The following is a 72,089-nucleotide window of genomic DNA, read 5'->3' as shown; positions in this document are numbered from 1 at the left end:
CGAAACATCTCATCGGTGTACATCGGATTGTCAGAGAAGTAATAGTGCACTAGGTTTTGATGGGCTATTTCACGAATCCTATGTATGTACCTTCTCCTACCGCTTCGACGGAGAGATTGCTCCAAATTTCGTTCCTCGAACCTGGTAATCAACCTATGAGTGAGACGCTCATCTATCCTATCAATGACTCGGTCAAATATTTCTTGCTCCACAGTGAAGACTTCCCATGTGTCAATGTCTTCGACTGGGTCAAAATTGTTCAAGTTATCGTCCTCATCAGTGGAAGAAGAAGAGTCAGATTGATATGATTTGTCGGAAGATGAAGAGTCGGATTGATGCGACATGTGGTGTCGTTGAGATCCTACACGATTTTAGAAATTTAGTATGTCAAATTGTGTTACTATAATTACTTTACAACATACTGAGACAAATATTAGTGTGCATATTATTGAGAGTACTAATAATAACACACATTATTAAGTGTAGAGAATGCAGACGATAATGCGCTCTATTTAATATTCTCCAACTTACCTCCTATAAAAGGTAAGAGGAATATTTAATCTTAGATGCCCATCCACTAAAGGGTAAAAAGATTGGAAATTCTGAATTTGGAATCATTCTTGAAAAATAGATGTGAAGAAATATGTGCATTTTCGTATCATTTTTGTATCACACGTTCTAGCATTTTTACTCCATACCAGCATATATCGTGTCTTGCGTATTAGTTCCGTAAAATAATTTATTTGCCTGAAGAAAAATTTATTCAATCTTCCCTATGATATTAGGCGAGTCCTTACATCTTTATTTAGAGTTAGAAGGTGGACGAAATTGACAAAATATCACATGCTACATGAATATGCAATTTATACAATATATAATGGTAAAAATGACACATCTATTAACTATTCAAATTGACCAAGTACTAACGAAGCACATAAAAAACAATGGCTTGGATGTGAAGTGCACAAACAATGGCATGGAAAATCACAAATTTGCTCCATTCATCAGATAATATAATGCAATGACTTACAGCTTATTATCAGAAGCCCAAAATGTGTTTGTCGATCTAGACAAGACAGCAGCAGACCCACTTTGGAGGGGTAAGCAGAGAACAAACTAGGAAGATGTTGATGGAAGACACGAAGAGGGAAGATGCGAGTGTGGACACTGACTTTATGTGCAATAGAAGGTAGGGACGTGAGTGAAGTAGTCCATGAGGTGAGCTACCTGATCCACATTTTTCTCTCTGGAAATCTTGACTTGCACCAGCGAAAGAGGTGAATTAGTTCCACACATGCAGGGGTACCATAGACCCAGCAAAGATACTTATTACTTTTCTCTATGCAATCTTGACTACCACCAGTCGAAGAGGTGAATCAGTTCCACACATGCAGGGTAGTACAGTACACCAAGTGAAAGTACAAACTACTGCACTGGAAATTCGGTGCAATTTAAAGCAAATACATATTCTTTCAAAAGCAAATTTGACCGGTTCAACAAAATATATAAAATAGCTTGCAATCTAAAATATGTAAAGATAGATAACTTCTACCAGGTCTTCAAACAAACAAATTAAAGACTGGAAATAAAGCAAACCATCTAACTCTTTGTTCACGTATCAGTCCATAATCAGTAAGCACTCCAAAGAGCCTATGTGCCAAATAATCTCTCTCTCATAACCTTCAGTGTCTTCACAAGCTCATTCTTCATTTCATCTGTCATCCCAATTGTATCCTGCACAAGGAGCGCTCTATAAGCTTTCATCATTTCAGTCTCCTTTTCTTGCTTCTTAGCCTCAATGTTGTCCTTTGCTGCAAGGGCTGACAGCCGTGCTGTTTCCGTCGAGAATACGGGATCGTGGCGCTAGGACCGGGCCACTCTTTCTCTCTGTAACAGAATAAGTAGAGGAGATCAAAAACCAGAAAAGTCACAAGGAAGTACGTGACACACACAAAAAAAAACTCTTGTCTCTTCTCTCTGTGCGTGAGCTGTGAGAGATCGAGCAACCCTGACACACATCAGAGCCCAGCACAGTTCGCCGTCCCCTCTTGTCCCAACTCCCAAGCAGAGGGACCCTGCTGATGGCGGCGGCAGTAGCTACGTAGCTGAGGTAGAGGGGCAGTATGAAACATAATAAGTGATGGATATGGAGGAGGTTAAGGCAGATCATCTCCCTCTCTCATGCGCAGGGAAGTATATATACCCAGCCGCCACGACCAAGAAGCAAAGACCATTTTTAGTTAGTTCATAAATGAACAAGCTGCACTTAGTCAAAATGGTGCATCACCACTACTAGCGGACATTCCGAAAACAGAACTGTTATGTCACTACATACAATTTCATGTTGATTTTCCTTTTCTTTTTTCTTTTGCGAGTATTTTTATTCCCTGGAAATCAACTTCCAATAATGCTTTAAAAAGAAACTAAGAACACCTAAGCTAATTTCGACTGAGTGCACATAGTTAGCACAGGAGATTGGAGGTTGAATCAAAGTAAATTGAAGTGCTTCTGGTGGCGTTGGTCAAGATGCTGCAACTAGATCAAGATTGCACATAAGTTATGTGCTCAAAAAAAGCGTATGTTACACGTAATTAATGCATGCAAATAAGCAAGAAAAAAGAAGCAAGATCACATACTTAGCTATCAGATGAAAACTCAAACTACAAAAATCCATGTCTTGAAAATAGCATTAATAACCGACACGAGAAATAGATACTCACAGAAAAAGCGCATGTCTGTCCGCAGTTTAACGTTTGCATTCCACACGGCTCGCATTCCACATGAGGTTTAATCAACTACAACACATAATAAGCTAGTTAGGAAAATATTGTCATGGCTCGCAACCGAGAAGGCATGTCGATCTCCAAGAGCGTGGCTGATGGAGCCGAGCGTGTCACGTGCATCTCCTCTGTCTCCAAGTCAAGCAAAATGGTCATCGAACTTGTACGCATATGCAACAAGACGACATTGCTTCTCTCACCGGAGAGCATAAACCAAATCTCCAGAGGCTGCTCGGGAGGGGCACTATGGTCGAGCAACCGTAGCTTATCCTCCATGTCTGTCATAGTCTCTAGAACCCAACCACCACATGGGAGATGATGCCACACGGACATTGTCGACCCAACGACGACGAGTAGCCTTAGTAGCATGTGCCCATCCGGTGAGGAGTAGGATCCCAGGTGAAGTTGTCCTCCTTTGAATTTGGTAGTGGCCGGGTCAAAGACAGGGAGCTCCAATATGCCTGGCTTGGCTATGCGGACGTCGTAGGTGAGTATCTTTTCACCATCGTGCGCCAACCAGTGGATGACGCCATCATGGAGGACGACAGCGTCGAAACCTACCTCTAGCCACAATGTTGTGAAGTTTTCATGGGTGAGGATGGGTCCCCAAGTGTTGGTCAATGAGGTGAAGATCTGAACTATGACGGCACGCGGAAATAATGATGTGTTGAGACTGCCAACAAATATCAAGAAGGAACAGTCAATGCCGTCTGCGGCCGTGAGCAAGACACATCTGTGAAAAATCACGCTATTGTACGGGATGCCTGGTGGCTTCGAGAGGAAGGTGCGATGACCGGTGATGGGGTCGTACACGCACAGATCAGCTGGGCGGCTGCTGCGGACATGAAGACGACGACGTAGAAGGACGAGGCCGCCGCGGGACGTCACAGGATAGTAGTCCCCAACGATGCCACTTGTGTCGCGACGCATGAAAGGTAGAAAATGGTTGTCAGAAAACAACGCGGCGCTAGGGATGGTTGGGTGCACCAAAGAGAGGGGCATCTGGAGGTAGGCGAGGATGCACGGAGGCACGATGCCGTGCTGGGTGACGCGGCGGATGAAGAACGGGTCGAGGATGTCTCGTCGAAGAAGCTTGCATAACGCCGCGCAGCGAACGAGGGTGCGGATGTCGGAGCGCACCGTGATCCCAAGCAACAGATCCGCCGGGAGTGCCCACTCGATCTCCGGCGGCGTGCTTGACATGACGTCCATCATTGCTGACGAGGGTTTTAAGTCGACGCGGCGAGAATCGATCTTTTTCTTTTTATTATTAGGGGTTGCTGTTTGTATCGATCAAGAATCCCTATTTACTACGTACGGGACGGGCCAACTGAGGCTGGTACGTGGGCCGTGCCACAGGAGCGAGCGAGTTACTAGCCTAACTTGGTAGCCCAGCCCACTACAAAGTTACAACAGTTGAAGCAAAAGAGCACTCGGCCACTACCAGCGGGTTTTTTCCCAGTGAGCAAGCACTGGTCTTTTTAGCATCAGTTTATCTCTTCATTTTTTCCTTTTGTACTTATTACATTTGTATTTTAAAATTTTAAAAATAAAAAAAATCCGCGCGTGTTTCAGAAGTACGTTTGTGACATTTAAAAAAATGGTGTATGCAATGTACTAACATGTTCGTGTAGTTTAAAAAATGTTTCATACGATTCAAAAAACTGTTCAACATGTTTCCGAAAATGCTTTACATTTATTTCAAAAACTGTTCAAATTTTTCTTTGAAATAATATTTTAGAAAAATGTAATATGATGTAAAAAAGATTGCATAATTTAATTAAAAAATTGTCCAAACATGTATTTGAAGAAATGTTTATCATGCATCAGAAAATATTTAACGTATATGAAAGAAATGTCCTGCATTAGTACAAATAATGTACAATGGGTACTGACAAAAGTAGACATGTCTTCAAAAAATAAAAAGTTATCAACATTGGTCATGTCATTTGTTTTTTTAATAATTCTATATTCATTTCATACATTTGTCCTTTTGATGACTCCATTGATCATGTCAATTATTTTTTTCTGAATTGTTCCATATTCCTTTCATATTATTGTACTACAAAATTGATATCAACATTGTTCCAAAAGAGAGCATATTATGTACTGGCATGATATGAAGTGCCCATGTTAAGTAAAAGATTGGAAGAGTTTATTGAACTAAAAGTACTCCAAGGACTCCAACCATAAATACCAGAATATTTGTAATGTGTTTGTTAATTGCACTGTATGTAAAACGGCTTGCTACTTTTAAAGATATTTATTTCTCTCTCGAATGCGCTCCACATCAAACGTTACCTATAGGTGCACGAAGATGATTTTTTGAGCAGTACAATTGGAAATCTCAATTTTGTTTTCTACAACACATTGTTTTGGTGTCAGAAAATAGAACTGCTATTGAAGATGCTCTAAGTTACTCACTCCGTTCACAAATATAAGATGTTGTAACTATTTTTCTAAACATGATGTATATAGACATATTTTAGTGTGGTTTGTTCACTCACACTAGTAGAAAAAGGACCTTATGTGAGACACATTAGTCCCGGTTCGATTTTGGCCCGGTACTATCATTAGTACCGGTTCGAACGGCTATGCATTAGTGCCGGTTCGTGTTGAACCTTTAGTACCGGTTCGTGCCACGAACCGGTACTAAAGGGGTGGTGGCAGGCTGGCGTCAGGCCGGGGCCCCACGAGCCCCTTTAGTCCCGGTTTGTGGCACAAACCGGACTAAAGGGCCAACCTTTAGTACCGGTTCGTGCCACGAACCGGCACTAAAGGGGTCTAACCTATAGTCCCGGTTGGAGACACAAACCGGGACTATAGGGCAATTTTCAAACTTGAAAAAATCATAACTAAATCATCCTAATTCAGAAAAATACATATAATATATCAAAATTTGCAGAACAAAAAGATTGATCCGCTGAAACAATTCCATTTCGACAATTTTTTAAAATCACAAAATTCCAAAGGGAAAATAGAGTTTTTGGGCGTTTTAGACGTTTTTAGCGTTTAGTGCTAGGGTTTAAATTTCAGAGTTTAGGGTTAGGTTTTATGGTTTAAACCTTAGTTTTTACTGTTTAGCATAGAGTTTCCGACGTTTTAAGTCCCGGGTTTAGGGTTTAGGACAAGTTTTGAAATGACAAAATTGTAAAAGGAAAAAAAGATATGCTCTAATTTATGTTTTTTTGAATTTTGGTTAAATCTTGTCAAACCGGTCAAACAACTGATTCAAGAAATATAGAGTGTTACTAAATAATTACGCAATAATATTAGTGTTACTAAATAAGTATCTCAGTTATTTTGAATTTTGGTCAAATCTGGTTAAACTGTGGTTAGGCGATTTGGAATGAGTGATCCACACTTGAGCAGTTAAGAGAGGTGATTAGAGACTAAATCCTCAAATAATTCAGAAAAATTAAAAATCAATTTTTTTTCATGAATTTTCAAAATAAAATTAAAAAAAAAACCTTTAGTACCGGTTGGTAACACCAACCGGTACTGAAGGTTCCCCATACCAGGACGCGAGCTCACGCCACGTGGTTGGCCTTTAGTGCCGGTTCGTGCCAAACCGGTACTAAAGGGGGGGGGTCTTTAGTCTCCACTCTTTAGTACCGGTTGCAAAACCGGCACTAAAGGCCCTTACGAACCGGTTTTAAAGCTCTGTTTTGTACTAGTGTCATTTCAGTCTGTATATAGTCCATAGTGAAAATATATCTAAAACATCTTATATTTATAAGTGTATGTGCGTATGTATATGCGTCTACGTGTGTACTGTGTTAAAAAATATATTGTATTTGTTAATGGAGGGAGTAGACGAGACATAACTAAATCTCATATAAATAGGAATTAGCTCTTTTTAGGGATATAAATAAGAATTAGCTATTTTTTTGAGAGAGACAAAATAGGAATTAGTAGCTAATCCAATAGGTGTGAAAAATATCCGGTGCTCCTCACGGCCTTGGCAGCGCGCCGGTAAGAAAAGTCTCTGGCGATTCTGTACCATATGTTGCTTCCTTGGCCAGATTACACGCTCCTGGAAAATCTGGGGAATTTGGTTACCTGCTGTTTATATTACGGAAATGTTAACGCTCACATGTGTGGACGTTAGCCAACTCGTCCACACGCCTTCATCATCGTCCAGCGCCTTTTGCACGAATCTTGACATAAAAAAGCTGATTTTGTGTGCCACGTAGGACAAGGCGTGTGTGTGGTGTGTGACATAGTTCACCCACACATCCGATTTGCCACACGGAGGGACCGGTGTGTGGGCGTTTAGCAATTCACCCACACACCAGTTTTCAGTCACGCACAAGGGCTGATGTGTGGGCGTTTGCCATCTCGCCCACACGTCCGCCTCCTCTCCCACATCTAAGCTGCCAGTTGTCATGCGTTTTGCAGTGTACATGGCAACTGCCCTAGTGTGATTGCAACCAGATGGCAACTTTCTCTTTTTTTTACCCAAACATGTCAGTTGCCATATGTTTTGCATGGTACATGGCAAACTGCCCTAGCGTGCACGTAAGCAGATGACAACTCTTTCTTTTTTACATGGCAACTGCCCTAACGTGCTTGTGAGCACATGGCAACTCTCTCTTTTACCCGGACATGTTTTTTTTGCCATGCCATTTTTTCAGTGTTAGACGGCAACTGCCTACTGTTAGTAGGTGGCAACTCCTAAAATTTTGAAATCATGGCAACTATAGTAGATCAGACCACACATGGCAACAGCTGTAGTTGTCCAAAAAATGGCAATCTGGAAGTTTGACCTGAGATGGCAACTGCAGTTGAGCAGACATGGCAACTGTAGTTGTCCGACATGTAAACCGTAGTTCAGCGACATGACAACTGCACTTAAACGAACATAGACGAGGGTCCGGCCCATGGCAACTGCATGCACGCGGTAAAGTGTCACGTGGGGCGTGCGGGACCACGAGGTACGAGGCCTGACGTACCGGATGTGTGGGCGTTATCTATTTTCGCCCACACGCACGCGTGTAAGAGGGACCGGGAGGAAAAAAAAAGGCGTATGAGCACTAATTGTTTTGCCCACACACAAGCGTGTGGGCTGGTCCTCTTAGGCACCACATAGAATGTGTGGGCAGATTTCTTAACGCCCACACGTATGGCAGTTATCGCGACCGTTATATTAACTTGAAAATGCAAACCCTTGTTTGGTTAACGGTCCCTACTTCCTTCAGAATTTGGAAACGCATCCCAGCTGCTAACTGGAGGAATCAAACCGTGCAATTGTTGCCTCGGCTGTTTCTTAGATTCAGGAAAGTTGCCCCAACTCGTCCTGTAGCAGAATTTACATTGCTGGGGGCTACTCCTCATGCCAATTTTTTGGTGCAAGGCTGTAGAAACCACCATATACATCAAGCATCTCATTAATTTGTCGATGAGCACAAGGTTGCTTATACTTACCTGAAGCCATATAACGCCAAAGCATCCAGCGAGGACCCGGTTTAAGCCTCGCAATAGCATGACCCTTTGCGACGTTTTGTCCCGTACTGCTTGTACAATTTGTCCAACACACAGATTCCAGGCTGCTATAGAACCAATGCTTATCCTTTTATTCTCTTCTCTAGGCTCAGCTTAAACCAAAATACTTTCTAGTTGTCATGTAACAATCATAAGCTCGTCTTTTCCGCATGCCTGACAGCTACGTCATGCTCATCGGTAAAGAGGAGTTTATTGCAGTCAGTGCAGCTGTGGACCAAAGAATTCATGCAACGGCTTCCATAGTTCCACGGCTGTGCGGACCCCGTCTCGAGCTGCCATGAGGGGCCTGTGCATCAGTTGAAGGGATCCTAGTGTTACTTGGTAAAGTTAGCTGCTTTTCGGTGCATTGTTCAACTCTTTTCATTTGCTGAATTGATGCCTGCCTTTGGTTCACTATAGCTCTCCTTTCCTCTGAGTGCATATGTTTGGTTTCTCCGCTCTGCAAAGCCTGCCTTTCACTGGTAGAAAAAGAGGCTTCCGTCCAGCCCCATTAGTCGCGAAACTGTAGGAACCGCGACTAATGAAGTCTTTAGTCGCGGTTCGGCAGACGAACCGCGACCAAAGGCCTGGGCCCAGGGCGCTCGGTGGCCAGCTGGTGCACGTGAGGGGCTTTAGTCGCGGTTGGCCAGGCCAACCGCGACTAAAGGTGCGCAAAGGCCTTTAGTCGCGGTTGGCCAGGCCAACCGCGACTAAAGCTCCTCCCCTATATATACCAGTTCAGCACGCTCACTTAGCCATTTGGTGCCACTTCTCTTCACAAGCTTCACAAGGGGGTGTAGGTTTGCTTTTGGTTCCTCTTATGCACACAAGGTGTTTGATGAAATGCCCTAAGAGGGTGAAACAAACATGATATGAAGTGTTGGAGCCACACTTGAGGTTCCTCATTTATTTTTTCCTCCTCGATCGCGGTTAGCAACTTGAACCTTTCATGCATGTGTGTCATTGATAAAATATGCATGTGTGCAGTTCATTGTTTAATTTATATTGTTTGTAGCTAGTTAGTTTAACAAATGCATGATGGTTAATTATATATTTTATATTATAATAATGCAGATGAATCGGCAATGGATGTACGGTAACCGACTCTCCGGCGAGTTCACTACGGGTTTGAAAGATTTCCTCGTAGTGGCTAATGCGAACAAGCAGGGGGGTTTTGTTATCTGTCCATGTGTTATCTGTAAGAATCAGAAGGGTTACTCTTCCTCAAGAGATGTTCACATGCATCTGCTTCGGCACGGTTTCATGCCAAGCTATAATTGTTGGACCAAGCATGGAGAAAGAGGGGTTATAATGGAAGAAGATGAAGAAGGGGATGATTTCATCGATGAAAGCTATCTTGCTCATTTCGGTGATACTTTCATGGAGGATGCTGAAGGTGAAGGGGAAGGTGAAGAAGAGGCACGTGATGATCCCGTTGATGATCTTGGTCGGACCATTGCTGATGCACGGAGACGCTGCGAAACTGAAAAGGAGAGGGAAAATTTGGATCGCATGTTAGAGGATCACAGAAAGGCGCTGTACCCCGGATGCGATGATGGTCTGAAAAAGCTGGGCTGCACACTGGATTTGCTGAAATGGAAGGCAGAGGCAGGTGTAGCTGACTCGGCATTTGAAAACTTGCTGAAAATGTTGAAGAATATGTTTCCAAAGGATAACGAGTTGCCCGCCAGTACGTACGAAGCAAAGAAGGTTGTCTGCCCTCTAGGTTTAGAGGTTCTGAAGATACATGCATGCATCAACGACTGCATCCTCTACCGCGGTGAATACGAGAATTTGAATGAATGCCCGGTATGCACTGCATTGCGTTATAAGATCAGAGGCGATGACCCTGGTGACGATGTTGAGGGCCAGAAACCCAGGAAGAGGGTTCCCGCCAAGGTGATGTGGTATGCTCCTATAATACCACGGTTGAAACGTCTGTTCAGGAACAAAGAGCATGCCAAGTTGTTGCGATGGCACAAAGAGGACCGTAAGTCGGACGGGGAGTTGAGACACACCGCAGATGGAACGCAATGGAGAAAGATCGACAGATGGTTCAAAGATTTTGCAGCTGACGCAAGGAACATAAGATTTGCTCTAAGTACGGATATGGCATGAATCCTTTTGGTGAGCAGAGCTCCAGCCATAGCACCTGGCCCGTGACTCTATGCATCTACAACCTTCCTCCTTGGTTGTGCATGAAGCGGAAGTTCATTATGATGCCAGTGCTCATCCAAGGTCCGAAGCAACCCGGCAACGACATCGATGTGTACCTAAGGCCATTAGTTGATGAACTTTTACAGCTGTGGGGTGGTGTCCGTGTGTGGGATGAGCACAAACAAGAGGAATTTGACCTACGAGCGTTGCTTTTCGTAACCATCAACGATTGGCCTGCTCTTAGTAACCTTTCGGGACTGTCAAATAAGGGATACAATGCATGCACGCACTGCTTACATGAGACTGAAAGTGTACATTTGCCAAATTGTAAGAAGAACGTGTACCTTGGGCATCGTCGATTTCTTCCGAAAATTCATCCAGTAAGAAAGAAAGGCAAGCATTACAACGGCAAGGCAGATCACCGGCCGAAGCCTGCGGAACGCACTGGTGCTGAGGTATTTGATATGGTCAAGGATTTGAAAGTCATCTTTGGAAAGGGTCCTGGCGGACAATCAGTTCCGAAGGGAGCTGACGGGCACGCAGCCATGTGGAAGAAGAAATCTATATTCTGGGAGCTAGAATATTGGAAAGTCCTAGATGTCCGCTCTGCAATCGACGTGATGCACGTTACGAAGAATATTTGCGTGAACCTCCTAAGCTTCTTGGGCGTGTATGGGAAGACAAATGATACAAAGGAAGCACGGCAGGACCAGCAACGTTTGAAAGACCCTGATGACCGGCATCCGGAATGGTTTCAAGGTCGTGCCAGCTACGCTCTGACCAAAGAAGAGAAGGTCATCTTTTTTGAATGCCTGAGCAGTATGAAGGTCCCGTCTGGATTCTCGTCCAACATAAAGGGAATAATAAACATGGCGGAGAAAAAGTTCCAAAACCTGAAGTCTCACGACTGCCACGTGATTATGACGCAATTGCTTCCGATTGCTTTGAGGGGGCTCCTGCCGGAAAATGTTCGAGTAGCCATTGTGAAGCTATGTGCATTCCTCAATGCAATCTCTCAGAAGGTAATCAATCCAGAAGTTCTACCACGGTTACAGAACGATGTGATCCAATGTCTTGTCAGTTTCGAGTTGGTGTTCCCGCCATCCTTCTTCAATATTATGACGCACCTCCTGGTTCACCTAGTCGAAGAGATTTTCGTTCTCGGTCCTGTATTTCTACACAATATGTTCCCCTTCGAGAGGTTCATGGGAGTATTAAAGAAATATGTTCGTAACCGTGCTAGGCCAGAAGGAAGCATCGCCAAGGGCTATGGAAATGAGGAGGTAATTGAGTTTTGTGTTGACTTTGTTCCTGACCTTAAGCCGATTGGTCTTCCTCGATCGCGGCACGAGGGGAGACTAAGTGGAAAAGGCACGATCGGAAGGAAATCAACGATATGTATGGACGGCCATTCTCTGACTGAAGCACACCACACTGTACTAACCAATTCCAGCTTGGTGGCTCCGTACTTTGAGAAACACAAGAATATTTTACGCTCGGACAACCCGGGGAAGCCTGAATCCTGGATTAGGAAGGCCCACATGGAGACTTTCGGCAGTTGGTTGAGAAAACATTTAATGAATGACAATGATGTTGTAGATCAGCTGTACATGTTGGCCAAGACACCATCTTCGACTATAACGACTTTCCAAGGGTACGAGATAAATGGGAATACATTTTACACGATCGCCCAAGATAAAAAGAGCACCAACCAAAACAGTGGTGTCCGCTTTGATGCAGCAACCGAGAATGGGCAAAAGGTCACATATTATGGTTACATAGAGGAGATATGGGAACTTGACTATGGACCCTCCTTTAAGGTCCCTTTGTTCCGGTGCAAATGGTTCAAGCTAACAGGAGGTGGGGTAAAGGTGGACCAGCAATACGGAATGACAATGGTGGATTTCAACAATCTTGGTTACCTTGACGAACCATTCGTCCTAGCGAAAGATGTCGCTCAGGTTTTCTATGTGAAGGACATGAGTAGCAAACCGAGGAAACGGAAAGATAAGAAAACGATCAGTGCATCATGCGATGATCCAAAGCGCCACATTGTTCTTTCAGGGAAAAGAAACATCGTGGGAGTGGAGGACAAGACAGACATGTCAGAAGATTATAATATGTTTGCTGAAATTCCGCCCTTCAAAGTGAACACCGACCCAAGCATTAAGTTAAATGATGAGGATGCTCCATGGATACGGCACAATCGTAAGCAAGCAGGGACACAAGGGAAGAAATGATGTGTAATAATTTATTGTACCAAACTTTGTTGAATGGATCATGTGAATTATATTACCCGTGATGTGTTTGGTGTCCATTTTCGAATGATACATGAAATTTGGAGTGATGTAGTCCATGACGCTCCATGGATACCAAAGTTTGACGACCGGCCTCTGGTATATTATTTTGAATTGAATTAGTTTTATTTTTCTGAATTTTTTGATATATTATTTGTATTTTTAACATTTTGAATTGAATTAGTTTTACTTTTCTGAATTTTTTGATATATTATTTGTATTTTTAACATTTTGAATTGAATTAGTTTTATTTTTCTTAATTTTTTGATATATTATTTGTATTTTTAGAATTTTGAATTGAATTAGTTTTATTTTTCTGAATTTTTTGATATATTATTTGTATTTTTAGAATTTTGAATTGAATTAGTTTTATTTTCTGAATTTTTTGATATATTATTTGTATTTTTAACATTTTGAATTGAATTAGTTTTTTTTCTGAATTTTTTGATATATTATTTGTATTTTTAGAATTTTGAATTGAATTAGTTTTATTTTTCTGAATTTTTTGATATATTATTTGTATTTTTAACATTTTGAAAAAGAAAAAGTATTTGGAAAATACTTTTAGTCGCGGTTGGCCTGACCAGCCGCGACTAAAGGTGGTTGCGCGCGGGAACGAAAAAGTCCTTTAGTCGCGGATCGCCTCCCCAACCGCGACTAAAGGTTATCCTTTAGTCGCGGGTCGCCTCCCCAACCGCGACTAAAGGTTACCCTTTAGTCGCGGGTCGCCTCCCCGACCGCGACTAAAGGCCCTTTAGTCGCGGGTCGCCTCCCCAACCGCGACTAAAGGGGGGGCTATAAATACGTGCGCCCGACCCGTCGCCTCCATTTCTCCGCTCGTTCTCTGCCGCGCCGAAGGCCTGCCGCGCCCTCGCCCTCGACGCCGCCCGCCGTCGACGCCGCCCGCCGTCGCCCGCGCCCTCGACACCGCCCGCCGTCGCCCGCCGCCTCCTCTCGCCCACGTACGGCGCCCGCCGCCCCCTTTCGCCACGCCGCCCGACGGCCTCCCTCGCCCACCACCGCGCCGCCTCGCTGCCCTCAACGCCGGCGGCCGGCCTCGCCGCCCTCGCCGGCGTTGATCGAGAGAGAGAGAGAGAGAGAGAGAGAGCAGAGAGAGAGAGAGCAGGGAGAGAGAGAGAGAGAGAAAAAGAAAAAGAAAAAGAAAGGAAAAGAAAGGAAAAGAAATGAAAAGAAATGAAAATAAACAAAAGAAAAAGAAAAAATAAACAAAGGAGAACATTTTTTAAAAAGAAAAAGAAAAAGAAAAAGAACAATAAACAAAAAAAGAAAAGAAAAACGAAACAGAAAAAGAAATGAAAATAAACAAAAGAAAAAGAAAAAGAAAATAAACAAAGGAGAACATTTTTTAAAAAGAAAAAGAAAAAGAAAAAGAACAATAAACAAAAAAAGAAAAGAAAAACGAAACAGAAAAAGAAAGGAAAAGAAATGAAAATAAAAAAGGGTTGGGAACCCTCGTAGGTGCGTTCGCTCGACAGTTTGACGCAGACAGCGTCATATAGGAAATTCCAACGTATCCTAATCACTGTTTCGGCGTCGGCTACAACGGGCCGGTGCATTAGCAGCAGTACAGCCGCGGAGGCTGCAACTGCAGCCCGGCTAAGACCCAGGCTCGGCCATATCCAGCCCTGTGTGACGCTCTTTGCATCAAAAAGTCGACGCGTCTCACAGGACGTAGCTCACCTGGGCCGGCCCATTTTGGGTTCGCGACATGACAAATTGGAATTTCCTCCCTCTCCGTGACGCCGTCGTCTGCCGCCCCGTCTCGCGCTCTACCGCGACACCCTCTCCCACCCCTTCCTCGCCCCCTCCTTTTGCCACCGCCCTTTTGCCACCGCCACCGCCACCGCCCCCCTTCTTCACTTAATTAATTTGTTTTTACTACATGTTTTCAGGACTGACATAATGGCGGACGATAGAGCTGACCCGATTATGGACAACTATGATCCGGACGATGAAGCACATATGTTCGGCATCATAAACGGCGATATTCTATATGTGCCGACCGGAGAAGAAGAAGATGATATCTCTTCTTATCTGAACCTTGACGGTGAAGATGAAGGGCGCCGTCAGCAAGATGATGCCGAACAAACGTCGATAAACGACGATCTTCAAATGGAAGTAGCAACCACCTCCGGCGCCGAGGTATATATATACATTGAGCCTCTGGTGATACAAACTAACTGATTTGAATAAATATGTGTGTACTAACGCGCGCGACTCTTTCTTATTTTAGCCCTCGGCCGGATCGTCGAAACAATCGAGTACGTCGTCAAAGCGTGGCGCAACCAAGACGATGAAACAAGGAGAAACATGCACCATCGAGGTTGTCGACAGTGCAACCGGCAGGCCGCTGGAGCCCCGCAAGAACGCCACCAAGTTTGTCAGCCAATGCGGAGCCATTGTTAGAGACAACGTCTCGATCACCATCCAGGAGTGGAATGAGCCAAAGAAGGCACGAATTGATGGTTTCACTTTTGTCAATAAGAGAACAAAAAAAGATTGCTTCAAGAAGCTTATGGAACATTTCGTTCTACCTCCGGAATACAACAAATTCGATGAGGAGGGTAACAAGATTGAGGAAAACAAGGAGAGGAGGAGGCTAGTCAAACAGTTCGCTCTTCATAAGATGGCCGACGCATTCCGGAAATTCAAGCAAAATCTAGTCCATGACTTTGTCAAGCAGAACAAGACTCCGGATTTCAAAGGACAATATGAGAAACTGAAACATGATTGGCCAGAATTTGTGAAGCAAAAGAAATCGGAGCAGTTCATTCAAATATCGAAAAAAATTAAGGAAAATGCGGCTAAGAAGGAGTACAATCATGTTATGGGGCCAGGAGGGTATCGCATTTGGGTGCCTAGGTTGGAGAAGATGGAGAACGAGCTGACGGCGCGAGGAATCCGTCCAGGTACGGAGGGATGGGACCCAAGGGCCAAAAGCTGGTGGTACGGGCATGGGGGAACGCTGAACCCGGAGACAGGGGAGTGTGTTTACCGGGGCAAATTAATTAAACCCACCCAAGCCCTTATTAACGCAATGAGGGATGCTCAACAGGGGAAGATCAAGTTCAACAGAGAGAACGACGCGCTGACAAAAGCCCTCGGGAATCCTGAACACGGAGGACGTGTACGAGGCATGGGGCACATTCCGTGGAAAATAGGGTTCCCAGAACGATGACCCGTACGGTTACAGAAGCCGTAAGAGAAAGATGGATCGGGAAGCAGATGTTGTGGCGCGGTTGGCATCGGAAATGGATGTGATGAAGAAAACCATGAGTGTACTAGTAGCCGAAATAGATGCAGCTCGGGTGCAGCATGAAGATCATCCAGCGGATCTCGGAAGCCAGCAGCGGAGAAGCAGCGTGGCTTCCACGGAGGCCCCACCGGCTGGTGCAGATGCACCGACGATCGAAATTACTGCACCGGAGCCTCTGGTGGTCGAAATTACTTCACCGGAGCCTCCTCGCTACCCCGTGGACGATATAAAGGAGATGAAAGAATGTCATCTGTATTATCCTATCGGGAACATGTCCATGAAGGTAGCCATCGGCAGTGCTTTACCATGTTTACCTGGAGCACTCCACCACAACAACCCCATTCAAGATGGCTATGCTCGTGTCACGGTGGAGGACATAGTCCAAGGGTTTGAGGACCTGGAGATTGACATTGCTACACCTGAAGGGGAGAAAAGACTTGGAGATGTCAAGCGCCATTTCATTCTATGGCAAAAGAAGTTTATCAAGTTTCCAGGCGAGGCGCCAAGGACAACAAGTCCACCCCCCTACGGTGGTGGTGGTGGCGGTGGCGGTGGTGGTGGTGGTGGTGGTGGTGGCGGTTCACCTACACCTCCGTCACGTCAGCCGACGCCGCCCCCCAGTCCACAACGTCCGGCGGGTGATCAGCCGCCGCCCCCCAGTCCTCGTCCGGCGGGTGATCAGACGCCGCCCCCCAATCCACCTCCGGCAAAGAAGCAGAAGCAGTCCTGGATTATTAACCCGGACCCTTATGTACCTAAGACCACAAAGGTACCGGAGCCATCACTGAAGCCTCTCCCCACAAGGCCTTGGGAACGTAGTGCCGAGGAAGTCGACGCGGCCGCGGCTGCTGATTTGGAGAAATGGAAGGCGGACTGCAAGAAGAAAAGAGAGCCCGAGCCCAAGCCAGTATTTTCTGATGAGCAAAAGAAGTGGGCTAAGTCATTTTTGAGCACACCGTCCCAAGCCGCGAAGAATCTGCCTAACGACTATGCACGTGAACTTCGCAGGCAGGCACTCATGTTCAAGGAGAACAAAGAGCGGGAGAAGGCCGAAAGTAAAAAAAGCGGGAAACAAGTTGCCCAGCTCGGGGAACAAAGTAAACAATCGATTGCCCCGCTTATAGTGGAAGCCTTCTGTCCGGATGCCCCCGAGATCATACAAGCTGCGGCAGCACAGGGATTGACTGTAACGAGTGCCAGAGAACAAGCGGCCAACTTTGGTATTACTCTTCGTGAACTGTTAGGCCTTGATGAGGTGCTAGTGAAGGAGGTAGTAATTACATATGTCAAGAATGGGCCTCTCGTCGAGCCTGCGCAGGAAAAGGATCTACCTCCACAAATGAAAGGTCTGCTGAAATGGTACAAGGGTTACATAAAAAATAAAAACGCCAAAGAATATATTTATGCGGAAGTTAGACATGAGCATCACTTCAAACATTACTATGTACAAATTGAACTGAGTGAATTGTTCCAGCTTTTCAATCTGCGCGAGCTCGATAAATCTATCATCAGTTGCTACGTTCTGTAAGTGATTTATTAATTTCTACCCCATCTCGTTCATATTGCCTGCACTATATATATGTCCTAACTATATTGTTGTGTCCGCTATTATACATGCAGAATGAAGATTAAGGAATGCAGAGTAAGGAACATCCATGATGTTGGGTTCATTGACCCACACATCGTTAATGGACATGTGTTGGAGCGTTACCCCCGCCGACGTGGAGGCAGACCTGTGGCAGTTTCTTACAAAGCAGGAACTCAAAAGTGATATTCTATTTCCTTACCATTTTGAGTGAGTGTTTCTGTCTTGAGCACATTCTCTTTTGTTTACTCCATGCATGGTATGTGGCCGGCTAATCGATGAGTTATGCATGACGTACTGTGCATGTATCGTGTCCGCAGGTTCCACTGGATTCTGCTAGTAATTAAAGTTAACACCTCAGAATGTCTCGTCCACGACTCTGTGAATATGGATCCAAAGCTTTGGGGCGGCATGAGAAGAATGCTGCAGAAGTAATTATTTTCATTCATTTGCGCTCTATATCGATCGGCCTATTTCGTTCATTTCCTAATATCAAGTAACTAATTAATAACTCTCTTGTTCATTTAATTTTCTTTGCCTCGTAGGGTTTGGAGACGGTTCGTAGATACAAAGGTCGGTGAATTCAAAAAAGAGCTAGAATTCAAAATGTTAAAGGCTAAGAATGCTGGGGATATTCAGCCACCGGAGACCAATCTATGTGGATACTATGTCTGTGAGATGATCCGGAGATACACCTCGGAGCGGGTTCCGAGTGATACCAATGCTCAGAGGAATAACCTCCGGTGGATGCTTAGTCCAGAAGCTCGCTTCCGACCACTTCAAGAGGAACTAGCTGGATGGTTCAGCAGGGAAGTCTTCCATCCTAAAGGAGAACACTATTACGAGGACGTAGAACTTTATATGCATTAAATCATGTATGGAAACTTGTTCAAAATTGTATATGGTCATCCGATGATATTGAATATATATTGTATATTCCTCTTGAATTCTTTTTGGTTCTAATTTCAAATTTATTTGAAATTGTACATTCATATGCATGTATGTAGTACCGTAGAATATATGAAACTCCTTCAAAATTAAAATAAAGCACAAAAGAAATAAAAAAATACAAATTAAACAGAAAACAGGTTTAGGGGGGGGGGGCTAAAACCCTAAACCTGCGGCGGCCTTTAGTCGCGGTTGGCCAGAAGAACCGCGACTAAAGGTCCTCCGCCCCGACGGCCACCTGGCGCCCACGTGGACGGGCCTTTAGTCGCGGTTCTTAAGCAACCGCGACTAAAGGGGGGGGTCTTTAGTCGCGCCCGTTCGGTCGCGGTTGCGCAACCGCGACTAATGGCAGTTGCGAACCGCGACCAAAGGCCCTTTTTCCACCAGTGTTTGCTCCTGCCCTTGCTGTGCTGCCTCAGGTGTGCCGGGCAGAGATGTCAGGGTTGCTTGGCACGGTTGTTGATGCAGCAATAGGATGGTGTTGGAAATATGAGCAATTTACCGAATGATTTTATTAACAGAAATAGTAGATAAAACATGACTAAAATAGCAAATATAAAGCAAGTCATGCAATCTGATAGAGAGAAGGTAAACATCGTCTGCATATATGAACTTGAGGTAAACACATCTAAAACAGTCACTAGATGAAGTTGCTTATACGACATAGAACCTAACATACGTAGGACAGAAACTAGAGCCAAGAACTGTAGCAGGACTTCTAACAGAAAGGAGAAGAACACGTACGGCACAGCAGCAGCAGAAGCGCTGGACTTGGGGTCGGTGTCCTCGCCTGCCATGTCGTCGAGGAGGTCGTGGACGTCGGGGAAGAAGTTGTCGTCGGGGAAGTAGTCGTCGGCGACCGGATCATCCGTGATGAATCAGCCAGTAGGGCGCAGAGCGCTCCCCAAAAACCTTATCACCCTTCTCCCATACAAGACTCAAAGAGTGCGGTTTCGGAGGCCTACCGTCCCGACCTGCCGTGCACGCCGCAAGCCGGGATGGAGAAGATCGTAGCAGCAGCGCAGTGCTCAGGAACCGGTGGCGAGAGGAAGAAGTAGTTCTGGTGCATCTTGCTGAGAGGAGCGACCTCCCTTTTATAGGCGCAAGAGAAGGAGGTGAGAGGGCAGCGCCGGGAGCTAAAGGAACCGAGGGAGATGAAACGAACAGAGAGCAGCCGAAGGGTGCAGCGTTCGCATTTAATCTCCACTACAGCAAAAACTTTCCATCTCCCGAGTGACCTTTCGTATACCCGTAGTGCGTGGCAAAAATTTAGATATCGGCTCGGCTCATTCCCGCAACCCGCGGCGCGTCGTGGCGAGGCGGGCGGCGGAGGAGGAGCGCGCGTGGATGTCCCTCTTGTTCTCATACTCATACAAGTGGGGAAAGAATCCTCCTTATAAGGTGGTCCAACTCCCACTAAACTAGCAATGTGGGACTAAACTTTTAGTAGTATCCCTTGCCTTGCACAAATGGGCTAAGTGGGCCTCTAGGATTTATTAGGAATTTCTGAAATAGTTATTGGGCTGCCCAAAATAGACTAAATTCCAGCAATCCCCCACCAGATCCCAGAGGCACACAGAAATTTGCCTTTGGTTCCAAAACACTGTTTTATATACCGGTACTGCAGTGGAGACTGTTAAGCTGAACTTCCACCTAGAACTCTATGCTACACTAGTAAGCAACTTGAACAATGGACTGGACCTTGAACTGCAAGTTTTGTGCGAATCTAGCTTCACATAAAGCCTTGACCGATACGTGGCTACCGTGGGTCTTCCCCGCGGGTGGAGCTTATGTGTCATACTCCGTGACCTTTCATGAGTTTACTAGAGAGAACCCTATTCTCATAGATTGCGACGTTTGACAATCAGACTCATATAGGTGTGTTCTTCAAAAGATGTTCTGCAGGATAACATCTCTGCTTAAATAAGCCACTTAGAACACATTAAGATATACATCAACCTGCCATGCAGATTAGGAGAGTATTGCATCTTCATGGAGTGGTATTGAGAATAGTAGGGATACTCTCCTCTCAGTTGACCAACAGCTTGTCTTCCACATCTAATTCACGGGATCTCCGATCACAAAGAATAGGTTACCACTGTGAACAACTCATATTGTGGGTCTCATACCATCTCCCTCGATGCATTATCTATCACATTACGTGATAGACCCTTAGTAAAAGGATCTGCCAGATTTTTAGACGTTTGGATATAATCCAATGCAATAACTCCGGAGTTTTTCATTTTCCTGACAGACTTTAACCTTCTCTGAACGTGTCTTGATGACTTCATGTTATCCTTTGAGCTGCTCACTTTCGTGATCACAGTTTGATTGTCGCAGTTCATAAGGACACCCGGTACAAGTTTCTCAACAACCGGCAAGTCATTCAAGAGCCGGCGAAGCCAATCTGCTTCGATCGTAGCTGTATCTAGTGCTGTGAGTTCTGCTTCCATTGTTGACCTCGTTAAGATGGTCTGCTTGCAAGACTTCCAAGAAACAGCGCCACCTCCATGAGTGAATACATAACCGCTCGTGGCCTTTATCTCATCAGCATCTGAGATCCAGTTTGAGTCACTATACCCTTCAAGCACCTTTGGATGCCCAGTGTAGTGAATTCCATAATTTGCAGTGCCTTTCAAATAACGCAAAACTCTCTCTAGAGCTTTCCAATGCACATCTCCTGGTTTTGAGACAAACCGACTCAGTTTGCTAACAGCAAAAGAGATGTCAGGTCTTGTAGCACTGGCTAAGTACATAAGCGAGCCAATAATCTGAGAATACTTCAATTGATCTCTAGCAATTCTTCGATTCTTTCGAAGCAGCACGCTAGCATCATATGGTGTTGGAGAGGGCTTGCAGTCACTATAGCCAAAGCGACTCAAGATCTTTTCCACATAGTGAGATTGAAGCAATGTAATCCCACCATCATCATCTCTCAACAACTTGATGTTCAGAATGACATCAGCCACTCCTAAATCCTTCATCTCAAAACAGTGAGATAGGAAATCCTTGACCTCCTTAATAACATTCAGATTTGTTCCGAAAATCAGTATGTCATCAACATACAAGCAAAGCATAACTCCCTCGCCCCCACCATGGCGATAGTACACACATTTGTCAGCTTCGTTCACAACAAAGCCTGCAGCTGTTAAAGTTCTTTCGAACTTCTCATGCCACTGTTTGGGTGCTTGCTTGAGTCCATACAAAGACTTCAGCAACTTGCACACTTTCCCTTCCTGACCATCTATTACAAACCCATCTGGTTGTTCCATATAAATTTCCTCATCCAACTCTCCATTTAGGAAAGCAGTCTTAACATCCATTTGATGAACGAGAAGACCATGTGAGGCAGCTAGTGAAAGTAGAACTCGAATAGTGGTCAGTCGAGCCACAGGTGAGTAAGTATCAAAGAAATCTTCACCTTCCTTTTGGGTATAACCCTTAGCCACGAGCCGAGCCTTGTACTTTTCAATAGTACCATCAGGCCTAAGCTTCTTCTTGAATACCCATTTGCATCCTATAGGTTTGCACCCATAAGGACGATCAGTTATCTCCCAAGTTTCATTCGCCAAGATGGAATCCATCTCGCTACGAACTGCTTCCTTCCAGTAGTCTGCATCTTCCGATGCATAGGCCTCTGAAATAGAACTGGGAGTGTCATCTATGAGATACACAAGAAAATCATCACCAAAGGACTTTGCAGTCCTCTGTCGCTTGCTCCTAATAGGAACTTCATTGTTCTCCTCCACAGGACTTTCAAAGTGTTCCATCAAAATGGCAGGTTCAGTAATTGTAACTGGTTCCTGATTCGATGAACTAGACATCTCCTGATTAGATGAGGTAGCCATATCATTCATGGGAAAGATATCTTCAAAGAAAGTCGCATCATTCGACTCCATGATCGTACCGACATGCATGTCAGGTACCTCAGATTTTACAACCAAGAATCTATAGCCAATGCTATGAAAAGCATATCCCAGGAAAACACAATCCACAGTCTTTGGTCCAAGTTTCCGCTTCTTTGGAATTGGAACATTGACTTTCGCCAAACAACCCCATGTTCGCAGATAAGAGAGTTTTAACCTTTTCTTCTCCCATTCCTCGAATGGAGTTATCTCTTTGTTCTTTGTGGGAACTCGATTTAGGACATGACATGCTGTCAATATCGCCTCCCCCCACCATGCCTTGGAGAGACCCGATGTGTCTAACATGGCGTTAACCAAATCAGTTAGAGTACGGTTCTTTCTTTCGGCCACCCCATTTGACTGAGGTGAGTAGGGAGGCGTCCTCTCATGGATTATACCATGTTCCGCACATAAAAAGCATCAAATTCATTGGAAAAATACTCTCCACCACGGTCGGACCTAAGCCTCTTGATTTTCCGATCAAGTTGGTTTTCCACTTCAGCTTTATAGATCTTGAAAAAGTTCAAAGCCTCATCCTTAGATTTCAGAAGATACACACAGCAGTATCTAGTGGAGTCGTCAATTAACGTCATGAAATATTTCTTTCCACCTTTTGTCAAAACACCATTCATTTCACATAGATCTGAATGTATAAGTTCTACTGGTGCAAGATTTCTCGTCTCCGCAGTCACGTGAGATTTACGAGGTTGCTTAGCTTGCACACACACTTGACACTTAGATCCCTTGACAGTGGTGAAACTAGGGATTAAGTTCAACTTCGCTAGTCGCGACATGCAACCAAAGTTAACATGACAAAGACGTGAATGCCACACATTTGATTCACTATTGTTGCAAATATGATTAACAACTTTATTGCAAACGTCTGATAAGGATAAACGAAACAGGCCTCCTGACTCATAGCCTTTACCAACAAACGTTCCATACTTGGATATTACAAATTTATTCGACTCAAAGACAAGCTTATAGCCATCTCTACACAGAAGAGATCCGCTAACAAGATTTTTATTGACGGAGGGGACATAATGCACGTTCTTCAGCCGCACGATCTTCCCCGAAGTAAACTTCAGATCGACCGTGCCAACACCACGAACAGAAGCACTTGAACCGTTGCCCATCAGCACGGTTGAAGTCCCTGCGGTCTGATAAGACGAAAACATGGAAATATCACCGCATACATGCACATTAGCACCCGTGTCAATCAACCAATCAGGAGAATGACATACTGAAAGAATAGTGGGAAATATACCATACCCAGCATCCTTCATGTCAGTGTCTCCAATGACAACATTAGCGGTCTTGCCGCCTTTCCCAGGATGACGCTTGTCATAGCGATTAGGGCAACTAGGAGCCCAATGATCAGGATCTCCACACACATGACAAGCACCTTTCTTCTTGCCATTCTTCTTCTTGAAGTTCGTGTGTTGCACAGCCTTGTTCTTTCCATCAAACTTTGCTTTACCATCAAACTTGCCCTTGTTCTTGAACTTGTGGGGCTGGAAGTTCTGCTTCTGTACCACATTGGCACTAGATCCTCCCTCAATACCTCGAGCACGTGTGTCCTTTGCTCTCGCCTTTTCTTCCACATCAAAAGTACCAATGAGATCCGGAACGGAAAACTCCTGTCTCTTGTGCTTCAGTAAGGTAGCAAAGTTCCTCCATGAAGGAGGAAGCTTAGTAATGATACCCCCGGCAACAAACTTGTCCGGTAGTATGCAATTGAAGTGCTCAAGTTCTCTAGCAAATGACTGTATCTCATGAGCCTGCTCAACCACGGAGCGCTCTTCAGTCATCCTATAATCATAGAATTGCTCCATGATATACAGCTCAGTGCCGGCATCCGAGACCCCAAACTTGGCCTCGAGTGCATCCCACATATCTTTTCCATTGTCAATTGACGCATAAGCATCAACTATATTCTCACCAAGAACACTCAAGAGAGCAGCCTTAAACAGAGTATCCATTTTCTGAAAAGCTTGTGCCTGTTGGGCATCTTGCTCTGCTTCAGGTTTGCCAAGAGTGGCGTCATAACAGCTCATGGTCTGAAACCATAAGACCGCTCTCACGTGCCACCTCTTATAGTGGATACCCTCAAACATAGGAGGTCTCATGGAAGCAGCAAAACCACTTGGGGTAAATTGCCTATGATAAGGTTTTTGGATTGTTGGAAATATGAGCAATTTACCGAATGATTTTATTAACAGAAATAGTAGATAAAACATGACTAAAATAGCAAATATAAAGCAAGTCATGCAATCTGATAGAGAGAAGGTAAACATCGTCTGCATATATGAACTTGAGGTAAACACATCTAGAACAGTCACTAGATGAAGTTGCTTATACGACATAGAACCTAACATACGTAGGACAGAAACTAGAGCCAAGAACTATAGCAGGACTTCTAACAGAAAGGAGAAGAACACGTACGGCACAGCAGCAGCAGAAGCGCTGGACTTGGGGTCGGTGTCCTCGCCTGCCATGTCGTCGAGGAGGTCGTGGACGTCGGGGAAGAAGTCGTCGTCGGGGAAGTAGTCGTCGGCGACCGGATCGTCCGTGATGAATCAGCCAGTAGTCGCGCAGAGCGCTCCCCAAAAACCTTATCACCCTTCTCCCGTACAGGACTCAAAGAGTGCGGTTTCGGAGGCCTACTGTCCCGACCTGCCGTGCATGCCGCAAGCCGGGATGGAGAAGATCGTAGCAGCAGCGCAGTGCTCAGGAACCGTTGGCGAGAGGAAGAAGTAGTTCTGGTGCATCTTGCTGAGAGGAGCGACCTCCCTTTTATAGGCGCAAGAGAAGGAGGTGAGAGGCAGCATCGGGAGCTGAAGGGACCGAGGGAGATGAAACGAACAGACAACAGCCGAAGGGTGCAGCATTCGCATTTAATCTCCACTACAGCAAACACTTTCCATCTCCCGAGTGACCTTTCGTATACCCGTAGTGCGTGGAAAAAATTTAGATATCGGCTCGGCTCATTCCCGCAACCCGCGGCGCGTCGTGGCGAGTCGGGCGGCGGAGGAGGAGCGCACGTGGATGTCCCTCTTGTTCTCATGCTCATACAAGTGGGGAAAGAACCCTCCTTATAAGGTGGTCCAACTCCCACTAAACTAGCAATGTGGGACTAAACTTTTAGTAGTATCCCTTGCCTTGCACAAATGGGCTAAGTGGGCCTTTAGGATTTATTAGGAATTTCTAAAATAGTTATTGAGCTGCCCAAAATAGACTAAATTCCAGCAGATGGCTGGTGCAAAGCATCCTTGGGAGCCTGTTCACTGGACAGATGGAAGCCTGGACTCGTGAAATCAGGCTTGCTGAAGATGTGGACAAGCTCAAACTTGAGATGAAGTACGTGGAGATGGTTCTTGCTGCTGCAAAGGGTAGGAGGATCGACAACCAGCCTCTGGCCCAGTCACTGGATGATCTCATAGAGCTGCTTTATGACTCGGAGGATGTGATGGACGAGCTCGACTACTACCGACTCCAGCAACAGATCGAACAAGGTGCTTCATTTCTCTATACTGTTCCATTTTGGTTGCTTTCAGCTTCTTTTATATCGGTGTAATATGTAACCAAGAGCAGTTGCATATCGTATAGGCACCGCCCCTCAGATTATCTCTTGCTTAATTGTTTTTTAATAATTCGGCTTTTGTTAAATTTTCTGTGCGGAAGGTAGAGGAATCTCTACCTTATGGAACTTTTATTACCTATAAGTACTTACAGGATAATATTTGCTTTTGCTTAAATGGCCTTCATTTGTTCGTCCACAGTTAACCGAGAGTTTAATTTCTTATGTAGGGAAAGGCTGTAGTGCACCTGCAGGCACTAATCCTGAGGGAAGCTATGTGCCCTCATCCTCTTCTGTTGCTAAATTATTACGCAGCGCCACAAGCCAAATAACTGATTGGATCTCGCGTGTCAGAAAAAGTAAACGTGAAGAGGAGGGGCCATCTCATTGTAACATGCCGCCTTTTCAGATTAAAGATAGCATTTCTAAGAGGATCAATGAAACAGTGAATCTTCTGCACAGTAATGGAAATTTTGTGCAGAGGGCTCTTCAGCTTGAGACCTTGCCAGAATATTCAAGTAAGAGTCAGAATATTGCCAGGAATGCTGGCATGACAACTTCTCTTTCAACTGAATGTCAGGTGTACGGGAGGGATGCAGAAAGAGACATGATAATAGACCTGTTGATAAAGGGGGGATCTGGTGATCTGAATGTTTTGCCAGTGGTAGGCACTGGTGGAATTTTTAATTTAGGAGAAACAAATGAGATATGTCACTCCGTTAAGGTCCCAAACCTATGGAATTTTTAATTTTTATATTCAACTTTGTACTTGTTTAAATAGTTGTATAATAGTATAGTTTTAATTAGTAGAATTTTCTATGACTTAGATATCTTAGTTAACAAAATAAAATTGTTGCTAAATAATACATATAACATTCTCTATTTGTCATGATGTTTTAATGTATATCAATAAAATTTTGCTTCTCCTAAATTTATTTTATGATATAACAAAAATTTCCTTCAAAGCAATATTTAAATATTTTATTAACTATATTGTTTATAAATATATATTTGCATGTGTGTGTGTGTGTGTTTCTATATATTTTTATCATTTTACACCATGACAATTCGTAAAGCATATAATCTAACAAAAATATTAATTGTGTTCTCTAGAGTATTACTAATAGATATGCTTATATAAACTTCTAGGGTATGCCAAATGAGTCATGGAAGTTGGTTTCATTAATGAATAGACAACATGTGCATGATTTATATTTGTACTTCAAATAGCATAACTATTGTAATAACAGAAGAACATAAAAATTGATTATTTTTTGTATTTGTTGAGGGATTGCTTCCAGCGATTCGATGCCTTGGATCTGGCCCTCCCGGCTAGCCATTTCACATCCACCAAAGCATGCCAGCCTCTTGCTTTTTTCTCCTCCAATTGAAGAACTGCTTCGTCGCTCTTCCGGACGACATGCATCCAGAACTCCGTTCTTGCAATCCTGCATCCGGAGAACCACCAAACACGTCGGCTTCCCCTTGCTCCGCTCACCTCTAATGGAAGGGGTTCTTTGAGCTACTTCATTGCTTGCCTCTAATGGAAGGACACCAACATCGAAGAAATGAATTAATGTGCCAAGGTAGAGAGAATTAGCAGAGGTAACATACATAGGTATGTGACGGGTGGGTTGCTTGCCTCGATCTTCTTGGCGACGTGGAGGATAGGCCTGATCTCAATTTTGAAGTCAACCAACTACCACTAATGCATTAAAATAAACTAAAAACAAGCAAGCTAATTTTGACTCAGTGCACATAACTAGAGTGGATAACTAGAGTCATAGATATAGGCACAAACATACCAAGAAATACATCAAAATGCATGCACGATACATTAAGAAAAGAGAGAGCGGACAGAGCAGATGGGAGGGGATATGGCAGTGAAGGGTGGGTGGTTCAGGAGGGCGGGAAAAGTTAGTGTTTATAGATAATCTCACCACCAAAATAGGTCTCCGATAATAGATCCACACACAAAGAACCAAAATCCACTAACAGTTCGAAAAGGAACCAAAATTTACACCACCAAGACATCACTCCCCTAAGAACCACAACAAATGCTCTACAAGATCTTCAAAGAAGATAATTTGGAATTAATCCAACACCAAACTAGTCAAACCACAGCACAACCACAACCAATGGACAAACCATATCGAAAAACGGAGAAGAAATGGACTTACTGGGCCGAGAAGATAAGGGTATCTATAGCTCTTCATGGTTGCGTGACGTTAATGGGTACAAAACCGAACCTGATATTTGATCCACAAAACCATCAAATAAAAGAAATAATCAAAATAAATAAGGAAATAACCATGAATCTTGGTGACAGATCCAACGGTCAGAAAAATTTGCTGACGCAATGAAAAACGCGGGAAGTAAATAATACTCCTGTGCGGTTGCTCGTGCCTGTGGGCAAACCACATTGGAGTAAGCGGCCCTTGTCGGGACAAAGGGGGCTCCGGTCATCCACTCTCAGTTTTCTCTTACATGGTAGTTTCCCACCTTTTTGTGAGTGAGAAACCTCTAATTTTTTAAAGTTCTTCAAATTTGAACTTACAAAATTGCAAATTTAAGTTTGTGCAAGTTTTAAATTTCAGAAGGTCAGTCTCTGAAAGTTAAAATTATGATTTTTTCATAAACCCTAATATTTTACATTAAAAAATAATCATGTCTTTACATGAGTGGGAAGTAAGAAATCAAGAGGTTTACAAAATTTCATTTGATTTCTTTTTTGCAAATTATTGGTTTGATTCTTTAATCTTGGGCGCTAGTGTAATGCACCACCCGGTTTATCTTTGCACTGTGGTCGGAGCAAGGGAACTCCCTAGGGATTTACTCACATATGCTTATTTGTATACGAGCAAGTGTATTTATACAATTTTTTTTGGCAATATATGGCCTTTTGCTAATGTTCGTATTCGAGGAATAGAAGGTGCAGAAGGAAGTCAAGTGAACCAAAACTGGTTCCTTGCTTTTGACCTATTTTGAAATTTTTTTGCAGTTAGAGTAGATTGGATGGGTTTTTGTTTTAGCATAGGAGATTGGAAGTTGAATTTACTACACCTATAAAAGGAAGAGAGGGGGCAGATCCAATCAATCAGGCCCCTCTATCTGCAAAATCTAAAGGTCCCTAATCTTCCCGTGGTTAATGCAGCAAGCCACACATTAAGCCACTAATCCTCCATCGCTAATAATCACGAAAATAAAAAGTGCTGCACAGAACGTGCACGTCGGTACGACCTTTCGCCAGCTCTCCTCCAAACAGGCGAGCGTTCGCCGAACGAGGGTGCGGGTGTCAGAGCGTGCTGTGATCTCAAGCAACAGATCCGCCGGGAGTACCCAGTCGATCTACGGCGATGTGTATGCCATGACGTCCATCATTGCTGTCGAGCGTTTTAAGTCGATGCGGCGACAATTCGCTTTTTGTATTGATCTTTTTTTCCTTTTAGGGGTTGCTGTCAAAATCACTAGTTGAGGAGTACTCGTTGCAAACTCACTCCAACCTCCCCGGGTTGCGACAAGGGGCGCGCTGCATGTGCGCCACTTGTCGCAACCTGGGAGTTTTCCTTTTTTCGTAGATCTGTTTATTCAAAACGTTTTATCTCTTAAATCGTGTGTTCAAATCTCGAACCGCTTTCACCGTTGAATTCGTCGCGTCGAGATCTTCAAAACTAGATCCCATGTTGATAGATTTTGACAAACTTTTTTTTCACAAAAAAACCGAACGAAAAAACCAAACCGAGAGCACTGATTTTTCCCCTTTCCGAAAGAGGCATACCCGTGCCTCTCACGAAATCACAACCGTGCCTCTCGCGGAAGCAAAACCATGACTCTCGAGGAAGAAAAAAAGAAGAGAAAACACATCCTTTTCCGTTTCCGAGGAGGCACGGCCGTGATTCTCGCGAAAGCACAACTGTGCCTGGAAGCAAAACCGTGACTATCGTGAAAGAAAAAAAAACAGAAAACACGTTTCTTTTCCGTTTACGAGGGCACGGCCGTGACTCTCGCGAAAACACAACCGTGCCTCTCGCAGAAGCAAAACCGTGACTCGTGAAAGAACAAAAAAAACAAAAATCACATTTTTTTTTGTTTCCGAGAGGCACGGCCGTGACTCTCGCTAAAGCACAAGCCTGCCTCTCGCGAAAGCAAAACCGTGACTCTCGTGAAAGGAAAAAAAAATAGAAAATGCATTTTTTTTCCATTTCCGAGAGGCACAGCCGTGACTCTCGCAAAAGCAAAACAGTGCCTCACGCGGAAGCAAAACCGCGACTCTCGCAAAATGGAAAAAACGTGTTTTTTTGTGCAATTTTTTATTTTTATTTTTTTAGTGAAAGGCTAAGGAAGACCGGTGGAAAACCAAAACATCGAAACCCCCCGAAAAAAACCATTTCAAAAGCCGAAAACGCGTGTGAATATATATAAAAAAACCCGGAAGGAGCGTCCAGAGTGATGGGGTTATGTACCTAGGGTAGGGTCATGGACCTGATCCAAGTAACTTACCCCAGGACATCCTTAGAAGAGGTCGCCTTCCAGTCGACCAACGAGGATTCACTCGACTGGCCTGAAGGACTCGACCACGAAGACTCACTCGACCACCAGGAGGTCAAGAGGCACTCCACACTGCAACGGCCTGTAATCAAGTAGACTTTATGATAGTAAAGGCACTTTATGTGGGGCGTTACCAGTAACGCCCCAGACTTAACTCACCTTAAACCCTCTCCTACGTGGGCTGGCTGGGGTCCTGGCGCACTCTATATAAGCCACCCCCCTCCACAGGCAGAGGGGTTCGGCACCTTGTAGCTCATATACACATAATCCACTCGACCGCCTCCGGGCTCCGAGACATAGGGCTGTTACTTCTTCCGAGAAGGGCCTGAACTCGTACATCCTTTGTGCTTACAACCTCTCCATAGCTAGGACCTTGCCTCTCCATACCTACCCCCCACTCTACTGTCAGGCTTAGAACCACGACAGTTGGCGCCCACCGTGGGGCAGGTGTTTTAGCGATTTTGTGGAGAAGTTGCGATTCTTCCGAGTACTTTCATCATGGTGTCTGCTGGAGTTTTGGTCGAGGGTCAAGAGATCCGTCTCGGCACTCTCACCTTCATCGCCGACGACTCCGCATGGCTCCAGGAGGCTCCACTCGACGTAGATGCGCTCCCCGTCTGCGGTGCGACGCATTTTCGCGCATGTGTCCGCGGCGTTCTGCTGCGGCAACCGTCGACCCAGTATCGGTCGGCTCCTCCATCGTCCACCCTCCCGGTCTCCCGCCAGCGCAAGCGCTCAGGCCGGTCGAGGCTTCAGCGATGGGTGAGTCACGCGGTGGCTCGCCAATCGGCCACTACCCAAGTTGCGGCAATCGAGCCCAACGAATCTCTCTACGGCTTGTTCGATCAGTCGACTGGCTCCGTAGAGACTGCATCCGAGTGCGGAAGCAGTGATCCAGCGGCGGAAATCTTGATGGTCGACGGGCCCCACAGCCCTCCTGGCTTCGCCCGTGGTGGTGGAGCAGGTGACGGCGGCGACCCTGCACGAGGCTACGAAGAGTACCAGCCCGAGCCACTCGACTCTCTGCAAAGAGAGGAACTTCGCCGCAGGAACGAGGATCCCCTGCGTATTCCCATCGCAGGAGAAACCCCCGAGGCTCGTGCCTTGGAGGAGGCGCGTCTGGCCAATTTGGCCGAGCGCACTCGACTGGAGAACCTTCAGCGAGCACTCGACGAGCGCGCACGGCAACGAGTTCCCGACACCAGTCGACGTCAACTCTTCCCGCCGACTCAGGTATATCGAACCCCAATTCAGAATTTAGCAGCTGCGGCCCGTATAGCAGAGTCCATCCAGCCTTCGCAGTCGGAAGCTGGCAGAGGTTTGCTGCAGATCAGGGATCTGCTCCGGGCAGCAGGAGATCAGAATTCAGCCGTGTCTCAGTCGCGCAACAGAATTCACAGTCGATCCGTCACTGTGAATACGGTTCAGTCGGCTCACAGCCCCAGATCGCCTCCGCGGCACGAAGGGCGCGAGAATCGGCGAGATCAATATGGCGACAGATTCGACCGAGATGATAGGCGTCGAGTGCCCTATTCCCCTCCGAGGGGTGGGTCTTACGCTCCTCGGCAGCCAGATGATAGGCGTCAGTACAGTACAGGGCGTAGGGTTCCAGTTGACCCTAGAGAACCAGGCTTCGACGCGCGGTCCATTATCGTGCAAGGGTTGGTCGACCGGAACAGAGCCCATCGAGGTGCACTCGACAGAGATGTACCCACAAACAGTCGACTGCATGTTTCTGGTCCTGAATGTTTCAGCAGAGCTATCAGAGCCGCAGTTATTCCTCCCAATTTCAGGTTGGCTACAGGAGTCAGCAAGTTCACTGGTGAGTCTAAGCCTGAAACTTGGCTTGAAGACTACCGAGTGGCAGTTCAGATCGGTGGTGGGAACGACGAGGTGGCCATGAAACACTTGCCTCTCATGCTGGAAGGTTCTGCCAGGGCATGGTTGACTCAATTACCTCCTAGCAGCATTTACACTTGGGAAGATCTGTCCCGAGTGTTCATCAGAACGTTTGAAGGGACTTGCAAGCGACCAGCTGGATTGACAGAGTTGCAAGTCTGCGTGCAGAAAACTAATGAGACTCTCAGAGAGTATATTCAGAGGTGGATCACTTTGCACCACACTGTAGAGAATGTGTCCGATCATCAGGCAGTCTGCGCCTTCAAAGATGGTGTCAAGAACAGAGAACTGAGTTTGAAATTTGGTCGAACCGGTGACATGACCTTGAGTCGGATGATGGAGATTGCTACCAAGTACGCCAACGGCGAAGAAGAAGACCGACTCCGAAGCGGCAAGCACAAGCCGAGTCAGTCGGAAAAAGGAAACACCAGTCGGAAACAGAAGCGGAAGGCTGAACCGGCAGCTCCTGGAGAGGCTCTGGCCGTGACTCAAGGAAAGTTTAAGGGGAAACCAAAAGGATCCTGGAACCCCAAGAAGGTAAAGGATAAAGAAGGGAACGACGTGATGGACATGCCATGTCACATTCACACGAAGAAAGACGAAGAGGGGAATATCATTTACCCAAAGCACACCACTCGCCAATGTCGACTCCTGATCCAGCAGTTTCAGGGAAAACAGTCTAAGGACAAGGAGAAGGAGTCGGACAAGGCCGAAGACAAAGAGGACAGTGAGGGAGGATATCCGCATATCAACTCCACTCTGATGATCTTTGCAGATGTGGAAAGCAGAAGTCGACTGAAAGTGATTAACCGAGAGGTGAACATGGTTGCCCCAGCAAAGGCAAATTATCTGAAGTGGTCTCAAACACCCATCACATTCGACCAATCTGATCACCCGACTCATATTGCCACCCCTGGGAGGCAAGCTTTGGTGGTCGATCCAGTTGTCGAAGGCACTCGACTGACAAAGGTGCTGATGGATGGTGGAAGTGGGCTGAACTTATTGTATGCAGACACATTGAAAGGTATGGGCATTCCGATGTCCCGACTGAGCACTAGTAACATGAGCTTCCATGGAGTTATACCAGGGAAGAAGGCCGAGTCACTCGGCCAGATAGCTTTGGACGTGGTGTTTGGTGATTCGAAGCATTTTCGCAAAGAAAAGTTGACGTTCGAGGTCGTGGATTTTCAGAGTGCATATCATGCCATTTTGGGGAGACCAGCCTATGCACGGTTCATGGCTCGACCATGTTACGTGTACCTCAAATTGAAGATGCCCGGTCCCAAAGGTGTGATCACTGTCACCGGTGATAGGAAAAAGGCAGAAGAGTGCTTTCAGAAGGGCTCCAAGATTGCCGATTCCCAGGTGACAGCAGTCGAGTTCGAAGAATACAAGCAAAACGCAGATCCGAGTGACTTGCTGCGATCCAAGAAGCCCGCCACAGAGTCTGCATTCCAGTCGTCCGGTGAGACGAAGCCTGTTCACATTCACCCGACCGACCCCGAAGCAGCTCCGACCCGCATCTCCACGACACTCGACCCAAAATAGGAAGAAGCGCTCATCCAGTTCCTCCGTGAGAACTGGGACATTTTTGCATGGAAGCCCGCTGACATGCCAGGTGTTCCCAGGGGGCTGGCTGAGCATCGCTTAAGAGTTGACTCATCTGCCAAACCAGTCAAAGAGCATCTTCGGCGGTCCGCCGTCCAGAAGAGAAAAGCCATTGGTGAAGAAGTGGCTCGACTGTTGGCGGCAGGATTTATCCGAGAGATATACCACTCCGAGTGGCTCGCTAATGTCGTCATGGTTCCTAAGAAGGACAAGTCGCTCCGAATGTGCATTGATTTCAAGCACATCAACCGGGCCTGCCCGAAAGATCACTTTCCTCTCCCTCGCATAGATCAAATCGTTGACTCGACCGCGGGATGCGAGAGGTTATCTTTTTTAGATGCTTACTCCGGGTACCACCAGATCCGTCTGTACGGGCCCGATGAGGTAAAAACAGCTTTCATCACTCCATTCGGGTGCTTCTGCTATATCACCATGCCATTCGGCCTCAAGAATGCCGGAGCCACATTTATGCGAATGATTCAGAAGTGTCTACTCACTCAAATCAGTCGGAATGTGGAAGCTTATATGGATGATATTGTTGTCAAGTCACGAAAAGGGTCCGACCTGCTCGCTGACCTCGCCGAAACATTTGCCAACCTCAGAAGGTATGATATCAAGCTCAATCCATCAAAGTGCACATTTGGAGTTCCTGGTGGCAAGTTACTCGGTTTTCTCGTTTCCGAACGGGGAATCGACGCTAACCCAGAGAAAATTGGCACCATTCTCCGAATGAAACGCCCTGTGCGAGTGCACGATGTCCAGAAGCTTACTGGATGCTTGGCCGCATTAAGTCGATTCATCTCACGACTCGGTGAAAAGGCATTGCCTCTTTACCGACTGATGAAGAAGGCAGACAAGTTCGAGTGGACTCCAGAAGCTGATGCAGCGTTTGCCGAGCTAAAAGCTCTGCTCTCCACCCAGCCGGTGCTTGCTGCTCCAATCAGCAAAGAGCCTCTGTTGCTCTACATCGCAGCCACAGGACAAGTCGTCAGTACTGTGCTAACGGTCGAGCGGGAAGAAGAAGGAAAAGCTCTCAAAGTTCAGCGCCCAGTGTATTATTTGTCTGAAGTCTTGACTCCATCCAAGCAGAGATATCCTCATTATCAGAAGCTTGTGTATGGAATATACATGACCACAAAGAAGGTTGCTCATTATTTCTCTGACCATTCCATCACAGTCGTCAGCGACGCTCCACTATCAGAGATTTTGCACAACAGAGATGCAACTGGTCGAGTGGCTAAATGGGCGATTGAACTTCTTCCCCTTGATATCAAGTTTGAGGCAAAGAAAGCCATTAAGTCCCAGGCAATAGCAGATTTCCTCGCCGAGTGGATTGAACAGCAGCAGCCGACTGAAGTTCACTCGGAGCATTGGACCATGTTCTTTGATGGCTCTAAGATGTTGAATGGTTCCGGTGCTGGGGTTGTCCTGGTTTCCCCCAGAGGAGATAAGCTCAGATATGTGCTCCAGATTCACTTTGATTCCTCCAACAACGAGGCAGAATATGAGGCCCTCTTATATGGGTTGCGCATGGCCATTTCACTCGGCGTCCGTCGCCTGATGGTCTATGGCGACTCGGATTTAGTGGTCAATCAGGTGATGAAAGAGTGGGACGTGAGAAGCCCAGCCATGACTGGATACTGCAGTGCAGTGAGGAAGCTGGAAAAGAAGTTCGAGGGGTTGGAGCTCCATCATATACCCCGACTGAAAAATCAAGCAGCTGATGATCTAGCAAAGATAGGTTCCAAGAGAGAAGCCATTCCGAGTGGTGTGTTCTTGGAGCATATACACACTCCGTCAGTCAAAGAAGATCCTTTCACCGAAGAAACTCCACAGCCCAAGAGTGCCACAGATCCGACTGAAGTTGAAGTCCCAGCGGTGGTCGACTTGATCATGGAGGTTTTGGTGGTCATTCCCGACTGGACGATTCCGTATGTCGCATATATCTTGAGGAAAGAGCTTCCGGAGGATGAGGAAGAGGCCCGACAGATCGTCCGTCGATCTAAGGCCTTTACCATAATCAAAGGACAATTATACAGAGAAAGCGCGACTGGAGTCAGTCAGAAGTGCATAACACCAGAAGAAGGTCGACTCATCCTCAAAGATATCCACTCGGGGACCTGTGGTCATCATGCGTCCTCTCGGACCATCGTGGCCAAAGCATACCGAGCCGGATTTTACTGGCCAAAGGCGAATGAGATGGCAAAAGAGATAGTGGATAAGTGCGAGGGATGTCAGTTCTACTCGAATATGTCGCACAAGCCTGCGTCAGCTTTGAAGACCATCCCACTCGTCTGGCCTTTTGCAGTCTGGGGGCTGGACATGGTCGGTCCTTTGAGAACAGGACGAAGTGGCTTCACGCATGTACTGGTGGCAGTCGACAAGTTCACCAAGTGGATCGAGGCTAAGCCAATCAAGAGCCTTGACACCGGTACTGCTGTTAGCTTCATCAGGGAACTAATATTCAGATATGGAGTCCCGCACAGCATCATTACGGATAATGGGTCGAACTTTGACTCAGAGGAATTCAGAGCTTTCTGCGACTCCCAGGGCACACGGGTCGACTACGCATCGGTCGCCCATCCGCAGTCGAATGGACAAGCAGAGCGAGCTAATGGACTGATTCTTAAGGGATTGAAGCCTCGACTGATGCGTGATCTCAAACACGCGGCTGGAGCTTGGGTCGACGAACTTCCATCTGTACTCTGGGGACTGCGGACCACACCTAATCGGTCGACCGGAAGAACTCCATTCTTCTTGGTCTATGGAGCTGAAGCAGTCTTGCCGAGTGATCTTCTCCACAATGCTCCTTGAATTGAAATCTACAACGAAGCAGAGGCTGAACAGGCGCGGCAGGACGCAGTCGACCTTTTAGAGGAAGAAAGGGAGATGGCTCTGATCCGGTCGACCATCTACCAACAAGATTTGCGCCGTTTCCACGCCAGAAATGTGAGAGGTCGAGCCTTCCAGGAAGGGGATTTGGTTCTCCGAGTGGATCAGCACAAACCACACAAGCTTGCTCCTTCTTGGGAAGGCCCCTTCATCGTCACCAAAGTCCTCCACAATGGGGCGTACCGTCTTTACAACGTCGAGCGTAATATCGACGAGCCCCGAGCTTGGAACGCGGAGCTACTCCGCCCATTCTACACTTAAGTTTTATCACTCGGATGAGTTGCAATAAAGTACTTCTGTAGTTCATGGACCTCAAAATAATAGTGTCATAGTCCCTCCATAATTTTTGTCACTTTTTATTTCAGTGGGTGACTTAGCTGCGAATCCGTTTCGCCTAAGTTTGTAAAAATCCTACTGAGTGGTGAGCCAGACTCCCACTCGGAGGCTTAGCCGCGAATCCGTTTCGCCTAAGTTTATCAAAATCCTACCGAGTGGCAAGCCAGCCTTTCACTCGGGGGCTTAGCTGCAGTCCAAGGACTCGCCTAAGTTATAAAAATCCTACCGAGTGAAGAGCAACCCTCTCACTCGGGGGCTTAGCTGCAGTCCAAGCACTCGCCTAAGTTATCAAAATCCTACGTACCGAGTGAAGAGCAACCCTCTCACTCGGGGGCTTAGCTGCAGTCCACGGACTCGCCTAAGTTATAAAAATCCTACCGAGTGAAGAGCAACCCTCTCACTCGGGGGCTTAGCTGCAGTCCAAGCACTCGCCTAAGTTATCAAAATCCTACCGAGTGAAGAGCAACCCTCTCACTCGGGGGCTTAGCTGCAGTCCAAGCACTCGCCTAAGTTGTAAAAATCCTACCGAGTGAAGAGCAACCCTCTCACTCGGGGGCTTAGCTGCAGTCCAAGCACTCGCTTAAGTTATAAAATCCTACCGAGTGAAGAGCAGCCCTCTCACTCGGGGGCTTAGCTGCAGTCCAAGCACTCGCCTAAGTTATAAAAATCCTACCGAGTGAAGAGCAACCCTCTCACTCGGAGGCTTAGCTGCAGTCCAAGCACTCGCCTAAGTTGTAAAAATCCTACCGAGTGAAGAGCAACCCTCTCACTCGGAGGCTTAGCTGCAGTCCAAGCACTCGCCTAAGTTATAAAAATTCCACCGAGTGAAGAGCAACCCCCTCACTCGGAGGCTTAGCTGCAGCCCTGTGCTCGCCTAAGTTATAAAAATCCTACCGAGTGGTAAGCCCGACTTCCACTCGGAGGCTTAGCTGCGGCCCAGTGCTCGCCTAAGTGGACCGCAGGATAAGTCGATTGCAATAAAGGCGCCTTGCTTTGAACCTGCAAAAGACATCTCGAGCCGAAGACAATCGTATTCAAGCACCAAATTCAAATTTGAATCGACATCTAAAGGAACCGAAAGTGCTCAGGCTTCAAGCCCGTTAAGGTTTGTCGGTTACAATCCCACTCGGCATACCGAGGCAAATTTAAAGTATCGAGCCAGAAGAAGTTTTTTACCCCTCCTGTGGAGGGCTGGAAGGTGCAACGAATTCATCAAGGTCAATTCCGTCGGCGATCCGAGTGGCAGCTGCAAGGAAAGTTTCCATAAAGGACCTGAAGTCGTGCTTCTTGGTATTGGCCACCCGAAGGGCCGCCAGCTTCTCTTCTCGCGCATCTTTGCAGTGGACTCGGGCCAGACACAGAGCGACATCTGCACCACACCGAGCCGAGGACTTCTTCCACTCCTGCACTCGACCAGGGATTGTGTTCAAGCGGGCCATCAGCGACTCAAGGTCATTCTGAAGTGTCTCCTCAGGCCAGAGCGTCGAGTCGATGCGAGATGTGGCGGCCTTCAGCCTTGCGAGATAGTCCACGACAGCTGCAACACGAGACTCCAGTCGGAAAATATCCATGGCAACTTCGTCGTTCACAGGAGAATTGACGGGGTCGAGGTTTGGCTCCAGTCGGCTAGTTTCTTCTTCAAAGTTTTGACAAAATTCTGCAAGGGTGATCACTAAGTCAAGAGGATGGTCGAATGGAAAAATCACGATTGGAAACGTCTGCCAAGCATAGAGATTTACCTTCAAGCATAAGAAACAGCTTCTTGGCAAGTCCACTCAGGAAAGCCTCCAGATCAGTTTTCTTCCCAGTCAATTTGCTGACTTGGTCGGTCAGGGCAGCTTTATCAGTTTTCAGTCGACTGATCTCCTTGTTGGCAATCCCAAGAGCAGCTTTCAGATTGGCATTGTCTTGCTCAAGCTTGGTGACTGAAGCTAACTTCTCGTCAGCAAGCTTGGTCTTCTCAGCTAGCTCAAGGTCTTTCTTCTGTTGGGCCTCTCTTACCTTACCTGCAAGTTGCAGCAAGATCAGATTTTGAAACAAGCAAGGGAAAAAGCAATCGTCAGGGTCTCACCAAACATACCTTCGGTCTCCTCCTTTGCCTTTGTCAGCTTCTCCTGAACCAGCTTCAAGCTCAGCTCGACTTGAGTATGTTTTTGTTCCAGCTCTGAGTAGCGAGCCACAAGATCACAGGAGTTCTGCGAAGAACCAATCGACTAAATGTCAAATATAATTCACTTCCGAGTGAAAAAGGGAAAAACACACGTTTCTAAGACTACAGCCAAATACAAGCATTCGACCGTAGTCTCGGGGACTACACCCAGTGGGTGCACTCAGCGTGCCCCCACTAATCCTGTTGAAGACAAAGTCGACCAGTCGACCTCAAAAAAAAAGTGCGAGATGCATTCTCTAAGACTGTGATCAACTGCAAGCAGTCGACCACAGTCTCGGGGACTACACCCAGTGGGTGCACTCAGCGTGCCCCCACCGGTTTGTGAAATCCAGTCGACCAGTCGACTGACAGAAAGATCGACATCATAAAGCCTAAGGCCGACTGCCAGCAGTCGACCTTAGCCTTGGGGACTACACCCAGCGGGTGCACTCAGCGTGCCCCCGCTAACACGGAGTTTATTCGACACACCCAGTGGGTGACTACTATAAATTCCGGAAAAGAAAAGTTTTTGGTAGCATATCCAACAGAACAAACAGCGGTCGACTGACCTGGACATTGCTTTGGAGGGCAGAACTGGCGTCATAAGCTGCCTGGCTCGCATCCCGGATGGTCTTCAGCTGCTCCATCATGAGTCCCGCCTGGCGTATTGCCTCCTTCGCTGCGCCAGCTTGGTCCTCTGGGACGTGGTGCGTCGTGAAGAGGGAGGGCTGCTGAGCACTCGTCAGCGGATTTGCGAAGGACACCGTGTGTCGAGTGGTGTTCTCTTCCTCCACAGTCAGAATCTCAGGCGCCGTCACATCCTGAAGCACCTTACTGGCGGACGCTTTCCGACTCCTCCTGCGTGCCAGTGGTTCTTCATCCTCGTCATCATCAGGAAGATTGATAACAGTATTGGGTGGAGCTGCGGAGAAGAATCAGAATCAGAGATCGCGAGTCAGTCGACTAAGAACGGCGTCAAGAATACAGTACCTGGGTTCGAAGTCGCTGCGTCCTCCATCTCGTGGTCATCAGCCCGAGCTGAGGTTTCAGAAGTAGCAGCACTGCAACTCCAAAGGATCAGTCGACTAGCTTTAGCGTCGACCAGAGACAAAGTTCACACAAAATGAGAAGATTCAAACGACACAATTACCCTGATATGGTGGGGATGGACACCTTCATCTTCGGCAGGAGCTTGGTCGGCTTTGGCGGAGCCCCCCTAGGCTGCTTCGGCGCCTTTTCAGTCGGCGCTGGAGAGGTGGTCCTAGGGCGCTTGGTCGACTGCGTCGCAACCCCCTTGCCACGTTCAGTCGAAGGGTCGTGGACGAGCTTCGACCGCCTTTCCGAGCGCGGTGGCACGACCTCCTCCTCTTCCTCCTCGTCTTCGGCGTCATCATCATCGCCGTCGTCGTCATCATCGTCGTCGTCGTCCCCTGCAACGTCCGAGTCCCATTCCTCCTCGTCCTGGCTCTCGCCCCCACTCGCCTCACCCTCCTCAGTCGGAGTTTGTGCCCCATTGGGCATCGAGTACAGCTCGGTGAGGGCCTAGCAGATATCAAGACAATGATCAGTCGACCAGTCGGCAGAGTAGACAGAGATGAATGCGACAAGAATGCAGTGGAGAGCAGGGCAAGTGTACCTTATTTGGATCGCTGTTGTGGTCGAGTGGAGGAATCCTTCTGGCTCCGCGTGGGTTGTCCTTGTTTCCGGTGACGGCTGCCATCCATCTTTCCAGAGTGACATCGTCGACTGCTTCTGGATGGACTCTAGTCTCGTCTTCGGTCCCACAGTACAACCACATGCAGTGGCTCCGGAACTGGAGGGGCTGGATGCGACGCCTGAGGAAGACCTCCAGGAGATCCATGCCCGTCACTCCCTCCCGAACCAACTGCACCACGCGCTCCATCAACATCTTCACATCAGCTTTCTCCTCCGGGATCAACTTCAGAGAGGAGGGCTTGTTCACTCGGTCCATGGTAAACTGTGGGAGTCCACTCGACTGTCCCGGCGTCGACTGGTCCCGGCAGTAGAACCAGGTCGACTGCCAGCCTCTGACTGACTCGGGAAAGGTCATGGGCGGAAAGGTGCTCTTGTTCCTCACCTGGATGCCCAAACCCCCACACATTTGGACGACTCGGGTCTTTTCGTCGCCTGGACTCGCCTTCTTCACGGTCTGAGAGCGACACGTGAATATATGCTTGAACAAACCCCAGTGCGGTCGACAGCCCAAGAAACCCTCACACATGGACACGAACGCAGCAAGATAGGCAATGGAGTTTGGGGTAAAATGGTGGAGCTGCGCTCCGAAGAAATTCAAGAAGCCACGAAAGAAAACACTCGGCGGCAAGGAAAACCCACGATCCACATGGGTGGCCAAAAGCACACACTCACCCTCTTCTGGCTGAGGCTGCCACTCCTTCCCCGGAAGCCTCGCAGCTCCGTGGGGGATCAAGCCCTCGTTGGCCATGTCGAGAATGTCATTCTCAGTGATGGTCGACTGGATCCAGTCTCCTTGGACCCAGCCTTTCGGCAGGCGGGATCTGGACGAGGACCCTCCGCGGCTGGTGGATCTCCCCTTCGCCTTCTCCGACGCCGACGCCTTCTTTGCACGCTCCAGCGCCGCCGTCTTCTCCTTGGCCATGGTCGCCGGCGAGATGCGCGAAGGGAAGTGGTGCGGAGGCGAGAGCGAGCACGCTGGGCGGAGAAGAAGGAAACAGAGAAAGAGAGAGAATGCTGAGGCGCAGCACAGGAATCCTCGCCGGGCGCATTTATAAGGTCCCTTCCGAGTGGATGACAGGTGGGCCCGGTCGATCTAATCATATCTGGAGCAGTTATGCAGACGGGATACGTGGCGAAAAGGGCGGCGCGGAGATCGAGGCGTCCATGCCCCGTCCCATCCGAACGCCGCGGTCCGCCCCGCTTCGCGCGCGTCCCCAAATTTCGCATCCCGCGGAATCCGCGAACAGCAAATCAGTCTGTCAGGCGCGGCGTTTCCGGCGATCCGTCGCTCGGAGATCGTCGAAGCCTGAAAGATCACTCGACGCAAAAAACAGAATGGATCGAGTCGACTGAAGGCAAGTTGCTTCCTGTCGACGAAGAGATTCTTTGGTCCAGAACAGCGCACAACCAGAGCGCAAAAGTTAATCGGAAACGACATCAACTCTTTCTTCACTCGAAGCCTCAATCCATTCGGGGGCTAATGATGGGGTTATGTACCTAGGGTAGGGTCATGGACCTGATCCAAGTAACTTACCCCAGGACATCCTTAGAAGAGGTCGCCTTCCAGTCGACCAACGAGGATTCACTCGACTGGCCTGAAGGACTCAACCACGAAGACTCACTCGACCACCAGGAGGTCAAGAGGCACTCCACACTGCAACGACCTGTAATCAAGTAGACTTTATGATAGTAAAGGCAACTCACCTTAAACCCTCTCCTACGTGGGCTGGCTGGGGTCCTGGCGCACTCTATATAAGCCACCCCCCTCCACAGGTAGAGGGGTTCGGCACCTTGTAGCTCATATACACATAATCCACTCGACCGCCTCCGGGCTCCGAGACGTAGGGCTGTTACTTCTTCCGAGAAGGGCCTGAACTCGTACATCCTTTGTGCTTACAACCTCTCCATAGCTAGGACCTTGCCTCTCCATACCTACCCCCACTCTACTGTCAGGCTTAGAACCACGACACAGAGCGCGACACGTGGCTAATGGCTGAGAGTGCGCCAAGTGGTGCTGATCGTTGAGAGGCTCTCGAAGGAGGACTCGTTAATTTTTTTTAAGGGATTTTCTTTTGAGGTCTCGTTAACTAGTTGCTCTCGGTTGCTTTTTGTATCGATCAAGAGGTTTCCGTTCTCTCTCCATGTACGTACGGGGCAGGCCATTTTTTTAGGCTAACTGAGGCAGAAATATCTCACAATGGTATGTGGGCCCTGCCATAGGAGCGAGGCCCCAAGCAAAATAATATAGTCGTACGCTTGCAGCGGTACCATTTTTTCCAGTGGGCAAAGCTCCGCTGTTTTTAGCATCAGTTTATCTCTTTATTTTTTTTCCTTTTCCGTACTTACCTTTCTGTTCCCTCCGTCCGAAAATATTTGTTCAAGAAATGGATGTATCTAAATGTATTTTAGTTCTAGATACAACCATTTATATTAATTTCTATGACAATTATTTCCGGAGGGAGGAAGTATGTTGAAATTTTCAAATCTTCAGCGCACATTTCAAAAATGTTCAGGCTGAAAAACAAACCGCATGTCTTTGAGAAATATGTTCATGACATTTTTTAAAAATGGTATATGCAATGTAGATGTTCATGTAGATTAAATGTTTCATACCATTCAAAAAAAATGTTCAACATGTTTTACTAAATGCTTTAGATTTATTTAAAAAAGGAAAGAATATATATTTGAAACAGATTATCTCTTGCTTAATTGTGATTTTTCTTGAATGATTCAGCTTTTGTTAAATTTTCTATGCGGAAGGTAGAGGAATCTCTACCGTATGGAACTTTTATTACCTAAAAGTACTTACAGGATAATATTTGCTTTTACTTAAGTGGCCTTCATTTGTTCGTCCCCTGTTAACCGAGAGTTTAATTTCTTATGTAGGGAAAGGCTGTAGTGCGCCTGCAGGCACTAATCCTGAGGGAAGCTATGTGCCCTCATCCTCTTCTGTTGCTAAATTATTACGCAGCACCACAAGCCAAATAACTGATTGGATCTCGCGTGTCAGAAAAAGGAAACGGGAAGAGGATGGGCCATCTCATTGTAACATGCTGCCTTTTCAGATTAAAGATAGCATTTCTAAGAGGATTAATGAAACAGTGAATCTTTTGCACAGTAATGGAAATTTTGTGCAGAGGGCTCTTCAGGTTGAGACCTTGCCAGAATATTCAAGTAAGAGTCAGAATATTGCCAGGAATGCTGGCATGACAACTTCTCTTTCAACTGATTGTCAGGTGTACGGGAGGGATGCAGAAAGAGACATGATAATAGACCTGTTGATAAAGGGGGGATCTGGTGATCTGAATGTTTTGCCATTGGTGGAATTGGGAAGACGACGCTTGCTAGATATGTATACCATGATAAAAGAATTAAAGATCATTTTGATTGTCAAATGTGGGCCTGTGTATCCACTAACTTCGATGTAGTGGGTCTAACACTTCAGATCCTAGAGCATGTATGTGATGATAGATCGTATGAGAAAAAAACAGCTTGAATAAGTTGCAGGTGATCCTTTTGGGGAATGTTAGAAACAAAAGATTTCTTCTTGTATTGGACGATATGTGGGAAGACAAGGACAGCTGTGGATGGATTAAACTCTTGGCTCCATTGAAAAGTAACCAACCAAACGGTTGCATGGTACTAGCAACAACTAGAACAAAATCAGTGGAAAAAATGATAGGAACTATGGATGAAGTCACATTGAGTGGTCTGGATGAAAATGAGTTTTGGTTGTTCTTCAAGGCATGTGCATTTGGCAATGACAACTGTGAGCACCATCCTAGTTTGCAATCTATTGGGAAACAGATTGCTAAAGCACTAAAAGGCTGCCCGCTAGCTGCACGAAGTGTTGGTGCACTTCTGAGCACAGATGTTAGCTATAAGCACTGGACGACAGTTCGGGACAAATGGAATTCTCTTCAAGAATATGTTGACGATATTTTAGCCATCTTGAAGCTCAGTTATGATTATGTACCAGTCCACCTTCAACGCTGTTTCTCATACCGCTCTCTCTTTCCAGAGGACTACCGATTTAATGGGGAAATTTTGGTCTATGCATGGATATCACAAAGTTTTGTGCAGTGCGAAGACCCTACGATGAGATTGGAGGATATAGGGCAGAAATATTTGGATAGATTAGTGGATTTGGGCTTCTTCCAAAAAGATGGCTCACACTATTTTATGCATGATCTAATGCATGAATTGACAGGAACGGTTTCATCAAATGAGTGTGCTACTATACATGGATTGAAACCTGAGGCAATTAGATCAAGTGTTCACCATTTATCAATCATAACTACTGCTTTTGATAAAGATGAATGTGACACGGATCTCCTAATGAGCAGTTTGACAAAATACTTCAGAAGGTTGGGCCTTTGCAAAAATTGAGGACCTTGATGTTGTTTGGGCAAAGCAGCATACATTTATTAGGGTCCTTGCATACTTTATGCAAGAAGGCAAAATGTTTCCGGTTCCTAAGAATCTATGTGACAGGTGCTGACATCAGCTCTATAACCAGTTTGTTAAATCCATGCCATCTTCGCTATCTTGAATATGTTTGTGTACTCACACGGAATGTATGCATATATGGAGGCACAAGAAGGAATATATTCATGTATGGAGTCAACAGTAACACTGCGCTTCCTCAAGCTTTGACACAGTTTTATCACCTTGAAGTATTGGATGTGGGTATTTCACACAATCTTGCTGTGCCTACCGATATGCATAATCTTGTTAACTTGCGCCATCTTATTTCTCATGAGGAAGTGCATCATGCAATAGCTTGTGTTGGCAACCTGACGTCTCTTCAGGAACTAAAGTTCAAGGTTCAAAATGTTGGCAGTTTCGAGATAAGTCAACTTCAGTCCATGGATGAGCTTGTACAACTTGAAAATGTGAAGACTAAAGAAGAGGCGAGGGGAGCCAAGCTGTTAGACAAAGAGTATCTAGAAACATTGTCCTTGTCATGGGAGTATAACAGCACGAGCCTTCAACCAGAGGCAGCAAATGATGTGCTTGAAGGTCTCCAACCACATCAGGATCTCAAAAGTCTAGAAATAACAGGTTATGGTGGTGCTAGCTCCCCAACCTGGCTTGCGAGTACTCTCTCGGTTACCTCACCGCAGATACTTCATCTAGAGAACTGCAGCGATTGGAAATTTTTTCGATCTATTGAAATGCCTTCCCTTAGGAAGCTAACATTGATGAGGATGTTGAATTTGATGGAAATCTCAGTTCCTTCCTTGGAAGAGTTGACCTTGATTGATATGCCAAAATTGGAAAAATGTATTGGTTCGTATGGAATGGAATTGACTTCCAGTCTAAGGGTTTTGATGATCAAGAATTGCCCTCAACTGAATGAGTTCACTCTTTTCCAGAGTTACCTTGAATGAAGTAATTTTCTTCTCTCTAATTTTTCCCGTTCAAGACATTTGCAAATTCTTGGACACATACATTGATATATGATGTTGCAGCAACTGGCCAATCCTTCCACTAAGAGAAATGAGGGCGCTCAAGGAGTTGGAGTTGATGGACCTGCATGTTCTCAGAGAATTAACAGTTCCTTCTCTGGAGAAGTTGTTGTTGATTAGAATGCCAATCCTGGAATTTTGCAGTAGTCTAATGACTTCTCCACCTCTGCAATTTTTACCTTCCCAAGGAGATCAAAAGGAATGTACATCGAATCTCTGTGAACTCACCATCCATGATTGCCCTTGTTTGATAGTGTCACATCATCTTCCACCTTCTGGTCTAATTTCTGAGTTGTCCATCAGGGGAGTTCCTACACTTCCAACAATGAGAGTGATGGAAACACAATTCACTATCGAATCTAATGAGTTGAGTGTGCTGGATGATAGTATCCTGATATTCCATAACCTTAAGGCCATAACTTCGTTTGATATAGGGAACTGTCCAAATTTGGTCTCTCTTTCAAGTGAAGCTTTCAGCCAACTCATCGCTTTAGAATGTCCTCAGATAAAGTTTCTATCAATCAGTCAACCTAGAGAAACGGGAGGGACTAGCAGTTTGGGTTCAGCAGTGATGGCCTCACCCCAAGATGAACCGAAACTGAAACTGCCTTATAATCTCCTCTGTTCTCTCAAGATATTATGGATTCACGACATCCTGGATCTGAAGTTCTGTGGGAATAATAGAGACTTTGCAGGATTCACCTCTCTTACGGACCTAATGCTTCATGACTGCCCCAAGCTGGTCTCATCGTTGATGGGTGAAACAAATGATGATGGTACAGTGGAAGTTGGATTACTCCCACCATCACTTGAAGGCCTCGAAATCAGTCTTCTCCTAGAAAACTTTCAGTCCTTCACTCCTCAAGGCCTTCTCCACCTCAAAAATTTAAGTCTATGTAACGGCCCATGTTTGAAGTCTGTACAGCTGCATTCCTGTACGACCCTAAAGCAGCTGAAAATCTGGAGGTGTTTCCAGCTGGCTGTACTGGATGGCTTGCAGTATCTCAGCTCCTTTCTCAGCTTGAAGATGGAGATGAATCCGGAGGTGTCTTGTGCATGGGATCTCAAACTGCTGGAGCAAGAACAGGGTGGCAGTCAAATTCAGCTGTTTCCTTCGTCACTTGAAGAACTTAAGATCCAGAAGCTCACAGTTACTTTCTCATCGAGTTATGAAAAAATTCCAATCTGTTTTCTGCCACCTAATTACACGTGCATCCCATCTTGTTCGGTACTGTTGCTTACTGCTGTGCTTATTCTGATCAGCACATATGAATGCTGTTAACTATGCTCTCCTGCATGGTTCGACAAACAAAAATGTTGTTAACTAGCTAGAAACCTGGTAATTAATGCATTAAGGGTCAAAGGTTGGAGCTTTGGGTGGCTATGGTTGTCTGGTGGCGGCGGTTCCGTCGGGATTGGCATGGCTGGCATTGTCTCCGTTCCCCTCATGGGTGGAGCACACTGGTTGCGACGTGTTTGTCACAAGGCTGGCGGTACGGCGCCTTCGATCCGGCGATAGGGGATAGGGTTCCCCTTCCCAGCAACTGCAACACGTCCCGGCTGTGGGCTCCCGGTTCTTCTTTCTTCAACGGCCGACGGGCCTTGCTCCTCGACGTTCTGCGGTCCTCCTTGATGCCCTTGCCGGCCTTTCTTCAGCAGCTACTCCCGGTGGCCTTCCTGCAGCTTACTGGTGTCCTAAGTTGCGGCAGTATGGAGGATGTTGTGTGCTCATTGGCTTTGGGGTGGTGCTCTGTGGTTGCTCCAGGTCTCGAGGTCGGCACCTCTTCTGCTCTAGGGTGAGCGCTTCTCAGGTCTGCTGGGTCGACGCCTTTCGATCCTAGGCGAGAGGGAAGGGTCCCTCTGCGGCACGAGAGGAGGAAGATGCTTCGATCTCTTCATCCTGGGCGTCAGCCCAGTTCATGCCCACACTCTGTTTTAGCAGGTCCTCATCCTGCCTGATGGTTGCTTCCCTCGGTACCTGTTTGTTGCGGTCTTCTGCTAGTGCAAGCTATGGGCTTTGTTTCAATTTTCTTTCAAGCTTGTGCGCGGCGTTGAATTGTAAGCTCCCTAGAATGCTCCCTTGTATCGTTGGGCCGATGTGGTCTGTTGTGTGTCTGTAATTCCTGGCCGGTTGATGACTTTGTTAATTCAAAGTCGGGCTCTTCGCGAGCCTTCGTTCTAAAAAAAATATGTCTCGTGATGCAGTTTTGCTGTGGAAAAAGGATGGCAGTTAGCAATTGGTTTGTTGCTGAAGTATTGTTGTTTTGCTCTAGGATCGTTAATTACTCGGTAAAACCATGCAGTGGATTGCTGGAACCAAACCTCACATAGGAATAGGATGCTGAATATTATCATGTTACATCACGGCATTTGGAATATGCGGTCAGCCAGGACTATCTGATAAGTGATGACTGCACATTAATTTGCTGGTTGCCTGGCTCCGCCATTTCAGGTATGTTCTTTTTATTGTTTGATTACTTCATTAACATGTACGTGAGGTACCTTTTCTGATTCATATGCCGTACCTGATCTTACATTCATGTATTTGCCTGCTTGTACATGGTGAACATTTGTTTCAGCTTTTGGCCAAAGTTATGTCGTGGAAAACAAAACAAAGTTAAGTACTTAAAAAAGAATTTGCTTGTAAAACAGAAAAAAGAAAAGAACTCTGCCAGGTAACAAACTGTATAACATTGGAGTATGTTAGGAATCTGAGATCTCTTCAGGGCTCTCTTGTTAATATCTTCATCGTCCTATAAGCAGACTGAATTAGGAGCTTATTTGATCAATTATTTACCTTTTTTTTGTAATCTGGAGCATGCAACACACGTCTAATCTAAGTAGGACGAATTTACTGATCAACAACTTCGATGGTGTCAGGTGCGGATTGGCAGTTGGCCATGTCTGTGAAAAACTGAAGAATGTACAGCAAATCAGTCGGTGACGATCTCGTACGAGAATTGGAGGCTGACATCAGGTGAGGGGAGCAGTAATGGAGGCAAGTCGTACAACTTTCATATATGAATCTGCCAGGAACTAAACGAGCCAGACCATCAACACACCGTCTCGTTTCGCTTCCTCCATAGTCTGCTCAGCTCATGACCTCCTTCTCGCTATTCAGCAGCGTGGTGAATGTGGCATGCAACCTGCGCTACCGAACAAGTCGATGTGGTGGTGGTGGATGTCCATGCGGTTGGCTCGTCACCAAATTTGACGCTGCTGGAGATGTTGTCGTCAAGCTCGGTGAAGAGGGCCTTCTCGCCGCTCATGTAGTTTTAGGCACCCGTCTGAGAAGACTGAGATACTAGGCCTCGTAGAAAGCTTTGGATAAAAGGATAGGAAAAGAAGCGGCCACCCTGTTTGCGTGAGGGAGACCACACTGTGATTATTAGGGACGGAAAACAATAGAAATACAGTAGAATGATGGCACAATACTCATCACTCAATAAGAGTTGAATTTGTGCTATGCGACCTTTTGTGCCGAGATCCCATTCTCAGCATTGCTGGAGTTTTGGCTCCCAAAAATAGTTACCCTAGAGATAAAACTTTTTTTTTTGGTTACATTATCTCTGTTGGAAATGTGAGCAATTTATCAAATAATTTTGCTAACGGAAATACTAGATAAAGCATGACTAAAATAGCAAATATCAAGCAAGTCATGCAATCTGACAGAGAGAAGGTAAACATCGTCTGCATATATGAACTTGAGATAAACACATCTAGAACAGACAGTAGATGAAATTGCTTATACAACATAGAACCTAACATACGTAGGGCAGAAATTAGAGCCAAGAACTGTAGCAGGACTTCTAACAGAAAGGAAAAGAACACGTACGACAAAGCAGCAGCAGAAGCGCTGGACTTGGGGTCGGTGTCCTCGCCTGCCATGTCGTCGAGGAGGTTGTGGACATCGGGGAAGAAGTCGTCGTCGGTGACCGGATCGTCCGTGATGAAGCAGCCAGTATCTGGTGCGTCTCTCTGGGAGGAGCGACCTCCCTTTTATAGGCGCAAGAGAAGGAGGCGAGAGGACAGCGACAGGAGGCGAAACGAAGAGACGGAGATGAAGCCGCGGAGCGGCGCGTCGTGGCGAGGCGGGCGGCGGAGAAGGAGCGCGCGTGGATATCCCTCTTGTTCTCATACTCATACAAGTAGGAAAAGAACCTCCCTTATAAGGAGGTCCAACTCCCACTAAACTAGCAATGTGGGACTAAACTTTAATAGTATCCCTTGCCTTGCACAAATGGGCTAAGTGGGCCTCTAGGATTTATTAGGAATTTCTGAAATAGTTATTGGGCTGCCCAAAACAGACTAAATTCCAGCAATCTCTATGCACACTTGGCCATATACAGACCCAAGTCTAGCCACCTGCCACCAAATCATAGAAAAGATTGTCAGTCTGGAGAACATGAGATCAAGACAAGGACCGCTACCCAACTATAGTACTCACATCATTTGCCCTTCACTGTATATAGGATAATACACCCTCGGTCGTAGTACATAACTTACATGGTAGACCGTCATCTGAGACAGCTCAACAAACCGTTTCCATAACATTATCTGAGACAATATTCCCATGTCAATTTTCTTGAAAGCCTCCTACGGTAATTAAGTTGTCCGAGGTGATTTTTGTAGTTTAAACCGACAAGGTTTTATGCCCTCAACCAGAGGCCGGAGTGAATATGTGACGTCCCCGACTCAATCGTACACTAATTATACACGCAAACGTGTACGATCAAGATCAGAGACTCACGGGAAGATATCACAACACAACTTTAAAAATAAAATAAGTCATACAAGCATCATAATAAAAGCCAGGGGCCTCGAGGGCTCGAATACAAGTGCTCGATCATAGACGAGTCAGCGGAAGCAACAATATCTGAGTACAAACATAAGTTAAACAAGTTGCCACAAGATGGCTAGCACAAACTGGGATACAGATCGAAAGAGGCGCATGCCTCCTGCCTGGGATCCTCCTAACTACTCCTGGTCGTCGTCAGCGGCCTGCACGTAGTAGTAGGCTCCTGTAGTGTAGTAGGAGTCGTCGACGGTGGCGTCTGGCCCCTGGGCTCCAGCATCTGGTTGCGACAACCAGGAAGAAAGGAAAGGGGGAAAAGAGGGAGAAAAGCAACCCTGAGTACTCATCCAAAGTACTCGCAAGCAATGATCTACACTACATATGCATGGGTATATGTGTAAAGAGGCAATATCGATGGACTGAACTGCAGAATACCGGAATAAGAGGGGGATAGCTAGTCCTATCGAAGATTACGCTTCTGACAGCCTCTGTCTTGCAACATGTAGAAGAGAGTAGATTGAAGTCCTCCAAGTAGCATCGCATAGCATAATCCTACCCGGCGATCCTCCCCTCGTCGCCCTGTGGAAAAGCGATCACCGGGTTGTCTGTGGAACTTGTCTGGGTGTGTTTTATTCAGTATCCAGTTCTAGTTGTCATAAGGTCAAGGTACAACTCCGGGTCGTCCTTTTACCAAGGGACACGGCTATTCGAATAGATAAACTTTCCTGCAGGGGTGCACCACATAACCCAACACGCTCGATATCATTTGGCCGGACACACTTTCCTGGGTCATGCCCGGCCTCGGAAGATCATCACGTCGCAGCCCCACCTAGGCACAATAGAGAGGTCAGCACGCCGGTCTAAATCCTATGCGCGCAGGGGTCTGGGCCCATTGCCCATTGCACACCTGCACGTTGCGAGGGCGGCCGGAAGCATACCTAGCAACCTCCATTACAAAGGAAGTTGCGTTACGTAGTCCAACCCGGCGCGCGCCGCTCCGTCGCTGACGTCAAGAAGGCTTCGGCTGATACCACGACGTCGAGTGCCCATATCTTTCCCGCGTAGTTGGTTAGTGTGTATAGGCTAGTGGCCAGACTCAGATCAAATACCAAGATCTCGTTAAGCGTGTTATTATGAAGCAACCGCGAACGCCTACCAGGGCCAGGCCCACCTCTCGCCTAGGTGGTCTCAACCTGCCCTGTCGCTCCGCCACAAAGTAACAGTCGGGGGCCGTCGGGAACCCAGGCCCACCTCTACCGGGATGGAGCCATCTGTTCTTCAGCCCCCACATCGAAATCACTTGCGGGTACTCAACGAGCTGACCTGACTTTAGTCACCATCTGTATAGTATGTATGTATGTATAGTATAGACCCGTGATCACCTCCCGAGTGATCACGGCCCAATAGTATAGCAAGGCAGACTGACAAGAATGTAGGGCCAATGATGATAAACTAGCATCCTATACTAAGCATTTAGGACTGCGGGTAAGGTATCAATGACTGTAGCAACAATGACAGGCTATGCAACAGAATAGGAGTAACCGAACAGTAACATGCTACACTACTCTAATGCAAGCAGTATAGAGAAGAATAGGCAATATCTGGTGATCAAGGGGGGGGGGGCTTGTCTGGTTGCTCTGGCAAGAAGGAGGGGTCGTCAACACCGTAGTCGAACTGGGCAGCAGCAGCGTCGGTCTCGTAGTCTACCGGAGAGAAGAGGGGGAAGAAACAGTAAATACAATGCAAACATAAGCATGACGACGCATGACATGACAATGAGCGGGGTTAGGTGTGCCCTAACGCGGTAGTAGGTGATACCAGCGAAAGGGAGAAACATCCGGGAAAGTATCCCCGATGTTTCGCGTTTTAGACAAGTGATCCGAAGGGGAAAAGTTGCGTGTTCAATAGGTTAGGGGTGTGCGGCGGACGAACAGGCTGCGTATCCGGATTCGTCTCGTCGTTCTGAGCAACTTTCATGTATAAATTATTTTCATCGGAGTTACGATTTATTTTATATGAATATTCAAAGTTTTAATTAATTTCTGAAATTTATTTAATACGAAAATGAAATAAAAATGCCCAGTCAGCAGTAGAGATTGACATGTGGACCCAGTCAGCAGTTGACTAGGTCAACATTGACTGGTCAAGGGGCGCTGGGGTCCCACCTGTCACTAATTGGGACTGCCAAGTCAGCAGGTTTGACTGGTCAAAAGAATAGTGGGACCCATGTGTCAGCGAGACTTTTGATTAACAGATTGTTTTTTTTTCTTTTTAAGTAAACTAACTGGTTGTGGGCCCTGTTGTTAGTGACTAATTAATGGGGTTGTTTTTGGTTAGTACTAATTAGCCCCTGATTGATTTTGGGCCGGCGTGGTGGCACATCCAGCCATCAGGCTCTGCATACACACGCACACATAGCACACGCCATACTCGGCCATGGTCTTGGCCATGGCCAACCGAAAGCAGCAGTGCAGCGGCAAGATGCAGGCGAGTAGAGAGCAGCGGCAACGCATAGCAGCAGCAGCGCCTAGCGGCCAAATTCACTGTTTTGACCTTTTTGTGCACGTTTAGCCGCATCTGACCCTTGTCTGATTTTTTTCCGGATCTGACCCTTTTCCTACCGTCACCCGAGCTGGCGGTAGGCTAGAACACCTTACCGCCGCCGGCTCTGACGGTAGGGACCCGGTCAACGTCGACGACGCCGTCTGCTTGCTGACGTGGATAAGTGGCTACCGCCACTGGCCGTGGCGGTAGGTCTAGGCAGCCTACCGTCAGAGACGGTGGCGGTAGGTGCCTTTTGTGCTTGGTGGCTGCGGGCAGGCCCTGCCCCACCCACCAACCCGTTCTTCCTCCTCCCCTCGAGCCGAACAGAGGCGAGCGGCGCCTCTCTCCTCCTCCCGATCCCCTCCCTCGATCTCCCTCTTCCCTCCACCATTTTCGCGGATCTTTGGGGCAAATCGAAGAGGCCGGTAAGCTCCTCCATTCCCTCCAATAAGTTTTTGAAATGTTTTTTTTTATTTTTGAAGCTATTTTTGGCACTAGGTGCAACCTAGGTTTTGGTGTTGTTTTTTATGATGTTTTAGTTGTTTAGTAGTTTATGATTTAGTAGTAGGCTTATGAAAGGATGTGTGGGTGAAACCATTGCGAGATATGTGAGGATATGTTGATAAATGCATATATGTTGGTCGATTTTCTTTTGTTATGTAGATATGAATTGTATGAGGAGTTTTTCTGTATGGTGAATGCAAGATTGTGAGGATGAAGGCATTGCAAAATTCTTAGATGGTTAATGCATAGTAAAATTGTGAGGATGATTTTTTCGGAAAATTTGTAGGTGGTTAATGCATAGTGTGAAAATGTGTGTATTTCATATAGATGATTTTTGTTGTGATGGATAATGCATACTAATAGTATGGTATTTTCATATTTTGCAGTTTATAATTGTAGATATTTGGTTTTAGTTTTTTTTATTCATATGTATTAGACGATGTTGTCTAATAAGTGAAAAACTTATATATTTGTTAGGATGGCCGAGGATGAGGACAATGGGCGTTTGTATACGGGGTTTGACCTTGCTTTTGACAAGGACCATCGTGCCCGTGCTATCGAGCGTGGAGAGGTAACATTTTCATGCTATTTTTTGAATGAAGGAAGCTTCTGACATATTTTCTCAATTGTTATAGAAACTTGATGTCATCCGCTTTAGGAGCCACACGACAGAAAACCAGATGCAATATGACGTGCTCTACGAGCCGTACTTTGAGCGTGCCGGGCTGCTACCGTTTGTTCTTCAGTTCAAGCGCGTGCCACCGTTGATGTGCCATTCAGCTCTCACCGCCCTCGTCGATCGTTGGCGTCCAGAGACACACAGTTTCCATCTCCCTTGTGACGAGCTAACGGTGACGTTGGAGGACTTTGCCATGATCACTGGGCTTCCCATTGACGGCAAGGCTCTCACCGGACGAGTGGACGGCAAGAACTGGCGTGCGAGGGTTACCGCTCTCATCGGTGACTGTTTGGCATCTCTTAGTGCCCAGGGAAGGACTGACAACAGGACAAACGGCGTCCCATTCCCTTGGCTCCAGCATCATAGGTCGGGATGCCCTGAAGAAGCCAATGAGGAGACCGTGGAGCAGTATGCTCGAGCATACGTGTGGCACCTCATATCACAGGTGGTCTTTGGAGACTGCTCTGGAGACGTTGCTCCTTGGATGTTTCTTGACTTTTTGGCCGACTGGGACAAGAAGTATAGCTGGGGGTCTGCTGGGCTCGCCTACTTATACCGTCAGGTAACAAGTTATGCAAATATCCATTAAGCATGGTAGTATGTTCATGAATTCCTACAAAGAGCACTCCTCCAACTCTTATGTTAGTACATTTAACCAGTTTGTTTTTTGGGTTGCAGCTCGACGTCACATGTAGGAAAACCACCTCGAGGCCATGCATGGGTGGATGTATTTGGGGCCTCTCGGTCTGGATGTGGGAGCGTTTGCCGGTTGGCCGTCGTGAAAAGCATCCTTCACCGCACGTGTGGGTAGGCCTTAATGAAGAAGATGATGTTTTTCGACTCCCCACCGTGGCATTCTCTTGGGACCGGGTTAGAATTTTTGGAAGCAAGAACAAGTCTTTGTACAGGAATTTCATCAACGAAATGGACAACCTCACATATCGTCAGGTAAACCGATTCAATATTTTCTCTGAGCTTCCATCAAATGCATTGGCCAAACTAATAGCTCGTTGATAGGTTAACTGGAGGCCTTACGAGGCAAATAGGGGTTTCACATTGAACCAGATGTGCACTAGGGACTCCCATCTTTGGCGGATCAGGTGCCCTCTCATATGCATTTATGCTGTCGAGTGACATCTACCACATCGAGTGGCCATGCAATTTGGTATGAGGCAACGCACCCCACCGGAGCCAGCAAGCACGGGTGGACTTGAGCTTCACAAGTGAGTTAACTAACCGAGGCTATGTTAACCAACAATACAATGGTTCAAATTGTTTCTTATGCTTTGTTGTTGTCATTCTTTGCAGTCAGAACCAAAAGAATAATCAAAATATGCTTGAGTGGGGACAACACCATGCTAGGTATGTCGAGATGTGGGAGCAGAGGCTCGGTTCTAGAGAGACGGATATGACTCTGGCGGACATGAGGAATTTCAAAGAAACTCATCTAAAGTGGTATGATAATGGGAGGAGATTTCGGGTGCGTTTGAGGCCAAGGTGGACCGACGCAAATCTTGCAGATCATGATGCAAACAATGAATCAGATGATAAGTATGACGCCACAGTGAGAAGTACGCAAGGTTCTCACAGAGAATATGCGCCCTTGACTGATAGACTGGTAAGTCTTGTGAACCTATTTGAAAGTGCATTCATATTATCTTGATTGTGCAAACTTTTGAGCTTACGTTGAATTTTCAGACTTTTGAGCTCAATAGAAGTATCATCGAAGGCTCGAATGCACTAATCCATAACCCCGGGACTCCGGAGTCGGATGCCACCTTGAGGGAAACGGTGAAAGTAAGCACTAGAGATCCTTAGTCTGTTGCATTAAAAATGTTTTACTTCACAAGTCCTTACTCTGTTGCATTAAAAATCATTATCTCTTTGTTTTTGTTGTTGCTGCAGCGTTTCATGAAACGTTGCCGGAAGCTAGTCACCATTCTTGGATGCGCAAGCCCGGGTGACGTAGATGTGCATGCTCCGAGCACATCCATGGTGCAGGCTAGTGGAGCCGCCGCTTCTTCTAGCCACGCCGGTGCTAATACTAGCCACGCCCGTGCTTCTTCTAGCCACGCAGATGATGGCAGCGACTCCGGTGAATCTGAGGAGGAAGAGGAGGTGGACTTGCAGGACGACGAAGCCCCGGAAGAGATGAACATGTCACAAATGATGGACGCACCATCGGCCTCCCAAGCAAAAAGGGTTTCTCACCCTCATGATAATCCATTCAGCCCGTCACTGTTCCAAAAGCCGGTCCCTCGTCGCCGCAAGAAGACCGCGAATGAGGGGTGCTCTAAGAGAGGAAGAATGGGACAATGAACTAGTGTTTGGGCATGTTAAACTAGTGTTTGGCCATGTTGAACTATCATGAGCTATTAGTTTGCTTTGGACTTGATGGCTTTTATTTCAAGTTTTATGTTGGACTTGGGGACTTATATTTGTAGTGTTATGTTGGACTTGTTTTCTACTATTTGTGCTCTATTTATTACATATGATGAACTGCTGTGAAAACTGTGCATATATGCTGTTGTTTGATCTAAAAAACTGTGAAAACTGAAGTTTATAGGTCTGTTTTGCTGCTGTGGTGAGGGCAGGACCCTACCGCCATAGACTCTGGCGGTAGGGCTGCGTAACCTACCGCCAGTGACTATGGCGGTAGGGTCCTGCCCTCACCACAGCCACTTGAAAAGGATAAGGTGCCCCCCCACACATACCCACCCATTCAGCATCTTTCTTCCCCGAGCTGGTCTTCTATTTTGCACCTCCCTCCCCATTCAAGCCCTCCCAAATCCATCTTCATTCTTTGACATTTGTCCGGTGGATCCGGACTATTTTCATCTTTGAAGGTATCTCTATCACCCCTCTCACTTTTGTTGGTTGGAATCACATCATTTGGTTGCATTGTTAGCTTTGTTGCAAACCCTAGTTTTAGTCATTTTGTGTTAAATCAACTATCAAGTTCATTTGCAAGGTTATATATGTGCTTACTATAGTGCCAAGTTAGTGGATCTGACACTTCATAGTACAAACTAGGGTTGTGCTTAGGGTTAGTGATTATGGTTATGCTAATGATGAAAGTTTTAGTCATCTTGTGTTAAATCAACTATCAAGTTGATTTATAAGGTTATATGTGCTTACTATAGTGCCGAGTTAGTGGATCTGACACTTCATAGTACAAACTAGGATTGTGGTTAGGGTTAGTGCTTAGGGTTAATCTTATGATGCCTTTGGTTTTTTGGTGTGAGAAGACCAAATGTGGGGTGGGGGTTGGTGCTTACGGTTAGTGCTTAAGGTTATGCTTACGATGACCGTTATAGGTACCCCTCGACTTGTAGGATGCAACCAATCATCTTCATTGAGTCTTCCGTGGAGGCGGCGACAAAGCGTGAACGTGAAGTCATTGAGGAAAAGATGGTGCTGTGGGTAGAAGCCGTCGATGCGTTGAATGCGGCTTGTAGTGACTTTTCAAAGTACTATGTGAGTGAGTGTGACGACAACAAAGTTGAGTTCTATGAAGGTAAAGAGAAAAACATAAGCAAACTCAAGAAGGAAGAGAAATTTCAAAGATGTGCTCTTGCAAGGCAAATTGCATTGTGCGGTACAAGGGATGAAGTGCATGAGATGGACTTGAAGAACCCCGGCCAGATCATTGATTGGCTAGTTAGGCAACCATCTTCGCCGATAGCTAGTCGGGCTTCTCGTTGGGCTTGGGTCCGTGAAAGAAATGATGTCATTTGCTCCAACCCAGGGCCGTACGACAAAGATGTCGTGTTGATGGATGAATAGAGTTATTTCAAACACATGATGTTCTAGTGTCATTTGGATTATAATGGCATGTACCCTTATCATTTATGTAATCCAAGTCATTTGAATTCGATTATGATGGACGGATAGAATTTCCACTTATGTTATGTAAGCCAAGTCATTTGAATTCGATCTTACGTTATGTACCTTATGTCATTTGAACCACTAAGAACTTTGTGTCTTAGGTCATTATGAGTACATTATGCTTTGTGTTTGTCTTATGTCATTTGACCCTAGTTTTGTTTTTTCCATTCAATGTAGCATGGAAAAAAGGACCCCTGAGGTGCAGATAGCATATGAGAAGTGTGAAGTAGAACGACGCCGTAGGATGCTGAGGGAGCTTTGAAAATGGATTAAGAGTTGTAAAGAGGCAAACGCGATCGAGAGAGATTTCAACAAGTATGTGTTCTGTGAGTTCCCTGAAGAGCTCGAGAGAGAAAAATGGAAGATAGTTAATGAGTTGCAGGAGAAAGAAGATGAGTGTAGATCGACTTTGGCAATGGAGATAGCGTTCTCCGTAAGCATTGACGAATTTGAGGAGGTGGACATGGCAAAGCCCGGACAGATCATTGGATGGGCAATCAAACAAGGAGTGTCGGAGAAACCAACCCGACGTGCACGATGGGCCTGGTTCCGTGAGGAAAAGGGTTGCATGATCCATTGGGCGGGTGATGCAGAGTATGAACCAAAGCCTAATCCAAAGCGTGCCGCACTAATCGAACGTATTAAGCAGGTTAGGGCTTCTTTTCTGGCTTATTAGGGGCTCCTTTCCGGGTACTTAGGATGCTACCGGGCATGATGTTGGTCATTTGAACTTGGGGAAATGATGTGTGTCATTTGAACTATCGGACATGACATGTGTCATTTGAACTATGCATTGGGTGTTGCTTCTTATTTCATTTATCGGACATGATGTGTGTCACTTGAACTATGTACCGGGTGTTGCATCTCATTTTTTTTCATTTTGCCCTGTGCAACATAGTTGACAACAGAATTACACACATTGTTTTTGACTCCCATCTCTACCTCTAACTAGCTGTTTTGCAGGGATCCAACCCTACCGCCACTGCCCCAGGCGGTAGGCCAGCAAACCCTACCGCCATAGCCTGTGGCGGTAAGGTCCCTTCGCGTCGCGTTAGACACCAGCCAAAGTGTCTGGGTGGGCGCGCGAGTATCAGGGGCCTACCGCCACTGCCCCCGGCGGTAGGTGTCCACATCCTACCGCCGCAGACTATGGCAGCAAGGTTCCCTTGCTGGTGCGCCCCCACCAGACAGGTGTCTGGCTCGACGCGCGAGTATCAGGGCCTACCGCCACTGCCCCCGGCGGTAGGCTGCCACATCCTACCGCCACAGACTATGTCGGTAGGGTTCAAATATCTACAAAATGAAAGAAAGCAACATGTTAGACAACAAGTAGATAACTAAACAAACAACAATCATATATAGCTGAAAATATTTCAGCAACAATTTGTCTGACACTTTTTTAGCTCACAAATAGTTCAACACTAAAGATCACAAATAGTTCATACATAGTGGAATAAAATAGTCTCAAGCATGGCAATATCATCCAATATCCGGCATACGAAATACCATCGGACAGTCACAGACATACAACTTCAATAGATGCATCTAAAGATCACTAAGGAAACATGGGCCCTTTGCCCTTCTTGTAACGTGCCTCATCCTCCTCTTGTGCATCACGAGCCCTTGCAAGCTTTCTTGCCCTCTCTTCTGCACGAGCAACCTTGTCTTTGCGTGCCCTCTCCTCCTCGCGTTTCTTTCGTTCCATCTTCTCCTTCTGACGACGCTATTCATCCAAGCCCCTCTGAAATGCTTCTTCAAACCGCCGTTGCCTCCTAAGACAATCTTGATATTGGTCCTTTTTGACATCCTCTGGAACATCTTGATCTATCCATGTGAAGTACTTGCAAAGAGGAGGCGGTGACTGCATAGGATAAAAAAATTTGTTGTTAGGATTATGAGTTGAAGTTGGACAAAATTTGAGATTACTCTTTGACCATACCGGTGGTACATCATAGGCGTTTGTTGGAAGCCTCCGATCATGTGCATAGTTGGGACACACAAAGAATCTTCTCCCTTCCGTCCATGACTTCTTGCGGTCGGTGGACACCTTCACCTTGCAAACATCTCCAGACCAACATGATGGAGTTTTCATATCTTTTTTCCGTCACCTCGTCCAACTTGGCGTTCTCCCACTTGTTCGGCATGTCTTCACGATCAGCACACGGCGGCCTCGTCATGGAACCGAATGAAGCCATGCCTACAAAAATATGAGTGGTTGTTAGTGAAAGATATCAATACAATGAATAGAGAAAATGAAATAAGAGTGATTACACAAAACAACAAGTACCATTCATATTATTTCAACCATCCGGATTAAGAAAAATGTCAATAGGCCTTCCTCTATCGATCCTCCTCGTCCTAGTAAGACCGGAAGAACGACCAGCTCCACCGGCGACTCTAAGACTCGCCCGTCCTCCACGACCACCAATAGTAGTTCCTCCTCGTGCACTACCTGTAAGACTAGTCCGTCCTCCACGACCACCAGTCCTACCTCCTCGTGTGCCACCGGAACCTCCTCTATGAACACCTATTTGGCTAGAGCTTGTGTTCGCATCGGTCCTTGGTTTTTTGGTGCATGTCCTAACATTGTGTCCCGGATCGTCACATTGTCCACAGTTGTTGATGTCCGGTGGCTCCATTAAATGACCGCTACCAAATTGTTTCATTCTGGTGTAACCAACTAGATCATCCATGTCACTCCTAAACCTCTTCTTTCTTCTTCTTCCCTTTGTAGGCACCATGAGTTCAGGGTCAGGCACAATATGTGGGCCATCATAGTCAGGCCACTGTGATGTTGGAAATATGCCCTAGAGGCAATAATAAAAGCATTATTATTATATTTCCTTGTTCATGATAATTGTCTTTTATTCATGCTATAATTGTATTATCCGGAAATCATAATACACGTGTGAATACATAGACCATAACATGTCCCTAGTGAGCCTCTAGTTGACTAGCTCGTTGGTCGACTGATAGTCATGGTTTCCTGACTATGGACATTAGATGTCATTGACAACGGGATCACATCATTAGGAGAATGACGTGATGGACGAGACCCAATCCTAAGCATAGCACAAGATCGTGTAGTTCGTTTTGCTAGAGCTTTTCCAATGTCAAGTATCTCTTCCTTAGACCATGAGATCGTGTAACTCCCGGATACCGTAAGAGTGCTTTGGGTGTACCAAACGTCACAACGTAACTGGGTGACTATAAAGGTGCACCACAGGTATCTCCGAAAGTGTCTGTTGGGTTGACACGGATCGAGACTGGGATTTGTCACTCCGTATGACGGAGAGGTATCTCTGGGCCCACTCGGTAATGCATCATCACAATGAGCTCAAAGTGACCAAGTGTTTGGTCACGGGATCATGCATTACGGTACGAGTAAAGTGACTTGCCGGTAATGAGACTGAACGAGGTATTGGGATACCGACGATCGAGTCTCGGGCATGTAACGTACCGAATGACAAAAGGAATTGTATACGGGGTTGTTCGAATCCTCGACATCGTGGTTCATCCGATGAGATCATCGAGGAGCATGTGGGAGCCAACATGGGTATCCAGATCCCGCTGTTGGTTATTGCCCGAGAGTCGTCTCGGTCATGTCTACGTGTCTCCCGAACCCGTAGGGTCTACACACTTAAGGTTCGGTGACGCTAGGGTTGTATGAGTATGAGTATGCAGTATACCGAATGTTGTTCGGAGTCCCGGATGAGATCCCGGACGTCACGAGGAGTTTCGGAATGGTCCGGAGGTAACGAATTATATATAGGAAGTGGTAATTCGGCCATCGGGAAAGTTTCGGGGTCACCCGGTATTATACCGGGACCACCGGAAGGGTCCCGGGGGTCCACCGGGTGGGGCCACCCATCCCGGAGGGCCCCATGGGCTGAAGTGGGAGGGGAACCAGCCCATAGTGGGCTGGTGCGCCCCCCTAGGCCCACCCCCTGCGCCTAGGGTTGAAACCCTAGGGTGGGGGGGGGGGGCGCACCACATGCCTTGGGGGGCACTCCTCCCTCCTTGGCCGCCGCCCCCTTGGGAGATTGAATCTCCCAGGGCCGGCGCCCTCCCCCTGGGGGCCTATATAAAGGGAGGGGGGAGAGGGGCAGCCGCACCCTGAAGTCCTGGCGCCCCCTCCCCCTGCTACACCTCTTCCTCCTCCCTCACGTGCTTGGCGAAGCCCTGCTGGAGTGCTGCTGTTCCACCACCACCACGCCGTTGTGCTGCTGCTGGAGCTATCATCATCAACCTCTCCTTCCCCCTTGCTGGATCAAGAAGGAGGAGACGTCACACGCTCCGTACGTGTGTTGAACGCGGAGGTGCAGTCCGTTCGGCGCTAGGATCTCCGGTGATCTGAATCACGGCGAGTACGACTCCATCATCACCGCTCCATCTAACGCTTCCGTACGCGATCTACAAGTGGTATGTAGATGCAAACTCACTCCCTTGACTCGTTGCTTAGATTAACTCATAGATGGATCTTGGTGAAACCGTAGGAAAAATTTTAATTTTCTGCAACGTTCCCCAACAGTGGCATCATGAGCTAGGTCTATGCGTAGTTCTCTATTGCACGAGTAGAACACAATTTTGTTGTGGGCGTAAATCTTCTCAACTTGCTTGCCGCTACTAGTCTTATCTTGCTTCAGCGGTATTGTGGGATGAAGCGGCCCGGACCAACCTTACACGTACGCTTACGTGAGATCGGTTCCACCGACTAACATGCACTAGTTGCATAAGGTGGCTGGCGGGTGTGTGTCTCTCCCACTTTGGTTGGAGCGGATTCGATGAAAAGGGTCCTTATGAAGGGTAAATAGAAGTTGACAAAATCACGTTGTGGTTATTCGTAGGTAAGAAAACGTTCTTGCTAGAACCCAATTGCAGCCACGTAAAAGATGCAACAACAATTAGAGGACGTCTAACTTGTTTTTGCAGCAATTGTCATGTGATGTGATATGGCCAGAAGTTGTGATGAATGATGAATGACACATTGTGATGTATGAAATCATGTTCTTGTAATAGGAATCACGACTTGCATGTCGATGAATATGACAACCGGCAGGAGCCATAGGAGTTGTCTTTATTTTTTTGTATGACCTGCGTGTCATTGAAGAACGCCATGTAAACTACTTTACTTTATTACTAAACGCGTTAGTCATAGAAGTAGTCGTTGGCGTGACAACTTCATGAAGACACGATGATGGAGATCATGATGATGGAGATCATGGTGTCATGCCGGTGACAAGATGATCATGGAGCCCCGAAGATGAAGATCAAAGGAGCTATATGATATTGGCCATATCATGTCACTACTTTATATAATTGCATGTGATGTTTATTATGTTTTATGCATCTTGTTTACTTAGAACGACGGTAGTAAATAAGATGATCCCTTACAACAATTTCAAGAAGTGTTCTCCCCTAACTGTGCACCGTTGCTAAAGTTCGTCGTTTCGAAGCACCACGTGATGATCGGGTGTGATAGATCCTTACGTTCACATACAATGGGTGTAAGACAGTTTTACACATGCAAAACATTTAGGGTTAACTTGACGAGCCTAGCATGTACAGACATGGCCTCAGAACACGGAGACCGAAAGGTCGACCACGAGTCGTATGGCAGATACGATCAACATGAGAATGTTCACCGACGATGACTAGTCCGTCTCACGTGATGATCGGACATGGCCTAGTCGACTCGGATCGTGTAACACTTAGATGACTAAGGGGATGTCAAATCTGAGTGGGAGTTCATTAAATAATTTGATTGGATGAACTTAATTATCATGAACTTAGTCTAAAATCTTTGCAAAATATGTCTTGTAGATCAAATGGCCAACGCTCATGTCAACATGAACTTCAACGCGTTCCTAGAGAAAACCAAGCTGAAAGATGATGGCAGCAACTATACGGACTAGGTCCGGAACCTTAGGATCATCCTCATAGTTGCCAAGAAAGCATATGTCCTCGAAGCACCGTTAGGTGACCCACCTGCTCTCCCAGCACTGCAAGACGATTTGAACGTTCGGCAGACACATGCTGATGATTACTCCATCGTTCAGTGCGGCATGCTTTACAGCTTAGAACCGGGGCTCCAAAAGCGTTTTGAGCAACACGGAGCATATGAGATGTTCGAGGAGCTGAAACTAGTTTTCCAAGCTCATGCCCGGGTCGAGAGATATGAAGTCTCTGACAAGTTCTATAGTTGTAAGATGGAGGAAAACAGTTCTGTCAGTGAGCATATACTCAAAATGTCTGGGTTGCACAGCCGCTTGTCCCAGCTGGACATTAACCTCCCGGATGAGGCAGTCATTGACAGAATCCTTCAGTCGCTCCCACCAAGCTACAAGAGCTTTGTGATGAACTATAATATGCAGGGGATGGTGAAGACCATTCCTGAAGTATTTTCAATGCTGAAGTCGGCAGAGGTTGAAATCAAGAAAGAACATCAAGTGTTGATGGTCAATAAGACCACTAAGTTCAAGAAGGGCAAGGGTAAGAAGAACTTCAAGAAGGACGGCAAAGATGTTGCCGCGCCTGGTAAGCCAGTTGCCGGGAAGAAGTCAAAGAATGGACCCAAGCCTGAGACTGAGTGCTTTTATTGCAAGGGGAAGGGTCACTGGAAGCGGAACTGCCCCAAATACTTAGCGGATAAGAAGGCCGGCAACACTAAAGGTATATTTGATATACATGTAATTGATGTGTACCTTACCAGTAATCGTAGTAACTCCTGGGTATTTGATACCGGTGCCGTTGCTCATATTTGTAACTCACAGCAGGAGCTGCGGAATAAGCGGAGACTCGCGAAGGACGAGGTGACGATGCGCATCGGGAATGGTTCCAAGGTCGATGTGATCGCCGTCGGCACGCTACCTATACATTTACCTACGGGATTAGTTATAAACCTTAATAATTGTTATTTGGTGCCAAGTTTGAGCATGAACATTGTATCTGGATCTTGTTTGATACGAGATGGCTACTCATTTAAATTCGAGAATAATGGTTGTTTTATTTATATGAGAGATATGTTTTATGGTCATGCCCCTATGGTCAATGGTTTATTCTTAATGAATCTCGAGCGTAATGTTACACATATTCATAGCGTGAATACCAAAAGATGTAAAGTTGATAACAATAGTCCCACATACTTGTGGCACTGCCACCTTGGTCACATTGGTGTAAAGCGCATGAAGAAGCTCCATGCTGATGGACTTTTGGAGTCTCTCGATTATGAATCATTTGACACATGCGAACCATGCCTCATGGGCAAAATGACCAAGACTCCGTTCTCCGGAACAATGGAGCGAGCAACCAACTTGTTGGAAATCATACATACCGATGTGTGCGGTCCAATGAGTGTTGAGGCTCGCGGAGGAAATCGTTATGTTCTCACTCTCACTGATGACTTGAGTAGATATGGGTATGTCTACTTAATGAAACACAAGTCTGAGACCTTTGAAAAGTTCAAGGAATTTCAGAATGAAGTAGAGAATCAACGTGACCGAAAGATAAAATTCTTACGATCGGATCGTGGAGGAGAATATTTAAGTCACGAATTTGGTACACACTTAAGAAAATGTGGAATCGTTTCACAACTCACGCCGCCTGGAACACCTCAGCGAAACAGTGTGTCCGAATGTCGTAATCGCACTCTATTGGATATGGTGCGGTCTATGATGTCTCTTACCGATTTACCGCTCTCATTTTGGGAATACGCTCTAGAGACAACTACATTCACTTTAAATAGGGCACCGTCTAAATCCGTTGAGACGACACCATATGAATTATGGTTTGGGAAGAAACCTAAGCTGTCGTTTCTAAAAGTTTGGGGATGCGATGCTTATGTCAAGAAACTTAAACCTAAAAAGCTCGAACCCAAGTCGGAAAAATGCGTCTTCATAGGATACCCTAAGGAAACCATTGGGTATACCTTCTACTTAAGATCCGAGGGCAAGATCTTTGTTGCCAAGAACGGATCCTTTCTGGAAAAAGAGTTTCTCTCGAAAGAAATAAGTGGGAGGAAAGTAGAACTCGATGAAGTACTACCTCTTGAACAGGATAGTAGTGCAGCTCAGAAAAATGTTCCTGTGATGCCTACACCAACTGAAGAGGAAATTAATGATGATGATCAAGGTACTTCGGATCAAGTTGCTACTGAACTTCGTAGGTCCACAAGGACACGTTCCGCACCAGAATGGTACGGCAACCCTGTCCTGGAAATCATGTTGTTAGACAACGGTGAACCTTCGAACTATGAAGAAGCGATGGCGGGTCCAGATTCCAACAAATGGCTAGAAGCCATGAAATCCGAGATAGAATCCATGTATGAAAACAAAGTATGGACTTTGACTGACTTGCCCGATGATCGGCGAGCGATAGAAAATAAATAGATCTTTAAGAAGAAGACGGACGCGGATGGTAATGTCACCATCTATAAAGCTCGACTTGTCGCTAAGGGTTATCGGCAAGTTCAAGGGATTGACTACGATGAGACTTTCTCTCCCGTAGCGAAGCTTAAGTCCGTCTGAATCATGTTAGCAATTTCCGCATACTATGATTATGAGATATGGCAGATGGACGTCAAAACGGCATTCCTTAATGGTTATCTTAAGGAAGAGCTGTATATGATGCAGCCGGAAGGTTTTGTCGATCCTAAGAATGCTGACAAAGTATGCAAGCTCCAGCGATCCATTTATGGGCTGGTGCAAGCATCTCGGAGTTGGAACATTCGCTTCGATGAGATGATCAAAGCGTTTGGGTTTATGCAGACTTATGGAGAAGCCTGCGTTTACAAGAAAGTGAGTGGGAGCTCTGTAGCATTTATCATATTATATGTAGATGACATACTTTTGATGGGAAATGATATAGAATTCTTGGACAGCATTAAGGCCTACTTGAATAAGTGTTTTTCAATGAAGGATCTTGGAGAAGCTGCTTACTTATTAGGCATCAAGATCTATAGGGATAGATCAAGACGCCTCATAGGTCTTTCACAAAGCACATACCTTGATAAGATTTTGAAGAAGTTCAAAATGGATCAGTCCAAGAAGGGGTTCTTGCCTGTATTGCAGGGTGTGAGATTGAGCTCAGCTCAATGCCCGACCACGGCAAAAGATAAAGAAGAGATGAGCGTCATCCCCTATGCCTCAGCCATAGGATCTATTATGTATGCCATGTTGTGTACCAGACCTGATGTAAACCTTGCCGTAAGTTTGGTAGGCAGGTACCAAAGTAATCCCGGCAAGGAACACTGGACAGCGGTCAAAAATATCCTAAAGTACCTGAAAAGGACGAAGGACATGTTTCTCATTTATGGAGGTGACGAAGAGCTCGTCGTAAAGGGTTACGTCGACGCTAGCTTCGACACAGATCTGGATGACTCTAAGTCACAAACCGGATACGTGTATATGTTGAATGGTGGAGCAGTAAGCTGGTGCAGCTGCAAGCAGAGCGTCGTGGCGGGATCTACATGTGAAGCGGAGTACATGGCAGCCTCGGAGGCAGCGCATGAAGCAATTTGGGTGAAGGAGTTCATCACCGACCTAGGAGTCATACCCAATGCGTCGGGGCCGATCAAACTCTTCTGTGACAACACTGGAGCTATTGCCCTTGCCAAGGAGCCCAGGTTTCACAAGAAGACCAGGCACATCAAGCGTCATTTCAACTCCATCCGTGAAAATGTTCAAGATGGAGACATAGATATTTGCAAAGTACATACGGATCTGAATGTCGCAGATCCATTGACTAAACCTCTTCTGCGAGCAAAACATGATCAACACCAGAACTCTATGGGTGTTCGATTCATCACAATGTAACTAGATTATTGACTCTAGTGCAAGTGGGAGACTGTTGGAAATATGGCCTAGAGGCAATAATAAAAGCATTATTATTATATTTCCTTGTTCATGATAATTGTCTTTTATTCATGCTATAATTGTATTATCCGGAAATCGTAATACACGTGTGAATACATAGACCATAACATGTCCCTAGTGAGCCTCTAGTTGACTAGCTCGTTGGTCGACTGATAGTCATGGTTTCCTGACTATGGACATTAGATGTCATTGACAACGGGATCACATCATTAGGAGAATGACGTGATGGACAAGACCCAATCCTAAGCATAGCACAAGATCGTGTAGTTCGTTTTGCTAGAGCTTTTCCAATGTCAAGTATCTCTTCCTTAGACCATGAGATCGTGTAACTCCCGGATACCGTAAGAGTGCTTTGGGTGTACCAAACGTCACAACGTAACTGGGTGACTATAAAGGTGCACTACAGGTATCTCCGAAAGTGTCTGTTGGGTTGACACGGATCGAGACTGGGATTTGTCACTCCGTATGACAGAGAGGTATCTCTGGGCCCACTCGGTAATGCATCATCACAATGAGCTCAAAGTGACCAAGTGTTTGGTCACGGGATCATGCATTACGGTACGAGTAAAGTGACTTGCCGGTAATGAGACTGAACGAGGTATTGGGATACCGACGATCGAGTCTCGGGCATGTAACGTACCGAATGACAAAAGGAATTGTATACGGGGTTGTTCGAATCCTCGACATCGTGGTTCATCCGATGAGATCATCGAGGAGCATGTGGGAGCCAACATGGGTATCCAGATCCCGCTGTTGGTTATTGCCCGAGAGCCGTCTCGGTCATGTCTACGTTTCTCCCGAACCCGTAGGGTCTACACACTTAAGGTTCGGTGACGCTAGGGTTGTATGAATATGAGTATGCAGTATACCGAATGTTGTTCGGAGTCCCGGATGAGATCCCGGACGTCACGAGGAGTTTCGGAATGGTCCGGAGGTAAAGAATTATATATAGGAAGTGGTAATTCGGCCATCGGGAAAGTTTCGGGGTCACCCGGTATTATACCGGGACCACCGAAAGGGTCCCGGGGGTCCACCGGGTGGGGCCACCCATCCCGGAGGGCCCCATGGGATGAAGTGGGAGGGGAGCCAGCCCATAGTGGGCTGGTGCGCCCCCTAGGCCTACCCCCTGCGCCTAGGGTTGAAACCCTAGGGTGGGGGGGGGGGCGCACCACATGCCTTGGGGGGCACTCCTCCCCCCTTGGCCGCCGCCCCCTTGGGAGATTGAATCTCCCAGGGCCGGCGCCCCCCCTGGGGGCCTATATAAAGGGAGGGGGGAGAGGGGCAGCCGCACTCTGAAGTCCTGGCGCCCCCTCCCCCTACTACACCTCTTCCTCCTCCGTCACGTGCTTGGCGAAGCCCTGCCGGAGTGGTGCTGTTCCACCACCACCAGGCCGTTGTGCTGCTGCTGGAGCCATCATCATCAACCTCTCCTTCCCCCTTGCTGGATCAAGAAGGAGGAGACGTCACACGCTCTGTACATGTGTTGAACGCGGAGGTGCCGTCCGTTCGGCGCTAGGATCTCCGGTGATCTGAATCACGACGAGTATGACTCCATCATCACCGCTCCATCTAACGCTTCCGTACGCGATCTACAAGTGGTATGTAGATGCAAACTCACTCCCTTGACTCGTTGCTTAGATGAACTCATAGATGGATCTTGGTGAAACCGTAGGAAAAATTTTAATTTTCTGCAACGTTCCCAAAATGTGACTGGTCAAGGAAAGGATGAAATCGAGACGCCCATGTCAACCTCGTGGCTTCCAATGTGAACTCCTGCAACCGCACGGTCCTCCCATCAGAAACATGCAAGTTTCTCGCCTTTGCCCCCATCATCAAATGCGAGCACGACCAGTGGTACTTATGAGGCCTCTCACACTGACACCACCGGTTCTTGAGGTCCACCTTATACGCAACACCGCCGTAAGCCACACCGTCTCGTGTTGTGCTACCTGGCTCGTCCACTTGGTAGATCATTTCTTTGACGTTGAATCTAATGATTTGTTGATGCGAGGACTTCCCTGCTTGAAACCTCAACCAGTCATCAACCTTGTCGGGATACTCTTTTTTCTCACCTATCCATTTGGCGGTGGTTTCGGAATGCCTAAGAAAATACTCGTTCAGCTTGAAGAAGGTGTATTTCAGTATTGCAGTCACCGGCAAAGAACGGACGCCCTTAAGCACATTGTTGAAGCATTCAACCATGTTGCTCGTCATGTCACCGTATCTCCAACCTCCTTCATCGTAAGCGCGTGACCACTTATGCTGCTCCCCATAATTCCTATCCAAGAATGCTCTTCCACCTTTGTTCTTTGCCAAAGCCTTGAAGAGTTTACCATACCGGATTTTGAAAGAACTGACGGTGAATGCCACACAAACATGGGTAAGGTCTTTGCAAAACTCCTTGCTCTTGCATGCCCGGTAAAAGTTTGCCACGAAATGCCTCATGCACCATCGGTGATGAAGCTTTGGAAGCCCAGGAATGACAACTTCTTTGGCTTTGAGAATGCCATGGTGCCGGTCCGATATAATGCATACCTGCCTCTTCCCAATCACCTTGGTCCTCACATGCCCCATGAACCACTCCCAATTGTCGTCATGCTCGGAAGGAACTAAAGCAAAGGCCACCGGCAACACATTATCATTGGACGAATGAGCCATTGCCACCATTAGTGTGCCCTTGTATTTGCCGGTCAAAAAAGTGCCATCTATAGACAACACCGGACGGCAATGCTTAAATGCCTCGATGCATTGCCCAAAACTCCAGATGGCACGATGAAACACTCCGTCAATGTCCTCAACCCCATGCTGCATGCCTGGGTTCTTATGTGCAATGGCTCCCAACATCCTCGGAAGAATATTGTATGCGGCCGCATAATCACCGTGCAACATCCTAATAGCATTTGACTTGGCCTTCCATACCTTCCCATAGTTGACCTTGTATCCGTACATTTTTTCAACAATACTCATAAGAAACTTCACCTTCACGGTTGGGTCATGGGATATCTCATTCAATAATTTGTAGCCAAGAAACTCTGAAGTGAGTTGACGGTGGCCCTTGCTTCGGCCAGCTTTGTCTGGAGGTATGCACTCGTGAGTAGCTACACAACTTTTCAACTCCCATTGCCCTGTTTCTTAAATTTTTCTTCCACGAACCTTCCATTTACAACCTTCTTTG

At 46.5% G+C, this 72,089-nt stretch overlaps 1 pseudogene; it reads left to right on the top strand.

Annotated features, from left to right (window-relative positions):
- Positions 1–18,962: 18,962 nt before the first annotated feature.
- LOC123139830 (probable disease resistance protein RF9) lies at positions 18,963–56,480 on the top strand (annotated as a pseudogene).
- The last annotated feature ends 15,609 nt before the right edge of the window (positions 56,481–72,089 follow it).

This window comes from Triticum aestivum, chromosome 6B (genome assembly GCF_018294505.1).
Source record: "Triticum aestivum cultivar Chinese Spring chromosome 6B, IWGSC CS RefSeq v2.1, whole genome shotgun sequence".
Lineage (NCBI taxonomy): Eukaryota > Viridiplantae > Streptophyta > Magnoliopsida > Poales > Poaceae > Triticum > Triticum aestivum.
Note: the sequence above shows the minus strand (reverse complement) of the source record. Positions and strands in the feature narration are given on the sequence as shown.